General features: G+C 41.4%; 2 protein-coding genes across 2 annotated transcripts; both read left to right on the top strand.

The window, feature by feature from the left end:
• The first annotated feature begins 46,823 nt into the window (after positions 1 to 46,823).
• Positions 46,824 to 50,128, top strand: LOC133818627 (glutathione S-transferase DHAR3, chloroplastic). Its single transcript, XM_062251623.1, has 6 exons — positions 46,824 to 47,106; positions 47,547 to 47,637; positions 47,741 to 47,884; positions 48,583 to 48,700; positions 48,813 to 48,953; positions 49,835 to 50,128. The coding sequence occupies exons 1-6, from the start codon at positions 46,884 to 46,886 to the stop codon at positions 49,919 to 49,921; spliced, it is 804 nt and encodes a 267-aa protein (XP_062107607.1). The 5' UTR covers positions 46,824 to 46,883; the 3' UTR covers positions 49,922 to 50,128.
• Positions 50,129 to 53,329: 3,201 nt separating this feature from the next.
• LOC133816359 (uncharacterized mitochondrial protein AtMg00300-like) lies at positions 53,330 to 55,106 on the top strand. Its single transcript, XM_062248900.1, has 2 exons — positions 53,330 to 54,488; positions 54,599 to 55,106. The coding sequence occupies exons 1-2, from the start codon at positions 53,897 to 53,899 to the stop codon at positions 54,691 to 54,693; spliced, it is 687 nt and encodes a 228-aa protein (XP_062104884.1). The 5' UTR covers positions 53,330 to 53,896; the 3' UTR covers positions 54,694 to 55,106.
• Positions 55,107 to 72,089: the final 16,983 nt, after the last annotated feature.

The raw sequence follows: 72,089 nt of genomic DNA, 5'->3' as shown, positions 1-72,089 counted from the left end.
TGTAAACTGAAACTCGAATTTTGTGGTGAACCTAACTAAGAGGAAATAATATCTCATCGCTAATGGTAGTTCATCCTCATCATTCATGTTTTCCCATATTTCTTCTAAGGCTGCTATTACAGGATGGAAATCTTTAAATAGCCTAATTATTAGTACATATTGTTCCGTTGATCTTAACATTATTTGCTTAGCCTCTTGAAGGCCACCTATCTCTTGGTGGAACAAGAGCAATCTTTGAGTGATCCTTTCTAGTGCTCCTACGGTATTTCTTGGCTCCCTTATTCTTTTTAAAGCCTTAATGGCTTGGATATCTTGGTAGGTTAAAGCTCCGTTCATACTTAACTGAAAACATAAACACTAAAGTTGTTAGCTATACACATAAGCAACATAACTAATAACTTACATACTTAATTGGCGGTCAGATTCGGAGCTTTGAGCGTGTGTATCAAGGAGAACTTCGTGCGAAGGAACCGTTTCTCTGATACCAACTGTAATGACCCAACTATTCTAGACTCTTGGACCATTAACGAAACTATGCATACAAATTCTTACTAAAACTTACATTTGCGAAAATACCATAATTTTATTAGAAAACTTATAGAAATAAGAGTTACTTACATAAATACCAAGAAGGATATGGGATCCCATTGTTTGAAAAACAAAACATAACATGATTTATAAAATAAAGGGATTACATAGTAAGTGCGGAAAATACATATAAAGACCATAAACAAATGACTACATCCTCGAAATCGAACTCTCGACTCCTTGACTCCATTCATCATCGATACACAATCTCCAAGAATCCAAGAACCTTACCACCACTAATAGCTATTTTCCTGCACATTTAAACAAAAAGGAATGAGTCTAATGCCCAGCAAGGAAAAATCTAACACATACTTCACATACATAAATTTCATAATAAACATAAAGACATAACATTACACTAAATACATACACATACTATAATGGCCATTATTACTTGGGGTCCCATAGACTAAACAAGTCATATGCCCATGAGATTAGTGGGGTCCTACTAGCTAAGCAGGTCATATGCCCATAATCTATTTGGGGTCTTGTTAGTCATATGGGTCATATGCCCAAGCCTACAACATACATATCATAACACTTATCATAACATAAAACATAAGATAACATAAGCATATAGCAAATAGATTCTATCCTATTTTCCTTACCAAAGTTACCGGGATATGTGGACAGCGTTGGGACTTTGGAACACTTCTAATAAGCATTATGAAAAAGAGTGAGTCTAATGAAGAAAAAGAGATGAAAAAGAATGGGAAGACTAAACCATTGAGAAACATACTTACCGAAACTTATGTGCTCAAGAACTTAGATTTCCTAACCAAAATAAGAATGAGGTTAGAAGACTAAGTAGAAGGCTATGAGAAAGAAAGTAACATAAAATCAATGAACTAGAGTTTTGGGTTACCTTAAAGATTTGTAAGATCAATCTATACCACAAACTGAAATACTATAGAACCTCACTTCCCAAAGTGTTTGATAAGCTTATGAGGATCAAGCTTATCATTTCCCCAAACCAGGTGTTTACACTCTCACACTCACTTAGCACTTGCAGCCTCTGAACTTAGAACAAAAGATGAATAATGGATGGATACTAGGTCCTATTTATAGAGTTTAGGAATGAAAGGATCTTGATTTTACTTGAATAAAAATAATTGCTTTTTAGGTGAAAATAATTTGAATAATCGTTCAGCAGAGGCTGAAGACTCGTTCAAAAAGATGCTGGACTTATCAAGAGGTTGAGTGGCTGAATGGAAAAACAAATTCAAAATGTTTAAAAATATGTTGAAGGAGGCGATATGTCGCCCCCTATAGGCGATATATCGCCTGGGCCAGTATGCCCGAGGCTGTCATGCATCGTCTCGTGTTTTCCTTATCTACGTGCTGCGATATATCGCCCCCTATAGCTGCGATATATCGGCACACGCTGATTAATTAAACACAAAATTATACATTTTTAGCTAAGTTTGAATGGAGTAAACAGCCTTGACTAAGCCCTCAACGTATTCAAAGCTGCTGACTGACCTTATAGCATTCAAACTTTTACCCTTATTAAATTTAATCCTCAAAATACTTAATCCTTAATCATCCATACATAACATGTGCTTAAAATCCTATTGGTCCTTATCTAAACCTTATAGTATAATAAATATTATCCTTAATATCAGTCATATAATCAAACCTTAGGTTAACATTAATATTCTTAAACTATAGGTTAAACTTAGAAAATCTATAAGTACTACTATGAGTGTCCAATTAATTCCCGGTCTGAACCAAAAATCCATAGTTACAAAGATAATACTATACATACTATAATACTACTAAATAATTAGCTAAGTAAAGTTCTTGGACTCTACAATTGTCCTACAAGACCGTAACCCGAACTTCTACCGGCCACACACCTTTGGCACTCTCCTATGGTTGTGAGGCCATGCTACCAGCTGAAGTAGACTTCCCGTCACACAGAAGAATGAACTACGTTCGGGAGCGGAATGAGGCACTACTTTCTGAGTCCCTAGATCTTGTTGAAGAAAGGCAGGAGCAAGCCAACTGGCTGGTGGAAGCCTACCAACAAAGGGTGACTCGCTACTTCAATGCTCGGTTCAAGGACAGAAAGTTCTCCATTGGAAACCTCGTCCTGCACCATGTGTTCCCCGATACACAAGATCCATATGTCGGGGTCCTAGTTCTAAACTTGGTGGGGCCCTACTTTGTGGATCAATTCATGCAACCAGTAACGTACTAACTAGAGAGGTTGAATGGCAAGGCAGTCCCGAGGCATTGTAACGGAGAGCACCTAAAGAAATACTACTAGTAACTGGGCTGGTGGATAACTTTTGTAATCAAAGACAATCCTTCAAGTGAATGCTCTTAATATCATTATTTTGAGGTTTTAGCTTCATTTTTGGTAACTCTGTGTAATGGCCCATAGGCCACAGTTAATGGAAATCAAAATAAACATCCTCAGGACAATCTTCATTTCTCTAAGTCCCTTATAAGATCTAATATTGAATGGAGAAACCTGATGAGTCAGGCAAACTAATCAAGAGAAAATGACATTTACAAAGGACCTAAGGGGTCATGACCCGATCTCAGGTCTAGTCGCAGAGACATGAGAGCCATTGTAGGTGATCGGGTGAACACAAGCAATTCGCCCTCCATGGCAGGCACTATAGGTGACTGCGTAAAATAACTAGTTTTCTCGAGATTCACGAGAGACCTCATAGGTTTAGGAGGGACCCCTCGCAGGACCCCTCATCAATTAGAGGGCTGGTCACATCATAAGTGACCAGGCGCCCTCACTCTCCTAGTCACTTGGGGGCATAAGAGAAAACAACATGTTGTTAGCGTTCTCGCTACCGCTCCTATGAGCTGCCTCAACCTAGCAACAAAACTTGTTACGCTCATCCATGAGGATCATGAAAATGGCATCTTCCTTAAACTTTCAAGTAGTGGCATCCTTCTGGGCACGTTCCGCAACTCTGGCGGCATCCTTGCAAGCAAAACGAGCCTCCGTAAGCTTCTGCTCTGAGGCAACAAGTGCAGAGCGAGCACTCTCAAGTTACAAAAAGGGCACTCTCGAGGTCCGAGTGAGATTTCTGGAGATCCTCAGCCTCCCACTCGAGTTGGCGATGAAGGTTCTCCACAGTCTGCGCGACTTGAAAAGCAAAGAAAATTATGAGAACGTTTACATAACAAAAAGAAAAGGAGACAAAGTCAAAGTGTTTACCATAACAATATTCTCAAAGTTGGTGGACAAGTCGAGAGAAGAGCCTATGGTCGTCAATAATCTTTTGGAAATCTTCTAGAAAGACAAGTTTTAGATATTTTTCTTAGCTTTCCATAGCCTTTTGAATCATCAAATTATGAGATATATAGAGGACGTTATGGTTGAAATACCGTCAGTCGATGGAGTTGAAGAAAAATGAAGAAAAGGGAAAAAGTAATATGGCCGCGGTATTAATTTTTAGACTTTAAACTTTAATTTTTAAATGTAATTTCAAGGGGACTGTAAAGGGTTTAGGGATAATTTTTAGAGTAACTTTTGATTAAAATTTTTGGAGATCATAACTGTAGAAGAGAAGAGAAGACATCATTCTTTTCTACATTCAATCTAGTTTTTCTTCTTTTCTCTAGGACTTCTTTGTTTTCAATTTATGATCATGTCTGTGATTATGAAGTAGTTATCTTTTAAGCTAAGGGTTATTTCAAAACCCAAGACATGAAATCTTGAATGCAATGATGAATTTTACTCATTCTATTCACTTGTATTAAATTGCTTCTATTCTTCTAATTTAATGTTATGAATCTCGTTAAGTGGCCAACTAATTAGGGTGTTGCCTTGTTCTATTGTCATTTAAGGGTTCTAAGTAGAGTGATAAATTTCAATTAAATATTGTGACGAGTATTTTTATTATGATGAAGAATAGAACTTAGGTGAAATGAATTGCATGCTTAATGAATTTGTTGCCTAGATTAACTTGTTTCCACTGAATGTCATGTTTTTTGTGAGTTAATAAGATCACATGTTTAATGGGTTTGTTGCTTGATAAAAAAGATTAATTAATGAGCGCTTAGCTTTAATTAATTGTGATAGGAAAACAAGGACAATTGACTGCTTCAGTGTTGTTTGCGGGGTTAATGGTTTAATTGGGAATAGGGAATAATGTTTGCATTGTTAATTGATTGATTGTTGGAGGTGGAGAATAATTCTTAACTTTTCTTTAAAATCATAATTATCAATTGTTCTTTGCTTGTTATTTTATTTTATGTTATTGACTCTTGAAAGAAAAATCCCTTTTAAATTCTTATCTTTGTTTTGGATAATAAATTGATATATAGTCCTTGTGAGTTCGACCTGTATATGTCATTATAATAAATAATTGGTAATACTGAAAATAAAATCTTTAGTAAATTTGATACAACATGCATCAGACCTATTAATGATCTGGAGGAGATCCAATTAGAAGAAGGAAACTAGACCAAGGTTTTAAAGGACGATAAGAACTTGGAAAAAAATGTACAAGAAGAACTAGTTAAGTTTCTGAAGAAAAAAAACTAGGATGTTTGTTCCTAAACGTATAAGGACATGGTCAGAATTAGCCCAACCGTGATGAGCCATGTCCTCAACATAGATAAAAAATTTCCACCAGTACAGCAAAAACGAAGGTTGGTCGACAAAGATAGGTCGAAAGCCTATAAAGAAGAAGTTGAGAGGTTAAAAGTGAACACATTCATTCTGGTAGCTTTTTATTTATCGTGGGTATCAAATTTGGTACTTGTTCCCAAACAAAATGATAAATGGAGGACATGTGTGGATTTTACAAACCTTAATAAAGCATGCCTGAAAGATTGCTTTCCATTGCCCAAAATTGACCCATTGGTCGATGCGATATCTAGGCACGAGACACTATCTTTTATCGATTCTTATTATGGGTATAACCAGATTAGTATGCACCCCCTAGACGAGGAACACACCAACTATCAGATAGACATAGGACTAATCTGCTACAAGGTGATGCCATTTGGTTTAAAAAATGTTGGAGCTACTTACCAACACTTGGTAAACCATATCTTTCAAGACCAAATCGACAATAACATGGAAGTGTACATTGACGATATGCTACTAAAATTGAAGAAAGTTGGGGGCATATCAAATATCTTGAGGATTTCTTCAACATCTTAAAGAAATTTCAAATGAAGTTAAATCCTCTCAAGTGTTCCTTTGGAGTTGGTTCTAGTAAATTTCTTGGATTCATTGTAAATGCGCGAGGAATAAAAGCAAATCATGAAAAATCCATGGTCTGATCAAAACAAAATCACCTACCAGAGCCAAAGACATACTTGTATAATAGGAACAATTGCTGCTCTCAACAGGTTTATATCAAAATCAATACAAAAATTCATCCCATTTTTTAACTTACTAAGAGGAAGCGAGAAATTCGAATGGATGGAAGAATGCGAGCAGGATATCCAATCCATCAAGAAGCATATAGCAGAACTTCCATTCTATCCAAGCTAATCGATGGAGGGACTTTGTTTGTCTATCTAGCAGTCCCTAAGTATGTTGCTAGTGTGTTTCTGATCAAAGAAGAAGACAAAGTCTAGCATCCAGTGTATTCTGGTAGGAGCAGAATCAAGATATTCAGAAATTGAAAATTTGGATTTTTGTGTACTACTCACGTCACGAAAGTTGTGACCATACTTTCAAGCCCATCTAATTACAATATTAATCGACCATCCTTTGAGATAGATGTTCCTAAAACCTGAAGCAGCTGGTCAACTACTAAAATGGGCAATGGAGTTGGGACAATTCGAGATCACCTATCAGCCACGAGCAGCAATAAAACCACAAGCACTTGCGGATTACCAAATATTGAGGAAACCCCAACCCAGAAGAATCAAAAGAAAAGATCCCTATCTGGAAGCTGTTTGTTGATGGTTCATCTAACAAACATAACTCTGAAGCTTGACTAATTCTGATCACTCCAGAAGGACATTGCTTTCATTGCGTACTCAGATATTGGTTTGTCACCTCAAATAATGAAGCAAAATATGAGGCCTTGCTCGTCGGGTTAAGGCTATCAAAAGATGTCAACGCACTGGAGCTTGAATTTTACAGTGATCTACAACTAGTAGTGAACCAAATACTAGGAGACTATCAAGCCCAAGGATTAAAGATGGTTACTTAGCTAAACAAGGCCAAGGGTTTGTTGGCGCAATTCAACAAGAATAATATACAACAGGTACCCCGTGACCAAAATTTGAATACAGATGCTGTAGCAAATCTGGCAAGTGCAAGGGATGTGATCCCTGAGGAAAAAGAAGGCCAAGACGCGCTCCCTGGGTGAGCAGCCCAGGTTGGGTGCCGCTCCAGCCTAGACAAATCCTCTTCCCTCAAATAATTGGCACCACCCCCCCTCACCGAACCTTTTTCCCTGCCTATTGACGAAGCTCAGGATTGTCGCCCTTTGATACGCTAAATATTGTTGCATTTGAGCATCTAGCAACTCCTAGCATTCAAGAATCATACTCTACCATGGTCATTAATGTCATCGATACCTGGATGACTCCTATAACCCAATACCTCGAGTAGGGCATACCGCCTACTAATCAAAACAAATCAAGAAAACTAATAAGGTGATATAATTGATATATACTAATGAACATAGTCCTATATCAACGAGGGATCTCATTACTACTATTACCTTACGTCACCAAAGAAAAATCCAAAGAAGCTTTGCTAGAGGAGCACGAAGGGTTCTGTGGTGACCATGCTGGGGAGCAGAGTCTATCTAAGAAAATATTGAGGCAAGGGTACTTTTGGCCAAAAATGAATGAAGATCTAATGGAGTACGTATGGAGATGTAACAAGTGTCAGGGATTCTCAAAGATTCCTCGAGCGACTTAAAACGAGATAAAATAGATGCAAAGCCCTCGACCATTTGGCGTCAAAGGAATATATTTAATCGAAGCCTTACCAACAGGGAAAGGGTGGAGTGAAATATGTTATTGTAGTTGTCAAATTTTTTACTAAATGGATAGAAAGTGAACCACTCGCAACAATTACTTCAAAGAAAGTTCTTGACTTTGTGATGAAAAACATTATTTGTCACTTTGGACTACCAAAGAAGATAGTATCAAACAATGGAACGCAGTTCAACAGTGCCTTTTAACTGAATTCTGTGGTGGCATAGGATTACTATAAGCTTTTCTTTAGTTGCACATCCATAAGAAAATGGACAAGCCGAAGTCATAAATAAGACTCTGAAAGACACTCTTAAGAAAAGGCTTAAGCAAGCTAAGGGAGCATGGCCAGAAGAACTACTCGAAGTACTCTGGTCGTATCGCACAACCCATCGAACAACAACTGGCTATACTCCATTTTCTTTGGCATATGGATATGAGTCCATGGTGCTAGTTGAGTTAGATCCCCCATCCCATCAGAGGTTCACATACCACTAGAGTGTAAATCACCAACTATTGGCAGAACAATTAGACTTGATCGAGGAACGATGAGAATGAGCCCAATTACGAGTACCAGCTCAACAATAAAAGGTCGCTTGATATTTAAAGTCAATAGTATAAGAGAAGAAAGTTTTTTGTTGGAGACTTAGGACTAAGACGAGTTTTTCTGAACACTCGCGACTAGGCTGCTGGAGTGCCTAGACCTAATTTGGAAGACCCTTATCAAGTTGAAAAAAGGCTGGTCATTTTAATTGATGGTAGCTTATAAGTGTAAGACCAATTATTGTAACTCGTACATACATGTTTAGTCTATTTTTACGAGATAATAAAATTAATTGTGCGTAGCTAGTTATTATTTCCAATTATTGTATTTTTTATATATAAGTATTTGCTCTTTAGTGTGTTGTTTTGCTATATTAAAGATCTAAAACAAGTTTTAACAAACTGTGATGTTCGAAAAAGCCAGGTCTTTTGCAAGTGACCGAGCACCTTATGCCCCTTAATCACTTGGGGACATATAAGATATAATGCACAAGCAAGCATATGAAAATATGTAAACACACGGGCAAAATGAGTGAAAGCACATGCAAACACATAATTTTTTTTCAAAACATAATTTTTGGAAGGTATAAAGTATTGTGCTAAGTTCAGTCATGCGAACAAGTGTTGTAGTGCATAATACTGTATTAGAATACCTACAATAATATATTTACACCGTGAGCAAAAATGCTTGGTATACTAAAATTTTTATAAGGAACACTACATTAAGCAACCTATTGTATCAACACTACAATCAGGTTGTTCGAATGTTGTTAAATAAATATTACAAGTTAAAAAAAAAAGACAAGGAAATCAAGCATTAGGAGGATGTTAGTCTCAACACCAGTATGACCATCAATTGCTAGTGATATTTCTTCATTTAGAGAGGCAGGATGGTCATTCTCCTCGACCAGACAAGCAGCACATTTCTTCAACTTGGCCTGCTTTACATGTTAAAGAAGATAGAGAAAATTGGCATTCGGGTTTTGCAACGCCCTCCTAATCAAGGACCGTTACACTATGTATTTAAAATAGTGTTGGACTCGCTAAACGAGTCATTTGGCAATAACCGTGTATCTAACCATGATTAGTAGTTTATAGTTAAAAAATTTGGTCAATAGGTATAATCGTTTCATTCAAACGTTTACTTCCATACATGGGATCCCAAACTACATTAAAAAATGTTACTTACAATTGAAAAGTTACAACCAGCTGGCCTAAGCGGCAAAATAGGGTTTGACCCTAGCTCCTTTGAGAAACCCTGACCGCGGTGGTCGAGCAGCCGCATATGTACACATCATCACCGAAGTTCTCCAACTCAAGGATGGACCATTTTCCTTTTCCCTTTACCTGCACCATATAGCACCCGTGAGCCAAGGCTCATCAAGAAAACTTAAACATGCTCATAAGCAATTAATAACATGTTACCAAATCATAATAAGCATGCCTATTAGTAATAACCCTACTCGTGCATGCATACTATTCATATAAATGACTACAGTAGCATATGGAGCCAATAGCCCAAGATATATGATCGATGAATCATATTGGGGCTTAGCGCCTTAATACATGATTAATGAATCATACCAGGGCTCAACGCCCTAATACATGATTAATAAATCATACTAGGTCTCAGCGCCCTAATACATGATTAATAAATCATACTGGGCTCAGCGCCCTAGGATATGGAACTAATGAGTCACCCCGAGGCCCTTTGACTTATCATCTGTATAACCAGCCTTGGAGCTAGTCCAGTGTACCTAGCGTTATAATTTTCCATGACCAATAGTTTGGTCAAGCGCATGTCACACTCTTGATTAGGCATAACCATATCGACCAGCGCTCAGCATGTTATTACCGCCCTTGACTTATAAGTCAATGCTCTTCGACCAGCACTCAACACTATTGCCGTCCTTGACTTTAAGTCAATGCTTTCGACCGGCACTCAGCATGCTAATGTCGTTCTTGACTCATAAGTCAAGTCCGGGGCCCAGCCCTAGGATATGGGACTAATAAGTCACCTCGAGGCCCGTTTCCCTATCCTCTATATAACCAGCCTTTGAGCTGGCCCAGCGTACCTAGCACTGAGTTTTCCACGACCATTAGGTCAGACAAGCGTATGATGTGCTCTTGGTTAGGCTAACCATATTGACCAGCGCTCAGTGCACTATTGCTGCCCTTGACTTATAAATCAATGCTTTTCGACCAGCGCTCAGCGCTATTTTCGTCCTTGACTCAAAAGTCAATGCTTTCTCAATCAAATAATGCAGACAAGCATATATCATATATCAAATATCCAAATAAAGAGCATTCAACATGCTTAATCAATAATGACAAGCATAATCATAATCATGCACATTCTCAGACACCCAAGCTCTAATCAAATGTTTATTCAACATTAAGGCCAAGCCCTAATCACGTACATCAAATATTGGGTGCAGTTTTCTTACCTTTGGTTCAAGCATGAGTTAATTATGAATGAAACTCGAGCATGATCATGTCCCGAGCCCTAGCGGTAACCTCATTAAGATTCAATCCTTAAAAACAAACTCTAGGACCACTCTCGTGCTCTCGAAACTTCAAATCCCACCCAACGGGGAGGGGAAACCATCCCCCGAGCCCCTAAGTCCTCCCAAGCCCTAAAAATGGGCTTTGCTGAAACTGGTCTAGTGTTGGGGCACCCAGATATAGCGCTGGGGTGCCCACTTCCAGTGTTGGGGCGCTCCCCTATGAACCCATAAATCCTAGGTACTCCCCTGCATTTCCCCATGGATTCAAGCCACCAAAATCTCATCTAAACACAACCCAAACTCCCTTGAGTTTAAGCTTTAGTTTGATTGTGTTGAATTTTAATGGTTTTTGAGCTCAGAATTTGTGGTGGTTCTGCTTGTCATGTTGTGTTGTTATAAGTTTGGGATGTGAATCTGAGATTAGGGCAAGTTTAGGTAGGAATTTGGTGATGTTAGCTTGAGAAAATGTTGGGGATTTCTAGGTTCATATGCTCGAGTCGCGACCCTGTTCTTCAGGCAATGCGGCCCGCATGAACAAAAAGGCTTGGGAGCCTCTGAGATTGCCTAGGCGCCGCAGCGCATGCTGAGGCATGCAGAGGCCCATGTCCCCTTTGCGAAAGCCCATGGCTCTCTAACTTGAGTGCGCCACGGCCCTTAAGGGTTAGGTCGTGGCTCAAATAGGCAATGTTTTCCAAATGAAGGTTTTAGGCTCCGAAACCCAAATGTTAAGGCTTGGGAAGGATTCTACTACCAGGTTTAGTAAGATTCAAGGTCCCGAAGGCTAGTAAATTTATCTGAAGTTTTAAACTGATTAGAGATTGATGGATATCTAATTGTTATGGAATTATGACTAAGTTTTACCGCTCAGGCTCGGGATTAGGAATCGTGCTCGGGACACCAGGTAAGAGAATTGTTTGTGCCCATAGAGCTATGTGGTGTATAGCGTTGTATGTATTGTTTATCGTTGTTATGTCATACATGTGATTATGATTGATCGGGAAGAGCCGGGAGCGGCAGGGGGCCAAGATCGGCGTTAATTATGCTGAATGTAGGCCGCCAGGGCGTGACCCTCAAGAGTGCTGTAAACACACGTTCGGCTAGGACCGCGAACTTGGTTCCTGATAATGCACCCCGATCGGTAGAGGCTGCTGCTGTTATATTGTGTTGTTGTGTTATTGTACTGCCGTGTTATTATACTGTCGTGTTATTATACTGTTGTTTTATTGTGCTGCTGTGTTACTGTATTGTTGTGATGTTGTACTATTAGGCTGTTATGCCAGTATGCTATTGGATTGTTATACTGCTGTAATGTTGTACATTCCAATAAAAACGTGTAATTACTTGTTGTGTTTGATTAATTATGTATTTGTTTAAGGGAATTATTGTATGCTCTGCTGTGAAACTCTCTTGCAGGGCCTCGGCTCAAGAGTGCTATATGGTGTAGGTAAAGGCAAGGAAAAAGGTCTAACAACCATGAGTTGAAGGGCATGGAGCAATGTGTAAATGTTTGGCCTACCTGGCTGCCACGGCTGGGGTTGTTTTAAGGAATACGTGGTAAACGTCCGATTTTGTCACTTAGGTCGACTATAGCATACCTTTGGATTGTAAATGTATTTCAAAATAGTATTTTGGGATCCCAATGTAACATTTTTATGAATTTTATTGAATGACCAACTCTTTATACTTAATGTTCATTAAATGAGTCTTTATTTTTATTTAATCTTACTTTTCAACCTAAAACCTCGATTAGTGAGGTAATGACACATTTAAAAATCACTTGGTAATGACTCTAAGGTAGTAGGGCATTATAACTTGGTATTAGAGCGTGCCAAGGTTTATGGTTCTTGGAGATTGACTAAACATGTACGCTCGCTGCCACTGACAAGCTCGACTCAGGGTTGGTTGGTATTAAATGCAATATTTGTTTAACTGTTTATTTAAGTTGCCTTATGTGCTAGACTAGGGAGCATGATGAATATGTATATGTTTTGAGGGAATGAGGTTTTATGATTGATGCATGAGCATTATGGATTTGTATCCTGGATAAAAGGATCAGAGCTGGTAGGCCAGGTTTCCGGCAGTCAACTGGATCAGGAAGCTAAGGCCAGAATCATCCGTCAGCCTTGGGATCGGCAGCAGATGTTTGATAGCATGCAATCAAGATTTTAAAGGCAAGAGGAGGAGATTAGGTGATTGAGATAGCAGGTTTTTTAGGGAACGCTGCCCTGTGTGTGTTGGCAAACAATGACACTAGTTACGATTTAACCTGAGGGTAGAAGCAGATGTGAATTACTACATGAAAGATTCCAAGAGCGTCATCCTCCAGTTTTTGAAGGAGGTTTAGATCCGTTCAGTATTGAATAGTGATCGGGCATGGTTAGCTCCATCCATGGCTTTATAGGAGCAAAACACCATGAAAGAGTGGCTTATGCCATGTACATGTTAATGGGAGGATGCCCGAACATGGTGGGAAGTCGTATCCTAGACCCGAAATGTTGTCATGATGGGTTGGGAGGAATTCAAACAATGGTTTAACAAGAGGCACTACTCTGACGCAGTTTGAATTGCAAAGACCGAAGAGTTTATGAACTCGATTCAAGATAGTAAGATAGCGACAAGATATATCAGTGAGCTTCGTAGAATGAAAAAATTTGTGTTTGATTTGGTATCAACGGATGTGGCCTGAAAGGAGCAATTCATTCGAGGATTTAACCTTGGGATAACGCAGAGTATTAAGATCGCTCCACTATATGAGATTTATTCTGACGCTTGGGTAATAGGGAGGGCCCTTGTTCTAGAGGACGTAAGAGATGAGATATAGAGTAAGAGAAATCTTGGGTGGGAAACTCAGGCAATGGTACCTTTATTTGCGGGATCAGTTAGGGGCGGAGGCCCAATGACCAGGAAAGAAAGACCCCTGATAGTTCTATTACTCTTGGTCCTGACGGGAGAGTTCATAGTGATCAGGGCGGCCGCTAGGATGACGATGAGGTCTGGAGGAGTTATTTAGAATGCAGCAGGTGGAGGAGATGCTATCTAGGAGAATGTCGATCTAAGGCATGTCTTATATGTGGAATAGTGGGGCACATTAGAAGGGGTTGCCCAAAGTCAAAGGCGAGAGGACCAAAGAGTACAGATAGCTCTACCCCAGTTCGAGTGACCATCTCGATACGGTTGGAGCCCGAGGCTAGCCCCTCGGAGGCGACCTCTCAGAAGAGACATCAATGTGTGGCACATTCTATATGGTTGTAACATTGTGGGGCATGAGATTTTAGCGTCTGCCTGGGGAAAATTGGTAGTAATTGATTGAGCTGGCTCTATGAGGTATTCGAGGTGATCTTGAGTGTGGATTTGCCTGTCAAATAAGGGACAACCATGGACTGTAAAATAAGATGGTGACTTCTAAGGTGAAAAGGAAAGGACCCAATTGCAGTTGCAGGGTGCTTAGCTCTTGAGGAAGATACCACTGAGGTTATATTAGTTAGACCAGATGAACACTGGATCACCTGGTGAGGTTTCAGATGGGTTCATAAGGATTCATTGGAATTATTGTCCCATTTAGGGAATTGAGTGTGCTACGGAATTAAGGCTGAGATAGAATCAGTATCAGGGACATCATGAAGAATGATACTAGCTCAGTAAAAAGAATTAAGGTTCAGCTGAAGAAGTGTTTGACTTGAGGGTTGATCAGACGGAGCATCTCATCATGGGACACGTCAACATTATTTGTTAAGAAAAAGGGCCAAGTCTACAAGGATATGTATCGCATATGGATAGTCAAAATGAAGTAATTGTTAAGGCTAGGTACCCAATGCCAAGAATAAAGGTTTTATTACACTGTTATGGTGGTTGGACAGTGCTCTCAAGAATTAATCCTCGATCTGGTTATTACCAGCTAAGGATCAAGGCAAGAGACATTCCAAGAATTGCTTCTTGTGCTAAGTAGGATGTGATGGATTATCAGTGAAGACTTTTGAACTGACCAATGCTTTAGCAGCCCAGGTAAGTGCGACAAGCAGAGAGTACATGGATGGTAAGGACAAGTCATATTCATATTAATCAAGGATGTTTTATACTACTCTCAATTAGAAGTAGAACGTGAATAGCAACTTTATTGACAGTACCAAGGCTAAGGAAGCAGGGTTACAGGTAATGTTCCAAAAGAGACAAATTCCAATTTCTCCTAAGGACATTCAAGGTCATGCTATGGGAGGTGATAGGATCATGTATGAGGTAATTAAGATGGGAAATTGTAAGGAAATTGATATAGGAACGCCTTAGGGGCGAGAAGCACAGTGAAACCAGTGGGACACATCGGCTACTACTTGAGGCATCTTTGAGGACAGCTATACTTTGACTGAAGTAACATGAGAACATAAATTCTTTCTGAATGGATGGTTGTGTACTAGATTTTCAGAAGTTGGAATGAGGATTGATTCACAAGTCATGGTATTAGAGGTTGTACATATGGACTGGTACAGAAGAACGATGCGAGAGACATCGTCCTTGCTTAGAATATGGAATTACGGTGCAGAATGTTATGAGTTAGGGTGTGCCCATGTGTAACTAAAAGAGTGATTGTTTGCACCTCACAGTGGATGAAGGGATAAGAACATGGATGTTCTACCTAGAATGTCGAGTTGACAGTAATAGCGATTAGTCATGGTTAGACTGAAGTGATGACCAAGATTGGTTTGGAACCTATGACTGATAATTGGCAGATATATCTCTATGAATAAATGGTGAAACACGAAAGGAAGATCTTGTAGGAATGGTTAAGAATCCTACCACCTTGGTATAGGTAGGTTAAGATATGTAGATCGGATGAGTGATCCGAAGGATGCTGGTATTGAGGGTAAGATGCGAGATGAATCTTAAGTTACCCATTATGATTATTGTATCCAGGAAGTTTGGATGGGTGTTAAGACTAAAATTTGTGTACTGGGAAGTGCACGGCCTAATTGTTTAGTAAACAAGAGATGATAACCAGAGGCCATAAGGGGTATTATGACTCTAGTGTATCCTGGAGTTAGTATAGAGGGATATGATTGTGGACCCTAGGGGTGGACCACCTTGGATTACAGATGAGGTAAGTGGATGTGAAAGTTGTGATTGGACCTATTAGGTTGACACACCATGGTTGGTGTAAGTAAGGTATCAGAAGAGGGAGTGGGTACGAAAAGAGGTCGTACGTCTCCATTGAACACCGAGGTCGATAGTGTCAGATTGACACCCATGGACTCCAAGATTCTGGAAAAAGGGTCATAGAGTGACTCTGAGTAGGACAATGTGAGATAGGGAAATGAGAAGTGCTTATTCCAGAAAATGAACCCAAGGGACAGGAAGTGTCCTGGTTCAGAAATTGCTCAGAGGACAAGTGAAATTATTAAGAAATGTTAAGGGTAGGAGTGTCTGCATTATTACAAGAACATGAGAGTTCACAAGTCTAAATATGGGAATGTGGGGTTCCAGGATTGAGGACTTTGTATTGTCCGATTATTATGAACTAACAAGGATATGATGGATCGGAAAAGAAAGAGGAGTTTGACTCTAGATTTGGTATATCTTTGTGAGATCCTAATAGGGATTAGGCCAGGGGCCTACAGATTAGCCTTACCTCAGCATGAGTAGAGGCTCACGAGGTATTGCTAGTGCCAACGTTGAAGAAAGGGGTGACGAGTATGACTCCTGATTTGGTGAGGAGACCCTGGAAATTCAGTGAACTTTATCTTGTAAGGAAAAAGATAGTGGGAATTTTGGATAAAAGAGATAAAGTCTTACATATTAAGACTATCGTTCCTGTGAAGTGTTGCAAAGAAGTGGCAAGGTAAAGGACCTGACTTTGGAGTTATAGTCCGGTTTTCAGAATTAGTAGCCCAAGATGTTAAGTAAATTCCGAGGATGAAATTTTAATGAGGGGATAGTTGTAACGTCCTGAATTTGATATTAAGGCTAAGTGCCTTGTTTACAGTGCCTAGAAGGCCTAATTGGGATTATATGCGTGATGATGTGATATAAATGAATTGTGTGGTAATGTGGTTAGACATGCATGTGTTGTGTGTATTAAATATGCATGTTGGCCCATTTTTGTGAATAGGGGCATGTTTGTAATTTTGGCTCGTTGAGGGCATAAGTGTAATTATGTTTGTATTGTGAGTGAGACCCCAGTGTTATGGGGATATATTTTAGATGTGTGGTCCAAGACGATCCTAGGGAGCAGGTTAGCGGAATAGTCACAACGGGGTCAAATACCCAGCTCGGGGTGAGCCTAGGGGTATTTTGGGAATGTAGTATATATCTGAGGTTGATTGGGTAACGGGTAATTATTTGGTGATTAATTGGGCATGTCGGTATTGATTGGGAATTTATAGGACAATTTGAGGATTAGTGGGAAATGTGGAAAATGACAATTTTGCCATTGGGGCCATCACAGGATAAGAGTATGCTTAAGGGGTGTTTTGGTCCTTTGGCTAAGGGATAGATACAGCCTTAGAGTGACTCAGCCAAATAAAGTGTGTAGAACTTAGAGGAACACTTAGAACATATAGGAAAACTCTCAGCCTATCTCTCTCTCTTCCTCTCTCTCACGGCTCTCTCTCCCTCTCTTGGTCTTGGAGGAGCTTTTAGAATTTTGAAGAAAACTGTCCAGAAGTTGAAGATTTGAGGTTGGGGATGTGGGGAAAACAAGATGGAAGTACTAGGGAACTATTCTAAGGTCAAAATTGTCAATGAGGTAAGATTCAAAACAAGTTTTCTTACTGAATTTTATGGTTTATTATAAGTGTTTTAAAGTTTAAGCTTTGGTTTGATTGTTTGAATTTGAATGGGTTATGAGCTAATAATTTGGGGTAATTTTGCTGGTCATGTTGTGTTGTTATAAGTTTGGGATGTGAATCTGAGTTTGGGGCAAGTTTAGGTAGGAATTTGGTGATGTTAGCTTGAGAAAATGCAGAGGATTTCTGGACTTGTAAGCTCGAGCCATGTCCTTATTCTTCAGGCGTCGCGGCCCGCATGAACAAAAAGGCTTGGGAGCCTCTGACTTTGCCTAGGCATCGCATCGCATGCTAAGGTGCGCAGCGGCCCATTTCCCCTTGGCGAAAGCCCATGGCTCTCTTACTTGAGCGCGTCGCGGCCCTTAAGGGCTGGGCAGTGGCTCAAATAGGCAATGTTGGCCAAATGAAGGTTTTAGGCTCCAATAACCAAATGTTAAGGCACGAGAAGGAATCTACTACCAGGTTTAGTAGGACTCGAGGTCCCGAAGGCTAGTATTTGTATTTGAAGTTCTAAACTAATTAGAGTTTCATGGATAACTAATTGTTGTGGAGTTGTGACTAGGTTTTATCGCTCAGGCTGAGGATTAGGAATCGTGCTCGGGATCGCTTTGGGTTGTCAGCTCGAGACACCAGGTAAGAGAATTGTTTGTGCCCGTAGAGCTATGTGGTGTAGTGTTGTATGTATTGTTTATAGTTGTTATGTCATACATGTGATTATGACTGATCGGTAAGAGCTGGGAGCGGCAAGGGGCCAAGATCGGGGTTAAGCATGTTGAATACAGGCCATTAGGGCGAGACCCTCAATGGTGTTATCCACTCCCATTCGGCTAGGACTGAGAACTTGGTGCCTGATAATGCACCCCGATTGTTGGAGGCCGCTGCTGTGGTATTGTGCTATTGTGTTTTTGTACTACCGTGTTATTATATTGTTGTGCTATTATGCTGTTGTGTTACTGTATTGCTGTGCTGCTGTACTATTAGGTTGTTATGCCAATATGCTACAGTGTTGTTATATTGTTGTAATGTTGTGCATTCCAATAGAAACGTGTAATTACTTGCTGTCTTTGATTAAGTATGTATTTGTTGAAGTGAATTATTGTATGTTCTTCTTTGAAGTTCTCCTACTAAGCCTTGGCTCACGGGTGCTCTGTGGTGCAATTAAGGGCAATGAAAAAGGTCTAACAAGCATGAGTTGGAGGGCATGGAGCGGTGTGTATATGTTTGGCCTACCTGGCTGCCACGGCTGGGGTTGTTTTGAGGAACACATGGTAAACGTCCGATTTTGTCCCTTAGGTCGACTGTACCATACCTACGGATTGTAAATGTATTTCAAAATAGTATTTTGGGATCCCAATATAACAATTTTACAAATTTTAATGGATGACCAACTCTTTATACTTAATGTTCATAAAATGAGTCTTTATTTTGATTTAATCTCACTTTTTATCGATTAGCGAGGTAATGACACATTTATAAATAACTTGGTAATGACTCTAAGGTAGTAGGCCATTACATCTCCCCTGCGTTTTCCCCTGAATTTAAGCCACCAAAATCTCATCTAAACACAACCCAAACTCATAATTCCCACTCAGAACCTCATCAAGGCCATCAAAACCCAACCTTAAACTTGATCAATAACCTATCAAAACATAAAAATCCATACTTGAGCTTTGAAACTCAAGAACATGAAGAACTTACAGCAAAACTGAGAGAATCCTTACCTCAAACTAATGGTCTACAAGCCCAAGTTGTCTCTTAGCCAAACTCTAGCTTCCACCTTCCAATTTTCTGAGCTTTGCACCTTCTAAAATTCAAAAATCCACAAGGTGCTAAGAAGGAAGAGATAAACTGTATATAGGGAGAAAGAAAGGAGTTGCTCTGTTTTGAGGTTTCCCTCTACTGCAGAAACTAATGACTTATGCCTCTAATTTGGCACAAAATGACCTAAATGCCCCTTAGCCTAAGCTTTGACTCCTTATGCCCCAAGGGCAAATTTGTCTTTTTTTTCATACCTAAAGTGCAAATTAACACCATATAATTCTCGTTACTTCCAATATCCTCAAATAATTACCAACTAATTTCCCCATTACCTGATCCCGGTAATGTACTAAATTGTCAAATGACCCCTAGGCTCACCCTAAACCCAATATTTGACCCCGTTGTGACTTTCCTGCTAACTTGCTCCCTAGGATTGCCTCGTGCCGAGTGAACCCAAATATATCCACATAGTGATGTGGTCTCACACATGTATCACATATATGCCACATATACCCATAACGAGCCAAATAACGAAAAATGCCCTTTTAATCAAAAATGGACCCACATGCATATTTAATACACCTAAACATGCATATCAAGTCATACTATATAATGATACACATATATATATATAAATATATATATCACACAAACACATAATTTTCCATCTTGTCCCCCTAATCAAGGCCTTACGCCTTATTAGGTAATTTGGGACGTTACAACTATCCCTTCCTTACAGGAATTTCATCCTCGAAATTTTACCTGAATAGCTCGGGATACTGATCCCACATATCTAACTCTAGCTCTTAGATCACTTTCTCGACCTTGTTGTTCCTCCATAATACCTTAACTAAAGGTATGATTTTATTCCTCGTGACCTTGTCCTTTCCTGTCTAGCATTTGGACTGGTTGCTCCTCATAGGATAACTCTGCCTCCATTTCCATATCCTCATAACTCAACACATGAGTCTCATCTAATACTTGTTTCCTCAACATGGAAATATGAAATACATTATATATGACCAACAGTGCCAGAGGTAAGGCCAATCTATAGGCCACCTGACCGATCATCTCTAGGATCTCAAACGATCCTACAAATCTAGGGTTCAACTTGCCCTTTTTCCCAAATTTCTTCACCCATTTCCATGGTGAAAATATAAGGAAGACGTAGTCTCCACATTCTTGCATTTCAGATCAACATAACTTTTCTTTCTACACTAAGAAGCGAGCATCTGAGCTCTAATATTTTCAATAGCCTCAGTGGTCCTCTGAACTGTCTCAGAACTCAAATATTTCCTCTCACCCATCTCATCCCAGTGAAAGGGCGATCTACACTTCCTACCATACAACATCTCATAAGGTGCCACTCTAATAGTCAACTTGTAGCTATCATTATATGAAAACTCTATTAGAGGCAAATATCCATTCCAAGACCTTTCAAAGTCCAATACACATGCTCTCAGCATGTCCTCTAATATCTGGATAATCCTCTTTGATTTACCATCAATCTAAGGATGATAAGCGGTACTGAACTTCCATTGTGTATCCATCACCTTCTATAAACTTTTCCCAAAACTTGGAAGTAAAGATAGGGTACACCTCAAAGTCCCATGAAGGTGTACTATCTCTCTCACATAGAGATCTGCATACTGGTCAATTGTATAGTTCGTCCTCACTAGTAAAAAGTGAGCTGACTTAGTATACCGGTCCATAATGACCCAGACTGAATCATGTTGGCCCACTGTCCTGGGCAACCCCACCACGAAATCCATCGTGATGTCCTCCTACTTCCACTATGGAATACCCAGAGGTTGTAATCACGTATTCCACATACTAATTTGGTGATTCTACTAGATGAAACAAAACAAAGAGAAACATGGCACCGGAACCAATCAACACAATATAAGAATCAAAACTAGGAAGTTGGCCTGTCACTACTGAGGAACCAACCTCGGCCTCTGACTACGTCAGAGCGAACACTCGAGCTGGAGTAAAGTTTTCTGCCCCCTGTGGTTCATCCTTCCTTAGCCCTGGGCAATCCCTCTTAAGTTTCCCAACCATCCTACATAAGAAACATGCCTTTTCTCGGCATTCTCCCCTATAGTGCCTCCTGCACCGATTACATTCCAAGTAGAGTTTCCAATCCTCGTCCTCACCCTGATGGCCTTTCTAAGCACTTCAAAACCCTTTTTTTAGTCTAGGGGTACTGAATACATTGATAACTTTTCTTTTCGGATCACTAGGGCCTCCTCCCCTGCTTGATCCAATAAACAAGGTATCACTGCCTGAGCTCCATGCTCACCGACACTCTCCCTCCCTATCTCATTTCCTGTGCCCTCAAAAACGAGAGCCCTCCCTACCCCTTGAGCATAGGTAGAGATATCATGAACTAGAATGAAGATGTGGATAGCGAAAGTTACCTCCCCAAGTGAAAGAATTATTGTCTGCGACCATGTCTGTGGTTAGGAAGTACTCTATTTGATACTTACCTACATTGCACTTGTAGGTAGTATTCGTCAAGAAAGTATGAGAACTATCTTGATTTTAGAAATGGAAGAAACTCGTGTTGTTCTACTTCAAGTTGGACTTGAGATTGAACAGGTAGTTGCTCTCATGAGGAGTAAGAGCAGGCCATATCCTTAAACGGTAAAGGATATACAATGCTGACATCATTCTATATCCATTCGAAGTAATTTAGAAGGGAGCAGTCTCGAAGTAGTCAGCTACTCCCTTAAAATAATCATGAAAAGGCAGAGTGGCACTAGCCTCTATATTGTACCATGACTAGGCGTTGAAGTAGAGTACGAAGCTCTATTGACAGGAATATGGGTGGCAAAAGAATTGAAAGGAAAGGCGATCCAATGTTATAGTGATTCTTAGCTCATGGTTAATCAGATATTCGAGGAGTATCAAGCTCGAGGTATCAAAATGCAACTTATCTAACTAAGGTTAAAGATGAATTATCTGAGTTTGAGTTCTGCTCCATTAAACAAGTACCCCGCAAATAGAATTTGAATGCTTATGCTTTAGCCCAACTTGCCACATCCAAAGAGTCAAATCCATTAAACGTGGTCCCAATGGATTTCTTATAACAACCAAGCATAACGGAAGAACTGGTAGAGGTCAGAGTGATTGACACAAAATCGACCTGGATAACCCCCCATAGTGGAATACCTCACAATCGATAAACTACCAAATGACGGAAAGGGCGCAAGAAAATTATATTATCAAGTCCCACGATATTTATGGTTGAGGGAATTCTTTACCGATGAAGGCATTCGCTAACCCTCCTGTAGTGCGTTCTGCCCGAGGAAGCACATACTATCCTACATGAGATACAAGAAGGATTATGTGGAGACTACGCTAGAGGGAAAACCTAGCTCTATAGGTATTAAGGCAAGGCTATTTTTTTCCTACGCTCAAAAAGGACTCGAGTTCATACGTCCAAAAATGTGATAAGTGCCAATGCTTTGCCACAATTGCTCGAGCCGCACCCATGGAGCTGACAATGATTTCATCACCCTGGCCATTTGCAGTATAAGGGATCGACTTGATTGGTTCACTACCAGTAGAAAAAGGAGGAGATTGATATGTAGTTTTCGCCATCGACTACTTTACAAAGTGGGTCAAGGCCGATCCTCTGGCAACCATAACCTCGAAGAGATTCCTTAATTTTGTTGTGAAGAACATCATATGCTATTTTGGGTTATCAAAGAAGATCATGTCTGACAACAAAACTCAGTTCGATAGTGATCTTTTCAAAAAAAAATTGTGAGAAGTACGACATAACCAAGATTTTTTCTTCATTTGTGTATCCACAAGCCAATGGGCAGGTCGAGGCTATGAATAAAACCCTAAAGGCTTGTTTAAAGAAATGACTAGATGAAGTTAAGGGATTATGGCCCGAGCAACAACTGCAAGTACTTTGGGCCTATAGGACCTCACATCGCACCTCCTCAAGGCACACTCCTTTCTCTTTAAACTTTGGAAGTGAGGTTGTGCTCCCAATTGAAGCATTAGTGACATCACATAGGTAGAAAACCTTTGATCAAGATCGAAACCACGACCTACTCAATGCATCTCTGGACTTGATTAAGGAAAAATTGGAGGAGTCACAATTACAACTCGCCCATTATGAGAAGAGAATTACTTGTTACTTTAACTCGAAGGTAAAAGGATGCAAACTCAAACTGGTGACTTAGTGCTCCGAAGGGTGTTCTTGGAAAACAAAATCCTAAAGATGGTGTATTGGGACCGAACTAGGAAGAACCATACAAGATTGTGGAAATATTGTATGAAGGAACCTTCAACGTAGCTTAGTTAAGTGGAGAGTTGGTCCCACAGACCTTGAATGCTCTACATCTCAAAAAATACTGTTAGAAATAGAACAACTTTGTTAATTTTAATGCTTTTAGTATTTTTCCATGTAAGGATTATTTATAAAAGACATTCTATTTTAATAGCACTGGATTGCTACGTAAATGTAGAACCAATATCTTTATCTTATTCTTGTGTTGTACCACGTGCTAATTTTGTAAAAGCGGCCTAGAATATTCATAGATTCTGCTCGCTTGGGAGGCGTATAACCCTCAAAGAGTGAATTTTTTAAACTTAGAATTTTGAAAATTGATTATTCTACGACTTTTTAAAGCACGAATTTTCAAAGAAATTCTGAATACGAACTAAGTTAAAGAAAATTCAAAGAAACAAAACCTAGAATTCAACTAGGAAATCCTAGATATAACCAGGTCTATGGCCTAATTCCTAACAGGTATAATGCTATTAGGCGAGCAAACACCTGGATTTAACCAGGTCCAAGACATGATTGCTAATAGATATAATGTTATTAGGTGAGCAAACCCCTGGTTATATCTAGGTAATTGACCAAAATTAACAGATCGAGTCATCAGGCATTCATCTTGTAAATGTGGAAAGTTTTCCTTTGTGAATTTTATTTCACCAGTGAAGCTCTATGCTACGAGGCATCCTACATGCTACTTAGTGCACTTACAAGGGGATGAGGATATCACAAAGCATTGAAGGAGTTGGGCTAAGAGAGCCACCCTCACTATGCGAGGGCCCTTGACCACCCGTCGAACCAAACGCCACCCTCGCTATGCGAGAGTCCTCGGGTGGCCATCAGCGTACACCTTGACCCCTCAGGCATCGGACCTCACCTCCCTGGCATGCGGGAGAAGAAGACCAGCCTCGCTACGCGAGGCACCCTCGCTATGCGAGGGTGTGGCCTTGTCGCGGCGCCCATACCCCGAGCCATGCCTACACCTAAGGGAAGAAGGCCAGCCTCGCTACGTGAGGCACCCTCGCTATGCGAGGGTGTGGCCTTGTTGCGTCACCCGTACCTCCGAGCCACGCCTACACCCGAGGGAAGAGGGCCAGCCTCGCTATGCGAGGGTGTGGCTTTGTTGCGGGGCCCATGCTGCGAGCCTCGCGTCCATGTGACCGGTATAAGCTGGCCTCGACCCCTGGTGCCTTGACTTCTCATAACACACATAGGTTGAAGCCTCCTTGACATAGGCACGGGATCACTTGGAGGAACCTTGTTGATATGCCAAACGAACATGGAGCATGGAACGGGGATCGATGAGGATGACCGAGTACGGAACACGTGCACTAACACGGGGCGTACGGTTATGGAAAGAACAGAGGCACGACCCAATGATCTGCGTCTAAGGAGTAGTGGCGGTACGGACCTGTATGAAGAGTAGTGGTACCACTTGGACACCCCCGACCATACGCCAGAGCCGACAGTACTATGTCCTAGGCCACGACTCTGACACCATCAGGGTAGACACCACTACCACCTGAGCCACTACACTATCAGAGTACCTATGTACGTCCCTGTGGTCTGGGACTTGTTTGTATCCAGGGCCAATAGAGCCCCCCCCCCCCTATAAATAGACTTCAACCCCTCAGGCTAAGGGGTTGGAAAACTGAATGTAAAAACGAGACTTAAGAAAGATATGTTTCTGGTTTTCATGGTTGTCTGAGTTTTCTTCGGTTGATTAGAGTCCTTTCTATCTGATTCAAAGTTTTCCATAGTAAAGAGATTGCAGTTTTCTAACCATCAATCGTTGACGAGTTCTTACCGTCAACAGTTTGGCACCGTCTGTGGGAACGTAAGCACCAAGCTACTATTCTGCCATTACTTCCGGCAAGGAGAAATGCCAAGACGTTCGAAGCGACTCAAGGAGCCTCGAGAGGTGGAGGTCCACCTTACCGGAGTCCAGCTGAAGGCCTCCATGAAGGATCCACCTCCACCCCGAGACGTAGACCCCCCAAGGGACCCTGAGGTTCACGAGAATGACAGGGAGGCCTCGTCTCCGGCCATCCCGCCCGGTGAGAATCCTCCAAGGACAACTACTGCACCACCCAGGAATGCCAACGAGTTCCTCCTCCCAAACCACCAAAGGTACCGAACTCCGGCCGGCAAGACCCGGGCCCCTCAACGCATAGACATGATAAGCAACCCCGGGTCTATTTCGTGAGCTCGAGTTCTAAATCTCATTTCTATGAAGAGGAGATTCGTGAACTGCACCGTAAAAATCAAAGACTGGAGACTACCTTGGAGAACATGCAGGAGGTGCTGAATGGCCTGTTGCAAGGTAAGTCGAACGTGACCCTGCCCAAGAGGAAAGAGAAGGGTCGGGAAACCACTGTCCCAGTAGACGACGGGAGGACCAGACACTCCACCAGTAACACCCCCAGGGAAAAGCTGCAAGAGCATCCTAGACCATCGAGGCCACCCCAAGAGCCAAGGCAAGGGAACAATGGTGGCTCTCGCAACGACATCGAGGTCACCTCAAAGAGGACGCCCTCAGACCTACGAGAGGAGCTCAACAAGAAGAGGGCGGATAAGAGAACTACCCCTCCTACTGTCCCCCGGGACGGCAAAGGAAAGGAAGATGTCAACCCGTCCATGTTGAGGGAATCTCTGAAGAAGAGGAGGCAAGACCTCGATACGGAGATGAAGAGCCTGCGGAGTAAGATTGTCACCGCGTCTGGAGGGCAAAGCCTTGAGGAAGAGTTCGACTATGAATCACCTTTCACCAAAGAGATCCAAGCCATTCGACTCCCAGCCAACTTCAAGGAGCCTCATATGACCCCGTATGAAGGAAGCACCGACCCCAAGTACCATCTAGACGCATTCAATGACTTAATGAAGCTGAGGGGGATAAGTAGCGGGGCTAGATGCCACTGTTTCGCAGTCACGTTGAAAGGGCCCGCATACAAATGGTTTAAGAGACTTCGACTGGGGTCCGTCAGGTCTTGGCAACAATTTTCAGACAAATTTCTCCAGCAGCATCATGCCGTGCGTGATTATACAATGCCAGGCACCAGCCTAGCCAATGTAAAACAGGGCGAAAATGAGAGCCTAAAAAACTACATCCATAGGTTCAACATGGAAGCAACCAAAGTGAGGAGCCTGACCCGCAGAGAGTTAAAAATGGCCATCACCGCCGGGGTGCTTCCGGGAAGAAAATTGTGGGATAATATGCTCAAGAGGGAAGTCACAGATCTAGATGACTTCTACGAGAGAGCGCAGAAGTATATTCGTGTAGAGGATGGTCACGCGAACTTGAAGGCGGGAATGGGCGAGTCCCCTGCACAGCCCCCAACCAATGAAGGGTCGAATGGTGCGAAGAAGAAGAGGGCATACGAAGGATCGAGGGATGATCAACATAGAAAGCCCAAGCGGGGAAGCGACCATAGGCAAACGGCTTATACTTTCTATACGGACCTGACAGATACAAGGGAGCATATCTACATCACCAACGAGAAGCGGGTTCCCTTCAAGAAGCCCCCACCAATGAGGAAGGATCGGTCCCAGAGGGATCCCAATAGGTACTGCCAATACCACAAGGATATTGGTCACACCACAGCAGAATGTATCCATTTGAAAAAAGAAATTGAGGAACTCATCCGCAGGGGGCACCTAGGCCGGTATGTCAGGAGGGAAAGGCTGAAATCGGAGGACGAACCAGTGCTATCTAAGACGCATAGAGAAGCTCCAGAGATCCAGGGAGAAGTGAGAACTATTTTCGGAGGTTCAGGGCTTGGGGGAGACTCCCGGAAAGGACGAGATCGGTATGCTAGAGAAGCTAGGCGAAGTCCACCGCCCTGTGTTATGAGCTTGGAACAACGACCCCAGAAAAGCTTCAAGGGAGAAAATGACTCGATCACTTTCACTGAGGAGGACGCGCGGGGGGTACACTTCCCCCACAATGATCCGCTGGTGTTGACAGTTCAGTTGGTCAACCGGCGGGTGCATCGAGTCCTCGTAGACAATGGACGTTCCGTAGATATCTTATATCGCCCCGCCTTGGAGAAGATGGGTTTGGGCATCAGGCACTTGAAGCCTTGTCAATCCTCCCTATACGGGTTCGCAGGGGACTCGATACAACCTTTAGGGATGATCGAATCAGCCCTCACTATGGGAGAACAACCCCGACAAACCACGATCATGGCAAACTTCGTCATAGTAGATTGTGCCTCTGCTTTCAATGCGGTATTGGGGAGACCATCCCTAAGAGAATTGAAAGCAATCACTTCGATATACCACCTCACCGTCAAGTTCCCAACTCCTGGTGGGGTAGCAAGTATGAAGGGAGAACAAAGAGAGGCGAGGGAGTGTTATAACACCTCCCTTCACACATCTGCGAAGCCATTAGAACCAACGGTGATGGTGGTGCATGGAGGTACAGACCCACAGGGACGAGACCCCAGAATCATGAAGGGCCCAACCGGGTGAGACTAGCAATAAGGCTCCCACGCCTTATGCAGGTAGAAGCTGTGTTTGGTTTGTTGCAGGTTATGCTATTTTAGTAGACGAGAATCAAAGAGGTTACCTAGATAACCTCCCAAGTAGATGTAAGCATTTTATCTATTTATATATCGTTGTAATTTGACTACTATGAATGAAACTGTTTTCCACTTCGTATGTTATTTACTTCTTTGTGCAAGCATCAACTAAAGTCCCCGCCAAGATAAATCTCATCAGGTACTTGGGGGGGTAGGACGACAAAAGTAAACAAAAAAAAAAAAAAACTCTCTTATATTCAAAAGGATTAGCTACCCTAATGAATATCAAGGGAACAGTTTAAAAGGATGACCTCCAACGAAAGGTCGACACCCCAAGAGGTGAGGCTGTACGGAGAGAATCACCCAATAAGTCTAGATCGGCCATTAAGCCGGCTAGCCCAAAAAGGGTCTTACAAGGAACCCTTGGAAAAAAAATAGTACTATGTATAAGGACGAGAAGGACGCTTCTCGCAAAAAGTAATAAGCGCGCGCAAAGAACATAAAAGGACCCCAACAGCCCAACGGGTTAATGTGTCCTTACAAGTATAATCAAGGTGCACCGGAAAGATTATCGCCGTCAGATCAAAAAAAAAAGGGCACCTCAAGAATGCTTTGGAGGAGGATAGAACCCTTGAACTCGCGAAAATAAGTTGGAGAGCATGCCACTTGGCTAGGCAAATCTTGGTGTGGACAAGTGGCTTCGAACCTGGGATCCGCGATTGAGGATGATTAGTCCTTATGCAACCTTAGGGACTTTCATGGATCCCCCAAGTGTTAGGTGACTGTCGTGTTCCTTTGGACACTAAACACAAAACGAAACCTCACCTCGTACTTCTTCGAGCGACGTTGAAAAATTTTCAAGGCTAAGTCCCCCTAGGGTGGCCGTACCTGTCGAGCAAGAGAAATAGAGAGAGTCTACAAGCACACTTAAAAGTATACTTATCGACTCGGGGGGAAGTGTAAATGTGGAAAGTTTTCCTTTGTGAATTTTATTTCACCAGTGAAGCTCTATGCTACGAGGCATCCTACATGCTACTTAGTGCACATACAAGGGGATGAGGATATCACACGGCGTTGAAGGAGTTGGGCTAAGAGAGCCACCCTCACTATGCGAGGGCCCTTGACCACCCGCCGAACCAAACGCCACCCTCGCTATGTGAGAGTCCTCGGGTGGCCATCAGCGTACGCCTTGACCCCTAAGGCATCGGACCTCACCTCGCCAGCATGCGGGAGAAGAAGACCAGCCTCACTACGCGAGGCACCCTCGCTATGCGAGGGTGTGGCCTTGTCGCGGTGCCCATACCCCGAGCCATGCCTACACCTAAGGGAAGAAGGCTAGCCTCGCTACGCGAGGCACCCTCGCTATGCGAGGGTGTGGCCTTATCGCGTCACCCGTACCCCCGAGCCACGCCTACACCCGAGGGAAGAGGGCCAGCCTCGCTATGAGAGGGTGTGGCTTTGTTGCGGGGCCCATGCTGCGAGCCTCGCGTCCATGTGACCGGCATAAGCTGGCCCCGACCCTTGGCGCCTTGACTTCTCAGAACACGCATAGGTTGAAGCCTCCTTGACATAGGCACGGGATCACTTGGAGGAACCTTGTTGATATGCCAAACGAACATGGAGCATGGAACGGGGATCGATGAGGATGACCGAGTACGGAACACGTGCGCTGACACGGGGCGTACGGTTATGGAAAGAACAGAGGCATGACCCAATGATCTGCGTCTAAGGAGTAGTGGCGGTACGGACCTGTATGAAGAGTAGTGGTACCACTTGGACACCCCCGACCATACGCCAGAGCCGACAGTACTATGTCCTAGGCCACGACTCTGACACCATTAGGGTAGACACCACTACGCCCTGAGCCACTACACTATCAGAGTACCTGTGTACGTCCCTGTGGTCTGGGACTTGTTTATATCCAGGGCCAATAGAGCCCCCCCCCCCCCCCCCTATAAATAGACTCCAACCCCTCAGGCTAAGTGGTTGGAAAACTGAATGTAAAAACGAGACTTAAGAAAGATATGTTTCTGGTTTTCATGGTTGTCTGAGTTTTCTTCAGTTGATTAGAGTCCTTTCTATCTGATTCAAAGTTTTCCATAGTAAAGAGATTGCAGTTTTCTAACCATCAATCGTTGACGAGTTCTTACTGTCAACACATCTCGATCTAAAGTTTACCCCTGTGACTATGCAAATGTACAAGGATTTAAGGTTCATAAACATGACAGGATATGTAATGCCCTGGATATCCAAGACCATTACACTATGTATTTTAAATAGTGCTAGACTTGTTAATCAAGTCATTTGGACATAAATGTGTAACTAAAAGTAATTAACAGATTTGGGTTTAAAAATTTTGATCATAGGAATAGTTACTTTGATTAAAAAGTATAAGTTCGTACATGGGACCCCCAAAACAATTATTTAAAAATTCATTTACAACTCCAAAGGGAAGTTACAACACAAGCCAACCTAAGCGACAAAATTAGGGTTTGATTCTAGTCCCTCTTTGAATCATCGGCCGTGGCAGTTGAGCAGCTGCATATGTAAACGTCGCCACTAAAGTTCCCTTTCCTTTACCTACAACACATAGCACCCGTGAGCCAAGGCTCAGCAAAGAAAACTTAAATCAACAAATTCAAATAAGCAACAGTGTATAACCAACATGCTTAGCAATAATAACCCTACTTAAGCAAACACATAGTCCAATTTAAACAACCATTGAGTCACACAAGTTCAGACCGCACTTCTACTTATTTAGGTGGCATCTAAGACAAAAAAATGCATGTTGCACTCCCAAGTTGCCTTAGCAAAAATGGCATGCGTTCCGCACGCTTATTGCCGACCTCGACTCTTAGACCGAGCTTCCAGATCAAGTATAATCAGAAATACAGTTTACTTAACACGTAATCAGATGTAATGTATTAAAGCATGGCTAATCAAGTAATCACAAGCATAATTATAGTCATGTTCATTCACAGGGGCCCGAGCCCTAATTGCAACTAGGGTGCAGTTTTCTTACCTTTGGTCCAAGCGTAAACAAGCAAGCATGACTCCCGAGAACAATTCTCTCTCGAGTCCTAGAGGTAATCTAGTCACAACCCATAAATAACACCCTCATTATAACTCGATTTTGTAAATGAACCTCGGAACTGATCCCGTGCTCTTAAGACCTCAAATTCCACCGAAAGGGGTGGTGACATCATCCATAAAGGCCCGCGGCGTGCCCCAAAACAGAGAGCCAAGGCCTTTAATTCCCTGGACACGCACCGCACCGCAGCCCACCCAGCGCCGCGGTGCTATAGTGATTCAGAGAACCGACCTAACCCCTGAGTTCACGCGGGTTGCGGCTCTCCAAGAACACCGCCGCGACGCAACCCCGCGAACTCAGGTTTCCAACATTTTCCAGCTATTTCTTCCAAACCTAAACTCTCCTAAACTCCTCCCAGAGTTGCACCAATGTCCCAAATGAGTATAAGACTCACAATGATACATCATAAGAAACAAAAACACTCAAAAACCAAGTCAAATCCTTAACCCAAAACAAAACACATTCTAAAGTTTAAAACTCAAGAACACCACAACCAAGCTAGAAATTCACAGCAAAAACAGAGTTCAGACCTTACCTCAACTGTGTAATTATGACCCCAAGCTGCATCTAACCCGATTCCTAGCACCAAGCTTCAAGTTTCCCAGCTTTTCTCCTCAAAAATTCAAAAATCCCTAAGTGCCTCAAGAGAGAGAGAGAGACAGAGAGAGAGAGAGAGAAGGTGAGCTGAATGTTTGTGTGACATCCAAATTTGTTAATAAGGCTTAGTGCCTTGATTACTGTGCCCAGAGGGCATAATTGGATGTTTATATGTTAGTATGATTTAATGGTGATTATATATGTGAATTTAATGAGTTATATTATGATATGATTGTTCATGCATGTTTAAGTGTATTAAATGTGCCTACAGGCCCGTTTTTGTATAAAAGGGAATTTTCGTAATTTTAACCCGTTGATGGTATATCTATAAATATATGTGTTTTGTGAGTGAGACCACATTATTATGTGGATATATTTGAGATGTGTGGCATAAGGCAATCATAGTGAGCAATTTAGCAGAAAAGTCACAGCGGGGATTAATACCTGGCTCGGGGTGAGCCTAGGGGTATTTTAGTAATTTGGTGAATTACTAGGGGTATTAGAGTATGGGTTATAGTTGGGGGAAAATATTAATGTTTGGAAAATTAGTGGGGTTGATTGGGAATTTTAAATGGAATTTGAGGTTTAGTGGAAAAGTTGTGTCAAATGACCATTTGGCCCTCAACGGCATTAGAGAACCAAGGTAAAGGCTAGGGGTATTTTGATCTTTTCCCTAGCCTTGGATTACCTTAGCCACCTAGAAGCCTTGAGAAAAAAAATCAGAAACCAAGCAAAACACTCAACTTTCCCTCTCTCCCTCGTTATTCTCTTTCTCCCTTGGGTACTTGGTAAAGTTTTGAATTTTTGGAAGTAAAATCTTGGAAAATAAAGGAAGTTGGAGCTAGAATTGGGTTAGGAGCAGCATAGGGTCAGATTACACAGCTGAGGTAAGGATTTACACTCTATTTGCTTGAGGAAATTATGGTTTGTCTTTGTGTTTTTAAGTTTTGGAACTCTAGGTGGGGATGTTGAATTTAGTGAGGTTTTGGCTTGAATTTTTGTCGTTTATATGTTGCATGTGATGTTTTGTTAGAAATTTAGAACTCAATTATAGCTTTGGTTTTTGTGTTGGGATGAATTTTGAGGGATTTGGCTCAGAGAAAATGTTGGAAATTCTGGGTTCACGGGGTTGCACCGCGGCACTGTTCTTGGTGTGTCACTGCTCGCATGAACCCAGAGGCTAGGGCAGTTCTCTGAATCGCGGCGTGTGTCTAGGGAGATAACTTAGGAGGCTCTCTGTCTTGTAGAGCACTGCGGCCCTAAGTGAGGAGCGTCGCAGCTCAAATTGGGAAAGTTAGCCAGAATGGGGTTTTGAGTACGGAAACTCAAACCTAATGGCTCAGGAAGGATTATACTACCCGGTTTAGTAGAATTAGTGGTCATGGAGGCTAGGAATCAATCTTGAAGCCTTTAATTGGTTTAGTTCTTGATAGATATCCGTTATTGTGTTGTGACTAGGGGTACAGCAAGCCTCGGGAAGGAAAGGATCGTGCTCGTTGTCGCCTTACCCTATCGTAGAGGAGTTGAGGTAAGAAACTGTCTCTTGCACCAAGTGTAGTGCATGCGCCCCAATTATAGGGCACAGGAATGACCGTGTCATGAAACCGTTTATAGTTGAATGTCTGATGTGTTTGAATTTGTACTGATATACTTGTTTGTACTGATTTCTCAGTAGGGAGGCCATTACCGGTATTACATGTGTAATGCATGCGGTAGTGGTGAGCCATAACTCGGATGTGATATCTACCACAGTGGCGAGGTCATTGTAAATATGTGGCATCCATCTACTCGACATGAGTCGTATATTGTTTGGAAAGTGTATTGTGTGGAAAATCTATGTGAATCGATTGTGGTTATAGAGTATACAATACATGTTAATGTTATCTGATTATTTGTATGATTGTTTGGGTTTTCTTGCTGAGCCTCGGCTCACGGATGCTTCGTCGTGCAAATAAGGGCAAAGGAAAGCTAGAACAACCATAAGTTAGAGACCTGTAGAGGCACGGCGTGTACATACTCAGCCTGCTCAGCCGCCACAGTCAAGATATTTTGGGGAACATGAGTCTTTAGTTGAAAATTTGGCGCTTAGGTCGGCTAAGTCTGTAATTTTTGATGAACTTGTATTTTATTTTGAAACTTTTTGGAACCCTTGTAATTATTCAAACCTTTTAATGAAAATTTAACTTTTTGATAAAAAAAAAAACTTTTAATGCCAAACTGTCGTTTAACCTAATCACACTTTTAAGTCAAAATGACTCGCTTAACGAGTTAAGCACTATTTTTAACACACAGTGTAACGGTCTTGACTATTCAGGGCTTTACAACTTGTTATCAGAGCTTCCAAGGTTTATTCATTCCTGAAGATTGGCTAGGCATGTACATTCACCACTAAAGATAAGCTCAACTCAGGGTTTGGTAACTAATGATATGATTATATGCTTAATTGTTTAAATGAAATATATATGCCTTATATGCATGCTTGGCTAAGGAGCATGAGTTATACTGATAGGGCCTGGCCCTTGACTACTAAGTAAATATGAGAATGTATGCTTGTTATTGTTGATGATGCTTGTGAGTATTGCTTGTTTGCTCGGTTGTGAATTGAGGGGTAGTTTTGGAATTTGTTATCATTGTATGATGAGACGAGTCATTGATTGTAGTTATACTTGGAGAGCTATGCCTCCAAGGCAATCAAACAGACTAGTCGGTGCTAAAATCCAGGCTAGAGATGATAAACAAGGTCAAGACCCTCTGGGAAATCATAGCAGATGTTTTTGAAATGCAAGCCAGACTGTAGAGACAGGAAGAAAAAATTTGTCGGTTGAGACAGCAATAGGTTCTAGTAGGGAATACTGTACCAGTAGTACCACATGCTGCCCTAGTACAAGTTGTACAACAGTAGCCAGAAGTATCAAATAGATGGGAACCATTATATGAACAGTTCAATAAGCAACACCCTCCTACTTTTAAGAGGGGACCAGACCCACTACAAGCTGAGCAGTGGATGAGTATGATCACCTCCATCCTAGACTTTATGAGTGTGGTAGGTAATGAGGAGTGGCTTGTGCCACATACATGTTTCGGGAGGATGCCCATATCTAGTGGCAGGTTGTATCTCAAACCCGGAATGTCGCTGCAATGAGTTGGGATGAGTTCCAGGATTTGTTCAATAAGAAATATTAGAACGACGCAGTTTTAACTGCGAAGGCAGGTGAGTTCACATGACTAGTTCAAGGCAACACGACTATAACAAAGTATGCCCTGAAGTTCGACAGGTTGACCAAGTTTGCTCCTGAGTTGGTGCCAACTGATGCTATTAGGAGAGACAGATTTTGTTTGGGGATTAAACTCCATGATAGCATGGGATGTTAGGATCACCTTAGTGCCTGGAGTTACTTACATGCTCAGGTAGTTGAGAAGGCCCTTATCATTGAGGGTGCAAAGGATAGGCTTTCATGCAAGAGCATCATGAGACGCGATGCCAGAGGATGGACCTCCATTTACTGGGTCTGGTAGGGGCAGAGGCCTTTGTGACCAGAAGAGGAAGACCCCTGATACTTCTACTACTCCTGGTCCTGATAAGGGGGTCGGGGTACTCAGGGTTGCCACCAGGGTGGAAATGAGTCCTGGAGGAGTTATCCAGTATGCACCAGGTGCAGGAGACACCATGTGGGAGAATGTCATGCTAAGAGATGCTTCCTTTATGGGGTAGTGGGACATTTTCAGAGGGATTGCCCACAACTGAAGAGAGAGGAACAGAAGAAAGGCAATAGTTTGATGCCAGCCTAAGTGTTCTCACTGACCCAGTCAGAGGTTAAGGCTAGTCCCTCGGTAGTGACAAGTCAAATTTTTAGCATTGGCTCTACTTACAATGTATTGATTTATTCTACTGCTAAACATTCATTTGATTTTAGTAGGGTGGTTGATAGATTGTGTAGGCCTTGTGATTTCTATGTTGTGGGGTCTGGGACCTTGTTGCCTACGGGGGAACTAGTAGTTTCTAGGAGATGGATTAGATCCTTACCAGTAGAAGTGGATAGTAGAGAGTTGTCAGTGGACCTGATTGAGCTAGCTATGGAGGATTTTGATATGATTCAGGGCATGGATTGGTTAGCCAAGTATGGGGCAACCATAGATTGTAAAAGGAGAATGATGACCCTTGAGCTCGAGGGAGAGGACTCGTTTGTGTTTGTGGGCACCATTAATGGTAAGTTTATAAAGATAGTTAATTCAAATTGGTCATGTCATATATAATCACTATTATATACAACACATTTATCAAGAAATCTATCCACATTAGTAATCCGAATCTAGACTACTTACATCCTGCATGCTTAGTAAATTGTACTAGTAACCATTAATTAAAGATTTCTTACTTTAATATGTTACTGACTATTTTATTCATTGTATATGATCTTAATTCTCTCGTAGTAATAAAAGATCATATCCTCATAAATGAATATGGAATTTTCATATATTTATATAAATTATTCAAATAATAATTATAACATTAAAATATAATAAAATTTTACTTTTATTTAAATCAATAAAATGTCTTTCTACATGCTTTTAGGGCATAAACCCTAACATTTAAAGACTCGCTTTTATTTGAAAGGGGCATTTTCATAATTATGACCTGTTAAGGGTATATTTGTAATTATGATGTGTTATGTGCATAAGAACACATTATTATGTGAATATATTTGTTATATTCTTCAGGAGTAGATCCTTTCGAGTAGTTTTAGCAGAAAAGTCACAACATGGATAAATGTCCGGCTCAGTTCGAGCCTAGGGGTATTTTGGGAATTTATATAAATTAGTATAATTGGTAAAATGAAATTAATTAGTGAAATCATTATGGTTGATAGATTAGTGGATTAAAATTGGAGTTTAGTGGGGATTTATGCAAATGACTAAAATTCAATTGGGAATGGTTAATGGACATTGGGTTGAGAAGGGGTATAATTGTCATTTGACAAAGGAATTAGAAAAAATGGGCAGCAGCCCTTCCTTTCACGTGAGGCTCTTCTTGGTTCTTCTCACATAGGGAATTCAAAACCAAATCAAGGTGAGCTTCTTGCTCTAGCTTTTCTTGATTTTCTTTAGTGTTCTTGATGAACTTTTGGGGTTTATGTAAACTATGGAAAATTGATGATTCTTGGAAGTTTGTGTGTTGTTGTTGATGGTGGGAACGTAATTGCTAGTTTTTCTAAAGCTTGGGATCGAATTTTCAACCCAAAATTTGGCTTGAATTCTCGGATTTGGGGTAATATTTTAGCTTAAGTAAAAGTTACAAATTATGATTTTGATGTGTTATTGTTTGAGTTATGGGTAATTTTATGTCGGGGGTTAGTTCTGCTATTGAGTTGAAAGTGAAATATGGTCAAAATTTTGTTGGAAATCTATTTGGGACGAATTTTTGGGTATGAGTTTGTAAGGGAAATTGCAAAATTCATTTGGGGAAGAACACTTTTGAATTCCTAGGCTCGTTTTGGGTTTCTAGAGACCTAGCGCGACCGCGCTAGGGTGTAGTGTGATCGCGCTAGTGTCCCAGAACATAGGGGATTTTGAACTCAATTTGAGGGTTCCAGACTACTAGCGCGACCATGCTAAGGTATGGCATGACCGCGCTCAGTGCCCCAGGAACTTGAAATTTTTTGTGTCGCGACCACGCTAGGTGCCCAAAAATGGTGATTTTTTGAGATGTTGGGGTTTAGTTAGGATTTTCGAGGACCTGTGTTGGGGGCCTGTTTTGGGGGCTAGGGTGATGATTCCACTCCCGTGTTGAGTGGGATTGGAAGCCCCAAAGCTAGGGTTTTGGTTTTGAACTCCTGGCCTGGATTTGGTTCCTAATAAGATTATCATTTACGTTGTGACTTGGTTTTTGCGGGGCTTGGGATTTTGATCGCATTTGAGTTCGTTTGGCTATCGATGCAAGACTTTAGGTAAGAATACTAGCACATGCAACGTGAATAGGACAATGGCCCCAAATTTTGAACGTGGTTATAACCATATGTTGATTCTGATTAGAATTATACATTCTTGTTCTGTGATTCCATCTACTGTATCTGTTGTCATATAATTATTTGTGATTGGTCGGCAAGGGCCGTATTTGGCGAAAATCACGATGAATGTAGGTCGCTATGGTAGGGCCATTATAGAGGTGCGGTATGCACTCACTCCGAATAGGTCGTATAATTTGTTGAAAAGTTGACCTACGTTTGTTTATAATCTATGGATAATGCATTTGATGTTTATGTATAATTGAATACTTGTTAGGCCTAGTTGGGTTTTCTTGCTGGGCCTTGGCTTACAAGTGATTTGTGGTGCAAGCAAGGGCAAAGGGAAGTTGGATCAGCCATGAGTAGGAGGGCTCTAGGGTGGTACGTACATACTCAGCCTGCTCAGCTGCCATGGTCGAGATACTTTTGTGGGACTTAGGGTATAAGTCTAGCTTTGTCACTTAGGCCGGCTATTTTTGTAACCTTGGTTATAGTTGTATTTTGTTTGGGATCCCTTGTAAATAACTAGAGTTTAACGAAAAGTTTAATTCTTTTGACCAAAATTTTTAATACATAAACCACTGTTTAATTTTAATTACACTTTTGAGTCCAAATGAATCGCTTAATAAGTTAAGCACCATTTTAAACACAAAATGTAATTGTCTTGGATTAGTAGGGTGTTACAAAAATGAACCATTTCAAAATGTTTAAAGCCAATGACCATCTCGCCAGAATCAAGTTTCATGTCCTAAGACCAGTTCTTCAATTCTTCTCCTGTCACCATACAAATAGTAACGTCCTTAAGAATTTGATTGTCAAATTAGATGCTTTCAAATACAACTTCATAATCATTTTTCCACTCGTCATAGGTCTTTGCATTAGGGCAGATGATTTGGAAGAATGTGGTTGTTCACCCAAAAAAGATTCACTTGATGACATGGCAAGATTAGTAAGCACATGAGGTGCACGTGACTATTTAAGTAGTTATGTTATGGTTGACCATCGACCACAGGAGAATTCACACGGCAAAGGGGATATTTCATAGGTGACTAGGGCTGGTCGCAGTATGTTAGATATTTTCTAGAGATATTTGATCTTGTATTTATGTAAAAAGTGTAGTTTCCATTATTATTCAAATATGTTTGTATTAAATGTAATCAAGGCCCATCGGCCCATATGTAGATCCTTGAGCCTATAAATAAGACTGAAAGGGCTCATGAGAGGGATCTTTGGAGACTGAGAGAGAAAATGATTGTTCTTACATAATTCTTTGTATCTATTACTAAGCTTGTGAAACTCAGTAAACTCTTGTTTACTGATCGCAAGTTCCCTTTACATTAATAAGAACACTAAGTGGACATAGGTCATTACCATCACTTGGGGCCGAACCACTATAAATCCTTGTGTCATTTATCTTCTTGAGTTGAATTCATCTAATTTCTATAGTTTCATTTGACTCCGTTTTGTTTACCAGATCAAGGGTCAACATTTTGGTTCTTTCATTGAGAGCTGAACTCAAGACCTCCAAGAATATCAAATGGAGAAAACAACTAGGAAAATCGGGCAAACCTCAAGGAGTGTGCCAAATCAACCTCCTCCACAAGGTGTAGCTGAGGATGAGCCACAAGTGGAATTGGAAGAGGAAGAGATGGATTATGAGATTTTGTGGACGGCATTGATTGTGTTGCAAGAGGAATTAGCTAATTTGAGAGCTAATCAAGAAAATGTGGCTGAAATAATGGCGCTGCAGCAAATGGAGATTGACTGGCAACGCCAACAACTAAATGAAAGGAAAGTTGACATGGACTGCCGACAAAGGGATGCCACTACCTTGGAGGCAACCATTCAATTGGCATGAGGACAGCCTGCACCTGCCTCCCAACCAGACCAGCCACCTAATATTCATCCGCAACAAAATCCACATTTAGAGCATCCCCAGCATCACCACAATCTGCCATAACCAATGCATCCTCAGAGGCTAAAGCAACCCCCTGCTGCTTAACAGGAGAGGCCTTTCCAGGATCCTATGTAGCAACCACCCTCTCGTGCTGGTCAAGAAAACACCCAGCAGCTAAGGCAGAATAGGGCTGAACAAAATCCAAGAAGCCCTAGACGCCAGACGGTTGAGGAACAAAACCCCCCGAGCAGAGGACAACATCCTTCGGGGGGCAGAAGGAAGGTGGAGTCAGGCTCTACGGCCAGGGGTCCCCCACGACATAATAATGCCAGAGGACTTACCAACCAACATAGTCCTCCATCTATCTATCAGGACGTTCCAGTAGGGAGAGAGGGAAGTAGTGCGAACAGCAGGTCGCATCGTCATAGGTCACAATTTATAGATGGCCATGATTATAATGAGGTGGATTATGGCAGAAGGAATGCTGGTTGACGGCAAGAGGAGAGGGGTGAAGGATAGAACCCTTCATCAATGGAGAAGTGACCAATAAGCCAGAATGTTGGGGGGCAACCTAAACAGCCCAATGTCTTTGACGGACTAGGTGTGAGCGAGCAAAGGCGTAAGGATGAAGATCTGAGCGATGTTCTCAATGATGGAAGGGAAAGGCACAACGAGTATTTCCCCCAGCACCGGTCGCTCCAGCAGTACCAGATGTTGTACAGGCCCAGTCAGATGCCTTGAACTAGGCCGTCCAACAACTGGTTGGGAACCGGACATCCTGTATAGAATTTGATCGGAGAAAGGGCACCCCATTTGTGCATAGAATTGTTGTGGTAGAGACTCCAAGAAAATTTAAAATGTCGGTCTTTCCCAACTTCACTAGATTGGAGGATCCTGTATCTCACGTTAACAAATTCGAGATATAGATGGACATCCAAAAGGTGTCAGACGATGCTTGGTGCATAATTTTTCTGGCCAACTTATCTGAAACTGCTCAGGAGTGGTATTTCAAATTCCCTTCGGCCAGTATAGTTTCTTGGGAAATGTTCGTAAATGAGTTTTATGGACAATTCTATGTTGGATAAGCACATCCAACTGAGGCCAACCAGGTGGTCGAAATACATCAGAAGGAAGGAGAGACCCTGAGGGGGTATATTCAACTATTCATGCAAGTAGCTGCTAGGGCCAAGACAGTTGGGGATGAGGGAAAGATGTTGGCTCTCACTGTTGGGGTACGATGCCACTTATCCCTCTGGAGTAGTTTACAAAAGAATGGGGTCAAGAGCACTCATGAATTTTTGGATTGAGCAAACAGGTATATCAAGCTCGAGGAGGCCATCACCAATGAAGGAAAGTCTCCCACAGATGACTAGGGCCAGAAAGAAGATCCCACCAAAGTCGCCAATGGATCACGGAAAACCAATGGCAATGACAAAAATAATGGCAATAATGGGGGCAAAAGGGAGAACCACGAGCCGACAATGTCTGATAACAAGCGCCCGAAACAGAATAGATACGAGCCAAGGTTCACCAATTACACAGCCCTAGTCGATAGCCGAGTGGAGGTATACCAGGAAAGTCATACTACTGTTCCCTTTAGGCGACCAGCCCCAATCAGGAAAGATATATCCAAGAGAGATACTACCAAGTTTTGTCATTTTCATAATGACTATGGCCATGACACCAACGAGTGCAACCAGCTCAAGGATGAAATTAAGTTCCTTATCAGACAAGGAAATTTGAGGAGGTATGTGCGAATGGCTGGAGGTTCTCAGCAAGAGGCTCAAGGAGGCAACGAGCAGGCACCTATATGCCAACGCTCGCCTCCTTTACAACTAGCTCTAGTTGTTGGTACATTATTGACCATCTGTGAAGGACCACACATAGCAAGTGAAAGTGGGAAGGTAAGAGAAATGGATGCCAGAACCTTACGTCACGATCAGGATATTGAAATGCTAAACGTCGAGGAGCGAACTCCTAAAAAAACTCGAACAGAGGAAGAATCAATAACTTTCTCCGAGCTAGACGCTCAGCATGTTTGATTTCCCCATTCAGATCCTCTGGTCGTGGATGTTCAGATTGCCAACATGATGGTCAAGCGAGTGTTGGTGGATACAGGAAGCTCGGACAACATTTTGTATAAATCTTCACTAGAAAGGATGAAATTATCAGTGCAAGATTTTGAACCATGCAACCAAACCATTTATGGTTTTTCTGGCGAAGGACTCACGCCAACTGGGTCAATCAGGCTTCCAGTCACAGCAGGGGCTACACCTGTGAATAAGACATTACTCGCTACTTTCATAGTAGTTGATTGTCCTTCTACATATAATGCTGTGATTGGAAGGCCCATTCTCGTCAATCTGCGGGCAGTGACCTCAGTATGGCATCTGGCCAGGAAGTTTCCGACTGACACAAGAATTGGATGCGTGTTGGGAATGTTATAACTCCTCGATCATAAAAGCAAAAAAAGGCAGATTAGGAGAAAAAACCAAGAAAAGGTTGATGGTGACAAATGAAATACAAGACCAATCAGGTGAACAAGTCACCAAATAGGGTGTTTCCCAAAGTGAGGATAGGGATTTAGATCCTCGCTTTGGGGATTTTGAAGAGAATGTTGGACCCGTGGAAGACCTTGAGGAGGTCCAACTAGAAGAGGCAGATCCGACCAGGGTTGTGAAAGTTGGTAAAAACTTAGAGACAACAACAAAAAACAAAATGTTGGAATTTTTGAAAGAGCACCAGGAGGTGTTTGCCTAGTCGCATAATGATATGGTTCGGATAGACCCAGTGGTGAACAACCATGTCATAAATATAGATAAAAACTTTCTACCCATGCAACAAAAAGAAGGCTGCTCGACAAAGACAGATCAAAGGCCCTAAAAGAAGAAGTCGAGAAGTTGAGAGAGAATGGATTCATCAGGGTAGCGTTTTATCCATCTTGGGTCTCTAATCCTGTACTATTTCCCAAGCTGAATGGAAAGTGGAGGACATGCGTGGATTTTACAGACCTTAATAAAGCCTGCCCGAAGGATTGTTTCCCACTTCCAAGAATCGACTAGCTGGTCGATGCTACATCAGGGCATGAAATTTTATCGTTCATTGATGCATACTCTGGATACAATCAAATCAGTATGCATCCACCCGATGAAGATCACACTAGCTTTTGAACAGATACGGGACTTTACTGTTATAAAGTAATGCCCTTCAGTTTGAAAAATGCTGGTGCGACTTATCAGCGACTGGTCAACCATATGTTCAAAGAGCTGATCATCGTTAACATGGAAGTATATGTCGATGAAATGCTGGTTAAGTCAAAGAAGGCCGAAGAACACATCAAGGACCTGCAAGAATGCTTCAACATCTTGAACAAATATCTGATGAAGCTGAACCCTCTCAAGTGTTCCTTTGGTGTTGGATTATGAAATTTTTTGGGATTCATAGTAAATTCACGAGGAATCGAAGCTAATCCAAAAAAAAAAATCAGGCACTGATCAAGATACAGTCTCCTGCCAAGATTAAAGATGTTCAAAGCCTAACTGGAAGAATTGCTTCCCTGAGTAGATTCATATCCAAGTCAACGGACAAGTGTGTTCCATTTTTTAATCTACTCATGGGCAACAACAATTTTGAATGGGCAGAAGAATGCGAGCAGGCCTTCCAAGTGATAAAATCCCACATGTTGCAACCACCGATTTTTTCCAAACCGGTCGAAGAAGAAACTTTGTTCATCTACTTGGCAATCACAGAGTATGCTACTAGTGTTGTTTTAATCAAAGATGAAGACAACATTCAGAAAGCGGTATACTATGTAAGCAAGAGGCTAGTGGGGGCAGAATTACGGTATCCACCAATAGAAAATTTGGCCTATTGCTTGATTATGGCCTCTAGAAAGTTGCGACCCTACTTTCAAGCTCACCCCATCGTGGTACTCACCGACCAGCCATTACGACAAGTCTTGCAAAAACCAGAAGTCGCTAGTCAGTTATTAAAATGGGCAGTTGAACTAGGGCAGTTCAAAATTTCTTATTCTCCACGAGAAGCTGTGTAAGGACAAGCTCTAGCAGATTTCGTCACAGAATTCACCGGACTCCCAGTTAGTGAACCAATAGTAGAAACTAAAAGTCAAAATCAATCTCCTGCCTGGAAGTTGTTCATAGACGACTCTTCTAATGGGCACAATGCAAGAGCAGGTTTGATTTTGATCGCGCCCGAAGGACATCGGTTCCATTGTGCAATCATATTTAACTTTACAGTGTCCAACAATGAAGCCGAGTATGAAGCTCTGCTCGTAGGATTAAGACTAGCTAATGATACAGGTATAAAATCACTAGAAATATATAGCGATTCACAGCTAGTAGTTAATCAAATTATGGGAGAGTGCCAACCTAGGGGTCTCAAGATGGTTTCTTATTTGAATAAAGCAAAGGACTTGTTGGCACAATTTGAAAAGTATACTCTCCAACAAGTGCCTTGGGATCAGAATTCAAATGTTGATGTCTTGGCCAAGTTAGCAAGTGCGAAAGATGCCGACGCCTTGAGCATAGTACCAGTTGAACATTTGTTGGCACCAAGCATTCAGATACAAGAATCCTCACTAGTGACTCAAGCGACAGACACGTGGATGACACCCATCATCGAATATCTCGAACAAGGATTGCTGCCAGCAGAAAGAAACAAAGCGAGGATGCTTCAAAGACAATCGAATCGATTTATTATGGTCGATAGAATTTTGTATAGATGAGGATACTCATTGCCTTTGTTACGGTATATTTCTAAGGAGAAATCCAAGGAACTGATACAAGAGGTCCACGAAGGTTTCTGTGGAGATCACGCTAGGGGGCAGAGTTTGTCGAAAAAGATCTTAAGGCATGGGTACTTCTGGCCTACCATGAATGAGGATTCTATGGATTTCATTCAGAAATGTGACAAGTGCCAAAGATTCTCAAAGATACCACAAGCAGCCCCTAATGAGCTCAAACAGATGCAAAGCCCATGGTCGTTCGCAATATGGGGGATTGATTTGATCGGGTCTTTACCCACAGGAAAAGGGAATGTCAAATATGCAGTAGTTGATGTTGACTACTTCACAAAGTGGGCTGAAGCTAAGCCACTAGAAACAATAACGACCAAGAAAGTTTTGGATTTTGTTGTCAAGAATATCGTGTGTCGATATGGGTTACCAAGGAAAATTGTCTCAGATAATGGCACACAATTTGACAATGATCTTTTCACTGATTTCCGCGAAAGGCATGGAATTATAAAAAGTTTTTCATCTGTAGCTCATCCACAGGCAAATGGACAAGTCGAGGCCATTAACAAGACTCTGAAGGACACACTAAAGAAAAGGGTCAAAGAAGCAAAAAGGGCATGGCCAGAACAATTACCAGAAGTACTCTGGTCGTATAGAACATCCCACTGGACAACAAGAAGCCATACGACATTTTCCTTAGCCTATGGGTATGAAGTCATGTTGCTTGTTGACCTAAATCCACTGTCACATAGAAGGCTATCATACGACCAGAGCACTAATGACCAATTATTTATGGAGTCTTTGGACCTAGTTGATGAAAGGCGCGAGCAAGCTCAACTTCGAGTAGCAGCTTACCAACGAAAGGTCGCTCAATATTTTAACTCTAAAGTACGTGAAAGAGAGTTTAATGTAAGGGATTTGGTACTTAGAAGATTTTTTCTCAACACTCGCGATCAGACTGCCGGAGTGCTCGGACCAAACTGGGAAGGTCCGTATCAGATTGAAGAAATCCTTCAACCAGGCACATATAAACTTGCTTGCTTAAATGGAGGTCTCATTCCTTACTATTGGAATGGAGAACACCTACACAAGTATTATCAACGAACAATTCTTTTTAAAGAATTGGCTTGTATTAATTTTACTTTTTATAAGTTTTTGAATAAGGGCTAGTCCATTATATGACTGGTAGCTTACAAGTGTAAGATCAATCTTTGATCACTTGTAAGCTAGTTATTCTTGCCAATTATTGTATTCTTGCCAGTATGCTAGATATTTTCTAGAGATATTTCATCTTATATTTATGTAAAATGTGTAATTTCCATTATTATTCAGATATGTTTGTATTAAATGTAATTATGGTCCATCGGCCCATAGGTAGATCCTTAATCATATAAATAAGACTGAAAGGGCTCATGAGAGGGATCTTTGGAGACTGAGAGAGAAAATAATTGTTCTTACATAATTCTTTGTATCTATTACTAAGTTTCTGAAACTCAGTGAATCCTTATTTACTGATCCCAGGTTCCCTTTACATTAATAAGAACAATAAGTGGACGTAGGTCATTACCATCATTTGGGGCCGAACCACCATGAATTCTTGTGTCATTTATCTTCTTGACTTGAATTCATCTAATTTCTATCGTTTTATCTGACTCCGTATCGTTGAGCAAATTAATGGTCAACAGTGGTTTAGAAGAAATCTTTGCAAACTTCAGAGCCATTGCTGGGAGAATTCGAGGAAAGGATAGGGCTTTTCAAATGAAATTGGGGCAAAAGAGTAAGAAGACAAGTAAGAGTGAAAAAGATTTCGTCGAATAGGTAAAGTAAATTTTTGAATTATACTTAGTATTTATAGAAAATTGCATTTGAAGTGTTTAAGATTAAACTTATTGTTGATGTGATAGGCATAGCTAGAATTGTTGATTACATTAATTAAAAGCGAATTTCCTACGATCTTCAAAAAAGAACGCTCAATTACAAATATTTGGCAGCTAAACATCGTCCTTAAGTTGATTGTGCTCTATTCACGTTAAGGATAAAGGGTAATTGTGAGGGTATTTTCTGCCAATATAAGAATTTTCCCTTTCATAAATAAATTTGAGGAAGTTGTCGAAAACACGCATTTCATTCATCAATAATCAGAGGCCATGTCGAAAACACGCATATGGAATACCAAAATTTGCATTTGCTCTTCTTGACCATGAGTAGATTTAGTTGGGGGAAAAATACCTCCGCCATTCTGTATTATACTTAATCAATGACCGAAGAAAGAAGCATATTTTCTAGTGTCTCAGTAAGTTGAAAAGGAAAAGGAGAAGGAAAAGGGCAAAAAATGAGAGGGAAAAAAAAAAGAAAAACACTGAGGTTGCACATTTGGACAGTCCTAGCAAATGCCCGCCGCGACTGTCATGAATTGGAGCTTTATCTTTTTCTTTCAAAACCTTGGCCAAGCTAAATTCGTGAGTTTCGAGTGCCACGTGTTGATTTATGAGTGCTTGAGTAAAGGATGACAAAGGTAAGTAAAACACCTCCCTCACATTATACATTCGTACATATATATACACACACAGACATCTCTCTCTATCACCCTCAAAATAAAATAAAAGAAAAAAATTAACTGAAAGCCGAAGATGTCAAGCGCAAGACTCCAACCAACAGCTTGTGCTATGCTCTCCTCCACAATCAAGCACCACTGCCTTCGACCTGTTCGAAACGGCGTCGTGTTCTCCACCACCAATTACCACAGTCGAACCAACAGGCCCCTTTCTGTCTCAATGTCCGCCTCTGCTCCTCCCACCCCTCTCGAAATTTGCGTCAAAGCTTCCATTACCGTCCCTAACAAGCTCGGCGACTGTAAGTAATTTTTCTCTTTTGTTTTGTTGTTGAGAAAATGTAGTACAGTGAGGGAGAATTTTAGTCTTCAATATGTATGTATATACATACATACATACATACATATATATATATATATATCTGTAGTGCTAGTTCATACCTATCGAAAATTTGAAATATGTTGTTCTAAGGATTATGGCCTTGAGTACTAATTTTTTAAATTAGTGACAGCATAAACCGCTTGTGAAAATTGGTGAGGCAGGAGTAGAAAAATTAGGATTGAATATATTCCGACCTGTGTTAATTTCAATGTTTATAAAGGCTCCATAGTTATAATTGTTTTGTATATTTCTTCGTATTGAGAGAAAGAATTTGTGTAACATTAGTTGAACTTAGATTTATGATTGGACTTATAGGGGTGGTTTATCGACTTAATTTTTTGTATTTTTTATATTTTCTAGGTCCCTTTTGCCAAAGGGTGTTGCTAACATTGGAGGAAAAACATCTTCCTTATGATTTAAAGTTGGTAGACTTGGCCAACAAGCCAGAATGGTGATTATTTTGAATCAATACCTTTCGTTAACTCCCCTAACATGTCTAGCTGACCCGAATAATTTTTCAGTTAATTTGTTTGTTTGTTTCATTTTGTTTCTAGGTTTTTAAAGATAAACGCAGGTGGTAAAGTTCCTGTAATTAAGCTTGAGGAGAAGTGGGTTGCAGATTCAGATGTTATCTCACAATCATTGGAAGAAAAGTACCCTCAGCCACCTTTGGGAACCCCACCTGAGAAAGCTTCAGTGTATGCTCCATGACTAGCAATGATTTATTGATTTAATCCATACCCAAAGAACCGTGTTAGATTTCACATTTGTTTAATCCTTCTTTCTTTTATAAGGTTTCTATATCATTAAAGTAACATCAGTGACACACACAAGATGTCAGTACGTAGAATTGACTAGAATTTTTTAAAATTCAATACATCTCAATAGAAGGAGTATAAGTCGTTCGAATTAAAATCATGCATTATTGAAAAAATGTTCTCTGGGAAGAATTTTTTTAAATTATTACTAGAATACTACATTGAAGCTATGTACAGAATGTGTTTTCAAATCTATGGAATATTTTATATGCAAAAGGTGTATAATGTTTTAAGACTCCAAATTTATTTATGAACATTGCCTGCCATTGAAAATTCCTCGATGACTTCTAATGTAACATAGAAGGTTTGGCTCAAATGTGTGTTCTGTCAGCTTCATTTTCAAATTAGCTAGATTGTCTAGGATTTATGTTCAAGGGTTACATAATTTTATGATTAACACTTACGTTATGCAATCCATTTACAATTTTTGTATTGTGGAATGTGGAGGGGTAACAATAGTATTCTGTTGCTTTCGAACAACTGTAGAATTAAGTCTACTCTTTCGTTGCATTTCCAGGTTATTGTTATATTATAGTAAAGGTTCCTCTATTTCATTATCTGTATGTATTTTTTTTTAGGGGTTCAAAGATCTTCTCTACATTTATTGGCTTTCTTAAAAGCAAAGACCCCAATGACGGAACTGAGCAGGCATTACTTGATGAACTAAGTTCTTTCAATGATTATCTCAAAGAAAATGTGAGATCTCTTCCCTTTTTTCTGTTTTTCTTTTTCTTTCTTTTTTTTCAGCCACCACTGCATTCTGAGTTCTGCCTCTCATTTATAATTGAGTTTCTTTTCTTCTTTGAAGGGTCCTTTTATCAATGGGAAAGATGTGTCTGCTGCTGACTTGGCCCTTTCACCCAAGCTGTATCATCTAGAAATTGCTCTGGGACATTATAAAAATTGGTCTGTTCCAGATTCCCTTCCATATGTGAATTCATACATGAAGGTATGTTCTATATGTTTATTAGAACTTTAATAATTAATGTGTTTACGAACTGTATTGTAGAATCCACTAATTCCTTTCCTCCCCTTTTCTTCATATTTTTACAAGTAAAATTACTGTTTCTATTTTCATTCAAGTAATCTGCTTTGTTTGTACTTTTCAAACTAAAAATTGAATTAGGAATTCGTCATTGTGCAATTAATATACCAAGGCACAAAATGAATGATAAGGAGAGTTATGGCATTTGATACCCAGGAATTTTAAAGCCTGGTTCTTTCCTTGAGCGAAGCTCTCAATATAAATAACGTGATGATTATAATTCCCTCCAAAACAGAAAATACACACGCCCCACAAAACTAACAGCTGGAATAATGTTAAAACTCCCGAATGATCTGACACATATTACATGCTCACTGTCCAGCTACATAAAGCTATATCACTACCAAATCCAGCTGAGTTTGGTAGACTTAGTGTGTTTTATTAGCAGCGTACATAAAATATGGGATTTTGTCAGAGCAGTATGAAATATTCTTTCTCAAGCTTCAAATCAGGGAGAAAATGTGTTTGATACCATTCTAAGCTGACATATTTACCACTAACTCAACTATTGAAATGGTTGCATTTTTAGATGAGCCAACTTTTCATCTCTTACAGAACTTGCATGGTTACATGTAATCTACGTTCATATGCATTTAATTTCTATTAACGTTTTGGTCAATCACTAATCTGTCCTTTTGAAGTTTTAGCTCCACTAATGTCAAGCTAATTGTAAGAAGTTTGACATAATATTTTTATTGTATGTTTATGCATATGGCACAAATTACTCTTATGTCCATATATGTGGTGATGTATGTATGTAGTGATCTTGACTTTCTTTCATGCAGAACATGTTCTCAAAGGATTCATTTACTAAGACACGTGCACTGCCGGAGGATGTTATAGCGGGTTGGCGTCCAAAGGTCGTGGGTTAAATTTGTCTATAATGTGTTTTATAAAATATGAGAAAACAAAAGTATATTTATTTGAAATTAGGCAATAAAACCGTGATCCGTGCTATTGTTTCATTATTTTTTTCAAAAAACAAAATATACATTTATTTAATTATTATTGTTGTTATTGTTGATCTTTGGCTTTTTAGTAAAAAAAACAATCAATGTGGTGTGAGGATTTATTTCTTATATTGTGGTGTATATATTTTTTATAATTTATTTTACTAAATATAAAATTTTGTATCTTCAAATAAAATTTATAAAAGGAGAATTTATATTACCAACATGTTTTGTTCCTGTCTAGTTACTTTCTAGTGTATACATTTATATTTATATATCCTCATCTGTACATTTCAATCTAAAAAATTATTAAACACCACCATAATAGCTGATGGCATTGGAATTTTGATATGTGTTTCAATGTGTGTGGAGCAACCCAACCCAAGTATCCATCCAAGTTCCAATTGTAGTTGTTTACCTAGTGTTGGAAATGAGAATAAATTTCTCAGTTCAAGAACTTCAGATGAATCTCGGTAAATTAGAGATGAATCTAAGAACACAAATCAGTAAGATTAATTATCAAATAATTAGAAAACGAAAAATATGAAAGTATAAATCAACACAAGTATATATACTAGTTCAGAACAAGATCAATGTGATTTTGAACCTAATCCAGTTTTAGGAACCACTATCTCTTCTTTATTCAATCAACGAAATGAGTACAAGACTTCAATGGAATTTCTTGGAACAATCTTGGACCAAACTCTCTAAACACTCAATCACACAGGTATTTTCCTCTCAATCCCTGAGCAAGCACTTTCCCAACAGTTGTGCTTCTCAATACAGTTCCCCAAACCCAGCCCTCACAACCTTTTTCAATACTCAATCTTGATTTCCACACTTGAGCTCTCTCTCTCTAATCTGGTGTTTCTGCTGTTTCAACTGAATTTTCTCTGTCTTTCTCTTCTTTGTTTTTGTGTCTCCTAACAAGCGAATCCAACATGTCTTTTTATAGACCAAGGACTGAAAGTTAATGAGGTTGTTATGATAATTGAGAACCAAACAACCCATTAATAGAATTAGTTGGGATTTGGAGAAACTACTCCCACAAATTCCACCTAGATTCTTCAAATCACAACCTAAATAGAATTCCACTTGTAGAGATAGTGACCCTAGAGTTCCAGCATTAGTTACCAAGGTTGAGCAAGTTTAAGCAATGCTTAAACTTGTTCACAGATAACACTTTAGTTACCATATCAGCTGGATTATCCTTACTTGCTGCATAGTCTGCATCTACAAAACCTTCAAGTGTAACTTTCTGATCCATCTACTTGTATCTCAGTCCCATCTCAGTAGTTCCCTTTAGATATCTAAGCAGCCACTTAAGAGCATTCCAATGCTCTAATCCGGGGTTGGACATAAACCTGCTAAGAATGCTTAGAGCATGTGCTATGTCTGGTCTAGTGCTGACCATGATGTACATTAAACACCCTAGTGCCATAGCATAAGGGACTTTTTCCATTTCCTTTGTCTCCTCGATAGTCTTTGGACTTTGATTTTTTGAAAGTACAAGTTGTCCTCCTAGAGGTACTGAAACACTCTTTGAATCCTGCGTGTTGAATCTCTGAAGTGCCCTCTGAATATAACTTGCTTGTTTAAGATTCAGAATCCCATCTTTTCTGTTCCTTGTCACTTCTATCCCAAGTATCTTTTGGACTTGACCGAGCTCCTTCATTTCAAATTCATCTTTCAGCTTGTCTTTGATGCCTTTTATCACTGTCTTGTCCTTCCCCATAATGAGCATATCATCTACATATAGTAAGAGAAAAACTGAAGTAAATTGCTCAAGATTTTTGTAGTATAGGCAATGATCAAACTTTGATCTAACAAATCCAATGTCTTGAACATAGGTGTCAAATCTCTTATTCCATTGTCGTGGTGACTGTTTAAGTCCATACAGTGACCTTCTAAGCTTGCACACCATCTTTTTGTTGCTTGATTCCACCTGAAAACTAGGTGGTTGATGCATATAAATGTCCTCCTCTATAAAACCATTTAAGAAGGCAGTCTTGACATCAAGTTGTTCTACTTCTAAATTTTGTTGTGCTGCAAGAGATAGCATCAATCTTATAGTCTTATACTTTACTACAGGTGAGAACACTTCATTGAAATCGATTCCTTCCACTTGTGTAAACCCCTTTGCGACGAGCCTTGCTTTGAACCTCAAAGGATCATCTTTACTCAGACCTTCCTTCACCTTGAAAATCCATTTACATGAAATCACTTTCTGACCTTTTGGTTTTGCAACTAAATCCCATGTTCTGTTTTTGCTGCACTGATGCAAGTGCACAAGCCACCAAGTCAGCTTCAGCATATCTTGCTGGAGATTGTATAACTCTTCTCTCTCGATCTCTTGCCAGTTGATACGCAGATAGATCAGGTTGTTGTTCTGTTGCATCTAGCTCAGTTTCAGATTCACTTTGGTCATTCATATCAGCAGTAGCTTGAGTATTTCCTTCAAAGTTTCTCAGCTTAACTTCAAACTCAGCCATGTTCCTTTCACTTGTTCCACCTGCATCATTTGAAACACTAACTATCTCAGCTTTCAAGTGAGGAAAATCATGCTCATTAAAGATAAAATTTCTTGAAATTATAATTTTAGGCTTACCATTTTGATTAGCACAAAGTCTATAACCTTTAGTTCCTATAGGGTAACAAAGAAAAATTCCCTTGACATATCTAGTGCCTAGTTTATCATTGGACTGGTGTGCATATGCTGCACAATCAAAAACTCTCAAATGTTTCAAGCTTAGGGCTTTTCCATACCACATTTCATATGGAGTTTTCAAATCTATAGATCTGTTAGGACTCCTATTTATCAAATAACATGCAGTGGCAAGTGCTTCTCCCCAATAAGATTTAGACAACCCAGAACTTACTAGCATACACCTAACCTTATTCAGTAGAGTACGATTCATCCTCTCAGCAACTCCATTCTGTTCTGGAGTACTAACTACTGTCCTATGTCTAGTGATACCATACTCATTGCACAACATGTCAAACTCATGATTTATAAATTCTAAGCCATTATCGGTTCTAAGAGTCTTAATTCTAGAGTTTGTTTGATTTTTACAGAGGTGATATGAAGATTGACTATATGAGTATATCTTAGCTTTACCTTTCATCATCTTCAGCTCTTGTAACATTCCTTGAACCATATTGCCTCTATGAATGCTTCGGTGGTGGCCATGAACTCAGCTTCAGTTGTTGATAATGACACCACTGACTATAGTTGGACTTCCAACATATGCAATGTCCATTTGTTGTTTTAGAATGAATCTTGTTATGTCTTTAGATGAAAACATTGACAAATTCAATAAAATCATTGCAGGTTTGGCAAATGTCGAGCACAAGGTGGATGAGGAAAGCCAAGCAATAATCTTGTTGCGCTCATTACCAATGGCATACCAAAAAGTGAAAGCTGCAATAAAGTATGGAAGAGATATCATCTCACTAGATGGAGTCCTTGGAGCATTGAAGTCCAAAGATTTTGAACTTCAGTTGGAGAAAGAATCCAAGAAGGATGAAGCTTACTTTGTTCGTGGAAGATCAACAAAGAGAAGCTCTTCAAGAAGCCATACACCATTTCACTCACGTTCTAAATCAAGAGGAAAGGATTCAAGAACATGTTACCACTGTGGAAAGGCAGGACATATCAAGAGATTTTGCAATCTGTTAAGAAATCAACAAGGGTCCAGATCAAACCAGGACCAGAGAAGACCCATCTACAATCAATTTCATAATGAGAACAAACACCAACAAGGAATGAAGTCTCGAAATGATTTAGCTGCTGTAGTAGAAGGAGAAGATGAATGTGTCTCAGAAGGAGAACTTTTCTCCATCTCAAAAACCGCCATGACAAGGGAGTGGATTCTTGATTCGGGATGAACATTCCATATGTGTCCCAATCAAGAATCATTTTTTGATTATAAAGAAATTAATGGTGGTAAAGTACTAATGGGTAATAATGTTTCTTGCAGGGTCTATGGCATTGGCAAGGTAGCTGTTAAACAATTTAATGGTGAGGTCAAGGTATTGACAAATGTGAGGCATATACTAGAATTGAGGAGAAACTTGATTTCTCTTGGATCTTTGAAAGATGATGGATACAGCTACAAGTCTACAAATGACATCTTGAAAATCACTAGTGGCTCTCTAGTAGTGATGAAAGGGAAGAAAGTTAATGGATTGTATGTACTAGAAGGAGAAACTGTAGTAATTGCTGAAGCATCTGTTGTTAAGACTCAGGAAAGTGGAATGCTTCTGTGGCACCAACGGATGAGACATATCAGTGAGCAGGGGCTGAGAGAGCTTCACAAACAAGGAAGCATAGACAGGTTGAAGACCTGTGCATTACCTTTTTGTGAAGCATGTGTATTTGGAAAGCTGCATAAAATTAAATTCACTGCAGCAAAGCACAATACCAAAGGAGTCTCGGAGTACATTCACTCGGATTTATGGGGGCCTAGCAAAATACCAACACACTCAGGTAAGCATTACTTTCTATCTATAGTAGATGATTATTCTAGATGTGCTTGGGTATATTTACTTAGGACTAAAGATGAATGTCTAGAAAAATTTAAAGTATGGAAAAATCAGGTGGAAAATCAGAGCCAAGTTTCAGATCAAAACGGGAGAAGAAAGTTCAAGATCCTAGAGCTTCCGCAATACAACTGATACAGAACACAAGCTAGAGGACTATGTCAACCATGGCCAAGTTCGAGCTTGCGAAATTTGATGGTACAAATGATTTCTCATTGTGGAGAGAAAGTTTTAAATGAATTTTGGTACACCAGAAAGTAGCCAAGATTCTTGGAGATCAGAAGTTGCTGGCTGATAAGAAACCTGAAGAAATAGCTGAGATAGAAGAAATGGCCTGCTACACCATAATCATGTACCTATCAAATGGAGTACGGAGGAAATTGACTTCAGAGACTACGGCAAAAGGATTATGGGATAAGATGGAAAAATTATATTTAAAGCCTTCTGTTTCCAACACCTTGCTATCAAGGGTCATTCTATTTGACCATGACATAGACTTGTATAAACATAAAAATGTACCTTGGGTCTATTTGCTCTATTATTTTTTTCTTCTTCCATATTTTTTTTTTCATTAATATTCTCAAATTATATTCCTCATTAATGATACGTTTTTTTTTTTCATTAATCAATAAAAATGTATCATTTTTAAGGGAATAATTTCATTAGCAAGACTAAATATCATCCAAAGCAGTGTTTACAACATAATTGAGATAGCCAGGCCACCAAATACGATCAGAATCCTTAGAGAGAGCTAATTTTGCAATAGAGTGAGCCATTCAATTAGCTTCCCTTGGACAATGACTAACTAATATTGGTAAAGCATTACATTTGGCATGAATATCACTAGCTACCATACCATAGTAGAAGGCATTCGAATATTTTATTCTTGGGGTGGTTGATTGCATTGAGGTAGTCTGATTATAAAACAATTGAGCTATGCCCCATTCTTCTAGCAACAATTGCCCCTTTTAGTAAGGTATTGATTTCAGCTACCAAAGGACCAAACTTGGCCTTCATTGGACACCCAACATACGCCCAGACAACTCCATTACTATCTCGACATACTATGACAAGTGATAAGTATTAAATTTGTCTATTTTTAATTCATTATTCTTCTATGATTACACACTTGTTTTATTTATTTATATATGTTTAATTAGTTTATTTTGTGTTTTTAGAATTTCCAAGACATTTGGATGAAAAATAATGAATTCTAGATTTTTACATGTAATGGTTAAGCTCAGAATTACAAGTATGAAACTGCACACTTGATTTTGACAATTTTCCAATTGCTCTTTTTGGAATCTTTCTAGAAATACAAGTTTTAGATCTTTTTCTTAGATTTTCATCGCTTTTTGAATCGTCCAATTCCGAGCTAGATTGAGGAAGTTATGGTTAAAATACCATCAGTGGCTGCAGTTGAAGAAACACGAAAAAAAATGAAGAAAAAAGCACGTGTGCTGAAAATGGTCATTGGCCGCGGGCAGCCTTATTCCAGGCCACGACATGGGGGATAGAACGCAGTGGCCGTGACCATTATAAACCACTTGCCACGGCCCGAGCCCGATAAATGCACCAAATCGACTCTTGTGGCCGCGACCAGAGATTAAAATTTTCTTCAAGGGGATATAAAAGGTATTAGGGTTAATTTTTAGAATAACATTGGATTGCAAATTTTAGAGTCTAGAGCGGCATAGGAGAAGAAAAGACATCGTCATCTATATTCTTCAATCTAGATTTTCTTTCTTCTCTAAACTTCTTTATTTTCATTGAATATTTATGTTTGTGATCATGAATTAGATTATGGAGTAGTTTCATTTTAGGTTAAGGGTTATTTCAAAACCCTAGACATGAGATCTTGAATGCATTGATAAATTTTATTCCTTTCATTCCCTTATATTAATTTGCTTATATTTTTTTTTTCTATTTGAATGCTATGAATCTTGTAAGACCTTGTTTAGATGGCCACTAATTAGGGTTTTGCATTGTTCTATTATCAACTTAGAATTGATATTCACCTAATAGTTTGAGATTCTAAGTAGAGTGATGAATTACAATTAAGGTATTGTGACCGATCTTTTAATTATGATGAAGAATAGAACCTTGCTTAATGAATTTGTTGTCTAGATTAACTTGTTTCCATTTGTTATCCCTGTTTTCCACCAGTGACACGTGGCATGACCCAAAGGGTCCGTGGGCCCTCTTAAGAGGTCCAGGCCCATCCTGAACATGGTGAATGGGGAAGGATGAAATCGCAGATAGCCCAAGCACCATTGAGCCCAACAACGTTCGATGGGCGCGCGCATAACAAAGGAACCGTGACTAAGATGCAAGCCTGACTCATCTTCCCGGTCCTGACCTATCTATATCCTATGGGATGCCAACTGAGGTGGCAGACTAACTAGTCGATGGAGATAGACCTTATCAAGAATCCAGAAGAGATCCTTAGTGTCACGATGTCCATCTTGGAAAATGAACCCGAGTCCTGGTGAACGAAACAGGACTTGAGTAAGCGAACCAGGACATTAGTAAACAAACCCGGACAAGACTTTCGGATAGGGCAAGCCTAACTAGCCCCAATTCTGACCTGTCCCCATGAAATCCGGTAGTTGGTCTCCTCAACTAACCTACAGAAGAGGATATGCACGGAACGTACACTATTCCTAGGAAACAGTACTGCCACTACTCTGATAGATCCTACCCCCAGGATCCCCTTAGAAGCTCACGCAGACCAGTCTGAGCTAACGTACAATGGGCAGCTGTAAGGCTTGGCCATGCCTGAGTCGGCCCAATGGGCCCAGATTAACTACATTTTATTATGTAACATTCTTTGTATTATGGATCCATTAACGAGAAAATTGTGATTACATCCCTATTGGGCCTGGATTAATCCAGCCCAAGTCCACTGAGCTTGAATACCTATAAATAGGGCTGGTTGTGCACTGTAGCAGGGATCCCATTTTTTCTCTTGTAAGCAATTACTCTGCTAAAGCTTGTAGAAAACTCCATTGTTGAAAATTCTCTAAGGCCTAATACTATTGACTCATGGACTAAGGTTCATTAACGCCCCAACCACGTAAAAACTCTCATTGTTGATCTTTAATTCTTTCTTTTCATCTTTTACTTCTTAATATATTTCTAGTTTCCGAAAACCTCGATAAACATTTTGGTGCTTTCATTGAGAGCTAAATGAAGTTTGTATCAATATCAATCATCTGAGAAAATGGTGAACACTAGGCATACCGTGTTCGATCCTGCTCACCAGCAACATCAAGACAATGGAGAACCATTATCCAACCAACCGCTTCCTCAAGACCAACCTGAGGACACACCTTATCAGGGGCCTCTGCTCGACGATTCTAAGAACTTCGGAGATGGGGGTGACTACGACGAAGGCTATTACAAGGAAGATGAAGGGTAATATGAGGATCACAAAGCTAAAAACCCCATTGATCTTGACGAGAAGGATATGGATCCTGAACAGAAGGATCCAGAGGTGGTTCGCTTGAGACAACAGGTTCAAGATCAAGAAGCCAGGATAGTTGAACAAAAAGAAGCCACCCGTCAAATGCAAGAGTCCTTCCTGGATCTTCAAGTCTTTATTGGTGTCAAAGGATTAGCAGCTAATTCTTCAGCTGTTCCTCCTCTAGGAACGCAACCGCCTATCCTACCTATCAGGACTGACGTACCAAGCGACGCTAGCCCTATTCCTCCTCTGGGACCATCCCCGCATCCTGGAGCCGACCCATCAAATCCTGCTCATGAGAAAGGAAAAGCTAAAATGGTTGATCCTGTTGGAAAAACAAACCCCCAGAAGAAAGCTCACCCCATTCCAAGAACTGGGGCTGACCCAGGGCATTTCCCTAGGAAAGAATGGATGAATCCTATCCCAGGATGGGATCATCCGAATGATCCACTGGGGAAGCGATCGCAGGGTACTAAGCCCTGGAACGTCCCTAAATAGGACGAACATGAACGATGCTTTTATCCCAGTACCTCCGTGAACAAGGATCACAGAGGGCGAAAACGCAGAGAAGAGCCGGAAGCAATCAATTCAGGAGACGATACTTCCTGAGTAGACTTGTGTGATGGCCTCAACGCCCGAGAGGGCCCACAAGGAAAACATTCACCCCCGAGGAGGCCACTTGAGAAATAACCTCAACGACAAGAGGAACGAGAGAGTCCCCTTGGACGATGGAATGGCCAGACAGTTCATGGAGCAGCTGGCCGCTCTTAAAAGAGTCATGAACTGCTTCGTCTAGAAACAAGAAGGTGGAGGTTTCGATTCCGAAGAAGAAGAAAAGGAGCCATGCGCCAAGCACATACTAGATGTTGTGCTACCAAAGGGGTTCAAGATGCTGGACCTACCCGCCTATAGCGGGAACACAAACCCTAGAGATCACTTGTCCTGCTACAATCCCCTGATGACTGTATCTCACTTCTACGACAACGACAAGTGCCTATGTTTCTCAATCACTGTGGCGGAACCCGCAAAAGAGTGGTGGAAAAGACTTAAGGCAGGATCGATCCAGTCTTGGTCTGAATTGCAGTCAATATTTCATAAACAGTTCGCGGCAGCCATAAAGTAGACATGCAAGTTAGTGCGCTAGCTAATGTCAAGAAACATCCCATAGAAACCCTTAGGGCTTACATACAACGCTTCATGGAGGAAGCCTAAAAAACTAAGGTGGATGACGGTCAACGCCTGGTGGCTCTCCAGTTCGGGATTAGAGCTGGGTCCCCTCTCTCAGACAATATGTAGCGCAGCAAGGTGGTCACTCTTGACGAATTCATCAAGAGGGCCCAAGGTTTCATCAACTGGGAAGAGGCCCGAATCCAAGCCTTTGGGTGGCAGCCAACAACCCAGTCGACCGCCCAAACCTTCCCTGAATATAGAGGGCAGTATCTGGCAAATATTTATTCGGCACCCCTTAGCAACGACCGGATCCACTAAGACCCTTGGGATGCCATTCATGACTCTGATGGTCTATGGGCCTACTTCAACGGGGTATGCTCCGGCTCCATCAGCTCCATTTTCCGGGTACGGAGTGGCACCCGTCGGATATAGTTCCACTCCCGGTGGTGCTTAACCACCTCAAGCTGGAGGAGCTGAGGCAAGCATAAACCCCTCCTGAGGAAAGAGATCGGGTAAGAATCAGAACCGATATGAGCCATCAAATAAAGGAAAAAAGGGTATGAGCCCCAATACACGGAATATACCAACTTGGTGGATACCCGGGAAAATATCTACCTAGCAACAGGCAACGTGGTCCATTACCGGAAGCCAGCCCCCATGTTTAAAGAAGGAAAGAATTCGAGGGTCACCAACAAAAGGTGCGCCTACCACAAGGACATGGGTCACACGACCGAAGAATGTCATCAGCTGAAGGATGAGATCGAGAACCTGATCAAACTGAGGAATCTCCACCAATGGGCCAGGATGCCAACAGGGGTTTTGGAACTGCCAGTAGCTCCCAAAAAAGCTATGGCCCTAGGGGCACCTGGATCATACCGACCTCCTCAGAGAGGGTACGCTACCGGTTTGGAAGCACAGGCCCTCCAGGGGCCCCCAATAGTGTAAGCACCTGGACCCGTAATGCCATATCCTCCCGGAATCGCGCCTCCACGGGAAGATGCCCATGTGGCCACCATATCAGGAGGCCCGCATCTAGGAGGACCATCCCGAAATGATCAGAAATGGTACCTCAGCGAGCTCGTCACGACCATGAGGTATGTCCCTTGGTCCAAACTCCTACCCAGCGCCCGACGTTGATGAACCTGCCCATCACGTTCACGGAAGAGGATGCCCGAAACGTTCATTTCCCGCATCATGACCCCTTGGTCATTGATGCCCAAATCACCAACAAAAGGGTATCCCGAGTGTTGGTGGATGATGGGAGCTCCGTCAATGTACTGTTCAAGCCGGCCTTCACAACAATTGGATTGACAGAGGTAGATCTGGCCTCATGCCCGAGACAGATTTACGGCTTCAATGGGGATTCATTGCTCCCGATGAAGATTCAACTACTCGTGACGTTGGGGAACGAGGTTCAGGGCTCGTTCAAATATTGCACTTTTGTAGTGGTGGACAGCCCCACTGTGTACAACGTAATTTTTGGTCGTCTCGCTTTAGTCGATTTCGGCACCATCACCTCCATCTGTCATCTCTGCATGAAGTTCCCATGCCATAATGGAGGAGTGGGAATTGTGCGGGGAGATCAAAAAAGCGCCCAAAAGTGATATCACATCTCCGCCCAACCAATCTTCATGGTCTGCGAAGAGCCTCTTGAAGAGGAAAACGCTGATCCAATCCCACCACCACAGCCAGCATAGAGGGTGGTCCGAGAGGAGGATGAATTGAATCAACGGATAGAAGAAGTTTGGGCATTAGAATCCATGGAGGAGGTGGAAGAGGTGTGCATCTATGACAGCGAATTGACTAAAGTAATCCGAGTTGGGAGAAACCTGAACTCGGAGGTTAGGGCTGCCATAATTGCCTGGGTGAAAGAGAACCAGGATGTCCTAGCCTAGTCTCATTCGGATATGAAGGATCGACCGCAATGTCATACGTCACGCCCTAAACATTGATGAAAATGCAACTCTCATCTGATAGAAGCGAAGACCTCTAGGGGCAGAGAGGGTAGAAGGCCTCAAGTTAGAAGTCGAGAATTTGTCCTCGATCATCTTCATTCAGGAGACCCTGTATCTTGTTTGGTTGGCCAATCTGGTGTTGGTACCAAAGCCGAACGGGAAGTGGAGGACTTGCATCGACTTCACCAATCTTAACAAGGCCTGCCCGAAAGATTGCTTTCCTTTGCCCCGGATTGACCAAATGGTGGATGCTACATCCGGGTATGAGTTGTTGAGTTTCATGGATGCCTAATCCTGCTACAACCATATCTCAATGCATGTAGCAGACCAAGAGCACACCAACTTCTAGACTGACAAAGGTGTATACTCTTACATCATCATGCCCTTCAAGGTTAAGAACGTTGGGGCCACCTATCAGAGGGTGGTCAATAGGATGTTCCGGAACCAACTGGGGAAGAACTTGGAAGTCTACATAGATGACATATTGGTAAAATCCAAGACCTTGGTTGAACACGCAGATGACTTGGCAGAAGCATTTGCCATCATATGGAAATATGGGATGAGGCTGAACCTCAAAAAGTGCACCTTTGGCGTGGCATCCGGGATGTTTCTGGGCTTTACAGTAAACTCAAGGGGAATAGAAGCCAACCCGGACAAGATCAGAGCGTTGATCGATATGCCTTCGCTACGAAAGCACAAAGACGTTCAAAGCTTGACGGGAAGAATAGTAGCTTTGAGCCGCTTCGTCTCGATGTCCATGAACAAGCGCATCCCATTCTTTAATATACTTCGTGGAAGCCAGAGGTTTAAATGGATGACTAAGTGTGAAGAGGCCTTCCAAAAATTGAAGGAACATTTGTCCCAGGCACCAATCTTTTCGAAACCAGTGGAGGGGGAGCCATTGTACCTGTATTTGGCAATGTCGGAACACGCCAATAGCGCCGCTCTAGTGTGAGAAGAGGGAAAGGTCCAACTCCCAGCCTATTACGTAAGCAAAAGGTTTCTGGGTGCGAAGTCTAGATACCCATTAATCGAGAAGCTGACATTTTTCTTACTGACCACCTCTAGGAAGCTGAGACCTTACTTTCAGGCCCACGCTATTAAGGTACTGATGAACCACCCCCTACGACAAGTACTACAGAAACATGAATCATCGGGGAGACTTCTGAAGTGGGCCATGGAGCTTTGCCATTTTGACATAGCATATGTCCCAAGGATTTCTATCAAGGGATAGGCCTTGACCAACTTCATCTTAGAATTCACTGGAATAACCAAAGATGAAGAACTCATCGACCCCATAATGCCTCTATGGAAAATCTTCATAGATGGAGCCTCAAATGAAAATGGGGTCGGGGCCGGGATCATCTTGATATCCCCTAAAGGTCACCAGTTGCAAAGCACCCTACGCTTCCAGTTTGAAGCGTCAAATAGCGTGGCTGAGCATGAGGCCATGTTGGCCCAACTACGCTTGGCTCGGGATGTACGAGCAGAAAATATAGAAGTCCACACTTACTCCAAACTGGTGGTCAAGCAGATTTTGGGGGAATACTGAATGAAGGGGGAGAAGATGGCTACCTACGTGACATGAACCCGAGAGTTACTCCAATCTTTCAAGAAATACTTCATCCGACAGATCCCTAGGGAGCAAAATGTGTTTGCATACACATTGGCAAAATTGGCCACGGATGTTGAAGCAGAACTCTCTGGGGTGGTCCCAATCGACCATCTACCTGTGCCTAGTATTCAAGCCCTCGTAATCATTAACGCCATCGATTACTTTATGCCCTAGATGGGCCCTCTCGTTTAGCACCTAACCACTGGGGAATTGCCCGCGGATAGGGTTGCCACCAGGAAGCTTTAGTACAAGGCTCCCAGATACGTCATGATGGATGGAAAACTCTATCGCAGGGGGTTGTCCATGCCTTATCTTCGACGTGTATCCGGGACAGAAATGAGTGCAATCATGCATGAAGTGCACGGAGGCTTTTGCGAAGATCACACAACCGGACTCAGCTTGTCCAAGAAAATCCTAAGGCAAGGATTTTTCTGGCCAATGATGAAGAAGGATTGTGTTGATTACGTTCGCAAATGTGAACAGTGCCAAATGTATGCGAAGATCTTGCGAACCCCTCCAACGGAAATAACCCTGATGACCAGTCCCTGGCCTTTCGTAGTGTGGAGAGTCAACTTAGTAGGATCGCTCCCAAAGGGAAGGGTGGAGTAAAATACGCAATTGTAGTCATCGACTATTACACCAAGTGAGTCGAAGCGGAACCAATGAGCACCATCACCTCCAAAAAGGCTATGGACTTCTTCATATACAACATTGTGTGTCGATATGGCCTCCCTCACAAAATCGTGTTTGACAACGGGAAGCAATTCGATAGCCTCCATTTCACTGACTTCTGTGAAAGACACGACATCATCAAAAGCTTCTCCGTAGTCGCAAGGCCTCAAGAAAACGGGCAAATAGAGGCAATGAACAAGATTTTGGAAGGGGACACTAAAGAAACAGCTACAAGCTTGCAAGAGCAAGTGGTCGGAAGAGTTGCCCACTTTCTATGGGCCTACCAGACCACAGAAAGAACGTCAATTAGACATACTCCCTATTCAATGGTGTACAGATGCGAAGCGGTCATCCCAATAGAAACGGCGGTCTCGTCTCACAGACAGGACAAATACGATCCCGTCTGGAACCATGCCTTACTCCAAGAATCCCTAGTTCTCATTGAAGAGATCTGGGAGGAATCACTAGTGCAGTTGAAGATGTATCATGGAAAGATCGCCAAGAACTTTAACTCTAAAGTTAAGAGTTGGAGGCTTGAAACCGGTGATCTATTCCTTAAAAGAGTCTTCCCTGCAGCTCAAGATTAAGGAGTAGGGGTTCTGGGACCAAGCTAGGAAGGACCCAATGAAATCCAAAACAAAATATGTCTGGGAACGTATCGCTTAAGGCGACTAGACGGAACGAAGGTCCCAAGGGCCTGGAACACAGAACACCTCCGCTAGTACTATCAGTAGTCAGAAGGATCTGATTCTATTCCTTTTATATATATTTTTTCTAACAATGTACGCCCAGGGCAATTTCTTATTTAATGGAAATGGTGTATACAAAACATCATAATAAATTTTGCAAGGAAAGAAAAGGTTCACGTCCGTCTTCAATTTTTACACAAACAATGACCTAAGACTACACTCTTCGGTCACTTGGGGGGGAGGGGGGGGGGGGGGGGATAAGGCCATCTATACATGTCCAGGAATAAAGACAAAAAAAAGGGATACAAAGCTTAGAGCTTAGTCCTAAGGATGCAAAGCTCAAAGCTTAGTCCTGATTCAGACTCGTATAGATTGGGGGTGCAAAACCCAACTCCCAACAAAATAGGATGCAAGGGTCAAAGCCCAGTCCTAACCTGGACCCGTGGATCTGGGAGGTTCAACCAAAATAGGATGCAAGGCTCAAAGCCCAGTCCTAGCATGGACAAAATTGTCTAGGAGGTTCGAAACCTGACTCCCAATAAAAAAGGACGCAAAGGTCAAAGCCCATTCCTAACCCAGATCCGTGTGATTCGGGGGGTTCAACCAAAACAGGGTGCAAGGCTCAAAGCCTAATCCTAACCTGAACCTATATGCTCCGAGGGTCCAAAACCCAACCCCTAAAAATTGGTCGTCCAGACCTAACGTGGTCCCAGATAACCAAATCCTTATTCATGTCTTCCTTATAATGGCCCAGAACCATTGAAATGTGAATCTTAGATTTAAATTGGTTAAAGTTAGTCTTATAAATGGCCCAAGTCGTTGGAACTTGAATCTTAGGTTTGAAATAATCTAATCAACTAATCTCTGATGGTCCAGACCATTGAAACCTGAACAACAGAGTTAGGACAAATAAATCAGACGACATTTATTAACTCCTTAACGGTCCAGGTCGTTGGAACCTAAACCTCAGGTTTGGAACGAGTTAAGTAATTAAGTCGTATGTAAAAAAAAAATCTCTAATGGCCCAGGCCATTGGAACCTGAACCATAGAGTCGGGATAAATTAGTTAAGTTATATTGGTTAAGTCCAAAACGGTCCACACCGTCAAGACCCGAACATGGGTCTCAGGACAGGTTAAATATCTTCTACAATATTCCCCTAGTGGTCCTAGCCATTTGAACTAGGACCCAATATTCAACTTGGATTCATGCAGAGTGATAAAACACTTAGTGAATTTTGAAGAAAAAATAAACGAATATAAAATGGGAACCATTATGTAGAGAAAATTTAATATATAATAATACGAATGATAAAAATTGTCTTGGACGCATCCGCGTCAATAAAAGTAATAAAACTACAAAAATCAGAAAGGAAGCCCTAACTAAAATACAAAGGCCCAGGCCTAGGCTTCGTTTTGATCTGAGACATCCGGAGTATTCTCACCCTGTTCATCCTCAACTAGGAGCGCCGCATCAGCTTTGTCATTGGCTTCGAATTTAGCCCTCTTTGAGGTTGGATCCGGATAGAGGAGGAGATTCATGTTCTTGTCCTTTCCATGTAAATGGCCTCATCAAAAGTGGCCTCCAGCAATGCATCAGTCTGCTCCTTCTCTTTGCGAGCCTCCTCGCTCTACTTCATCTCTAGCTGGACCATGCCCTCCAAAGCTTGGTTCCGGGACTCAAGGTTTGCCACCTTCTCCCGCTCCTGGCGAAGTTGGGCCTTAGCTGCCTCCAGAAGGGCTTTGATCAAAGTCTCCAAGCTAAAAACACAACATAGCTCTGCCTCCAAGTTTTCCACCAACTTCTTATGTTCGGCGTCCTTCCTAGATAAAGCTTCCTCATGCTGAGCCCGAACCCGCGCTCAGTCTCAATTCGAGCAGCCTTCTTGGCAAGGGCCTCCCTGGCTGCTTCCCACTGATTAACGACCCCCTCTAGCTACATCTAGGCTGTCTCCAGCTTCACAGCCATCTCAGCCACCAGATCCACGTTCCTATGGGCTAACAAGGCATCCTAGAACAAATCAAAGTTATAAAATTTACAAGGAATAATGATGGTAAAATAATAGATTAGATGGGCATGTGGCTTACCACGGTGGCCTGATGATGAATGGCCTAGGAGACGAAAAGGGCACCCTGGCTGGACAAGGTGGCATATCGCTTGAGTTGAAGATTGGAAATTGTAGCCCCCACTTGGGTTAGCAAATCTGTCGCAAGCGGGGTCGTATCCTGCCCCAACTTAGGCCGAAATCCGGTCTCGGCTACAAGTCGGTCCACGATCTCTTGGGGAGCATTGAAGGCCTCCAGCTTGTAAAAATACAACACTTTTGCGGGAGTGGACGTTGGGATCTCCTTCGATGCGCAGAATATGCGCCATTTCGCGAGCAATTTGTATGCCTGGGGGAGAAGCTGGAAGGACGTGATCCCCACAAACTTGAGGAATCGTGCGAAATAGTTGTGGAATGGGAGAGTAGCTCCCGCGGTGATATGGCCTATGCTCCAGGCCCCGAACATGTCCACGCCAGTATGGGCCTTCTCCTCCTTCCAGGCCAGTCGGTTATAGAAAAGTCCCAGAATCGCCTCTACCCCAAGGGCTTTCTCCAGCTGGTGTAACATCCGGTAATTCTGAAACTCATTCTTCTCTTTGACCATTTCCCACGTGTTTCCAGTGGGAATTTTGGACCCCTCCATGACTATAGGGCTCGCCTGGACTACGTCTTCCGCATATAAAGTCACGCTGCAACTCATGACCAGGGATCTGGAAGCGACAAAGAAAACAATAACTAAGCAGTAAACACCAAAACCGAAGAAAAATTGTTGAGGTATGGGGGTTCGCCTAAAAATTCTTGGAGAGGTCCCCTCCAGACCTAGATCCAGGATCAATAGAGATCCCAAGATCTTGAGTCGGGAACTAAAGGTCAAAGATTTTTCTAACTCACCCAAAACAGTCTTGAAGCATCTAAATTAATCCAGGACAACCAGACTAATATGAGTTATCACTTAGAAAATCTATGGTTGATGCCTACCACAATCTTACTTAGAACCACCCTACATGGTGGTCACGACCCTAATATTTTTATGGTCGCAGGAGTAACATGACAATAAAAATAACTAATGAGGATCCACTATTTGATCCAACAATCCACAATGAGGATCCCAAGATTATCCCCATCCGACGGTCCCAGATGATACAGGGGCATCAATTGGCCTAATCGAACACTAAATCGTGGATTCATCAATCCACATTCTGCATCTACCTCATCCAACAGTCCATTTTAAAAATCTCAAGACTATCCCCATCCAACGATTTTGGATGGTGCAAAAGAATTAAACAGGCAACTCGAGTAACCAATAAACCTTTTTCGTACAAACAAGACGTTTTGACAATTGCACTGATAATCATCGGTCACTTGGGCAATCAAAAGATTCTTTCAAGATCTTTCAGGAGCGAGTGGCGCAGACGCACCATCTACCTCAAAACACGCGTGTGAAACATTGAGAATTTGAAAGGATGGGGATCGCCCAAATGGCCCGCAAGTAAATGAACCCGACTCTTGGTAAAAAAATAGGGGTATTTGAGATTGATCCGAGAGATCAAGGAAAGTCTCGAGCGTGCGAACACGGATGAAGTCTTGGGGGGTAAATGTTATTCATGTTTTCCACCTGTGACATGTGGCATAACCCAAAGGGTCTGTGGGTCGTCTTAAGAGGTCCGGGCCCATCCTGAACCTGGTGAATGGGGAAGGATGAAACCCCATATAGCCCAAGCACCATCGAGCCCAATAGCGTTCGATGGGTGCAAACATAACAAAGGAACTGGGACTAAGATGCAAGCCCGACTCATCTTCCCAGTCCTGACCTATCTACATCCTCTGGGATGCCAACTGAGGTGGCAGACTAAGTAGTCGATGGAGATAGACCTTATCAAGAATCCAGAGGAGATACTAAGTGTCATGATGTCCATCTTGGCAAATGAACCCGAGTCCTGGTGAAAGAACCAAGACTCGAGTAAGTGAACCGGGACATTAGTAAACAAACCCGGACCAGACTTCCGGATAGGGCAAGCCTAGCTAGCCCCAATGCTAACCTGTCCCTATGATATTCTATAGTTGGTCTCCTCAACTAACCTGCAGAAAAGGGTATGCATGGAACATACAATGTTAGTATGAAACAGTACTGCCACTACTCTGAGAAATCCTGTCCCCAGGATACCCTTAGAAGCCCACATAGACCAGTCTGAGCTAACGTACAATGGGCAGCCGTAAGGCTTGGCCACGCTTGAGCCGACCCAATGGACCCAGATTAACTACATTTTATTATGTAACATTCTTTGTATTATGGCTCCAATAGCGAGAAAACTGTGATTGCATCCCTATTGGGCTCGGATTAATCCGGTCCAAGCCCATGGGGCTTGACTGCCTATAAATAGGGCCAGTTGTGCACTGTAGCAAGGATGGCATGTTTTCCCTTGTAAGCAATTACTTTGTTAAAGCTTGTAGAAAAATCTCTAAGGCCTAATACTACTAACTTGTGGACTAAGGCTCATTTACGCCCCAACCACGTAAAAACTCTTATTGTTGATATTTAATTCTTTCTTTTCAGCACTTATTTCTTAATATATTTCTAGTTTCTAGAAAACTCATTAAACACCATTGAATATAATGCTTTTCCTAGGTTAAATAGATTGCATGCTTAACAGATTTATTGCCTGGTAAAAAGGATTAATGAAGAGCGCTTAGCTTTAATTAATTATAATAGGATTGACTGCTTAAGTGTTATCTGCGGGGTTAGTAGTTTAATTGGGAATAGGGAATATTATTCGTCATTGTTGATAGATTGATTGTTGAATGTGGAGAATAATTCTTAACTGTTTCTTTAAAATCGTATTACACATTGTTCTCTGTTTATTACTTTATTTTATGTTATTAAATCTTGAAATAAAATCCCTTATTTAATTCTTGTTTTTATTTTGAATGATAAATTGAATAATTGTCATTGTGGGTTTGACCCTTACTATCACTTTACTAATAATTTAGTGAGTAACAAGGAATAAATATAATAAAATTTGGTACGACATACGACACGCATCACCACGCCTACTACACCATGAGAGGAGATAAGGATGCGTCTGTATTAACTTTAATGCAAGAGTTAGGTGGAGGGGACCGCTTCACAACTGACTTTGATTGAGTAGTGTCCTTTCTTGCTTTAGCATTTGCTTTTTGATACTTATCTAAATAGTAACTAGGCCACTCTACTACCATCAAATCAGGCATGCATTTCCCATCAAGAATAAGTTCGTTTCTCTTATACCATACATGCCAGGATAGAACCAAAAAAATGCTCTAGTTTTGTTGTACTCAAGATGTTAAGATTATCAGCGAATAAATCACCCCATTTTGTATGAGGAGGTTGATTTCCTGCAATTTTTTTCCAGTAATGAGTTGCGAATTGTACCCAATGAAAGGCAGTCTCAAAAAGCATGAAAAGTGGATTCATCTCCAAAGAGCATAGGGGATAGATTCTCTCAATTTGCATTCCATGGGTGATTAAATTTAACCTCCGAGGAATCCAATCCCATAGAGTTTTCCAATAAAAGTGTTTGATTTTGATAGGAATAGTTAGGTCCTAGCTATTCTTCCACCGAGGTGGTCGCCCCCTAGATGATGACGCTTGAACAAAACCAGTTCTTCGAGTAGCGAGCCAATAGCCACTTTAGACAGTGTACTAGACTGACTCAGTGTGATGCCAAATAAGTCTATCCATGCCCAGACATTCAGCTAAAGGAATAGATTAAATAGCATCAACCTCTTATTTAAAGAAAGAATCACGAATGAGATCTTGGTTCCAACATCCATGGTGATCCATCAGTGATTCAACAAGAAAGTGTGGTAGGAGCAGTCTAGTGGAAGACAATAAAATTCCTTTACCCCGCGGAATCCATTTATCAAAATACACTAATATATTTGATCCTTTACATACTTGCCAATGAGCCCTGTCCATCATAAGATTACGACCCCAAAGCAAACTGCAGCAAACATAGGAAGTTTTGGGGCTACCTTTCACCTGTATAAATGAAGTATGAGGGAAATACAAGTCTTGAAGTAGATGCGCAGCGAGAGACTGAGGGTGATTGTAGGTCCTCCAAGATTTTTTAGCCAACATGCTCTGATTAAATAGAGAGAAGTTTCTGAACCCTAACCTTTCGTCATATTTGTGCCATCAAAATTTTTCCCAAGTGCATCAGTGTATCATTCATCTTTCCTCATCACCACCCTACCAAAATCTTGCACACAACTCTGATTAAACAAAACATATCATTAATAAGCAATTCATTTGAAACAAATATTTGCACGTTGTAAATACACAAATGAATTACATCATATTAAGTAGTAGCTTCTTAAATAAAGAAAGGAAAAGGTTTTGAAACTATTTCTTATTCTGTGTATATAATATCTTATTCATGTGTGTATAAAAAGTTATTAGAAAGAAAAAAAATGCATGCAATTTAGGTAGCTGGCCAAATAAATAATGTAAAAAATATCATGCATCACTATCAAACACCATATTAAGCTTGCTACTTATAACCACCACTACTAAGTAATAACTCTGATTTGATGAGTCGTTTAAGAAAATTGTTTGTGTTAGTGTTGATGGTGAGAACTCGCCAACGAAGTTAGGTCGGAAAACTCATAGGTTGATAAGAAAATGATGAACTTAGAAAGGAAACTTGAAGTAATATTGCAGAGTAAAAATGGAGAAAATATTTGTATTGCTCAAGAGTATGAAACAAAGGGGGTGATGATCTATTTATAGTGAAGTTATAATAGCTCCTGATACATAGTGGTCCTGGGGAACCATATAGTTCATGGGTACACCATTAGTGTGGTGGCACAGGTAGTAGTGGTGCAGAAGATCGTAGTGTCGGCTTTGCTACATGGTCAGATGCATGCAGATGGTAGTAGTGTTGTCCTAAGTCTTTGTACTATTTTGTACATCCACTACTTGTACGGCGTGGATGTTGTATACGTACTCTGACTCCTTTTGTCCTGTACGCATCCTTCGTACCTATACGTGTGCTTCATACTTAATAGACACTCTCACCTTTCCTAGATATGCTTGTGCCTTGAGCCTTTCTGTATTTTGCTAAGTATTGGAAAGTTGATGGGTTCTTCTCTAAGGTAGAGAGGGTTTCCTTGAAACCAAAGGTCAAAGTAGGGGGCAAACCCATATATGGGAGATGTGCTCCGCTGGTGACACATACAATAAAGAGCAAGGCAGGGCCTCGTCAGCTAAGCATGTATCTTCAAACGTAGCGAGGCTGCGTGGCGTGAGATAAGGGTCTCGCAAGACGTGAGGCGATGGTAATGAGAGGCGTTGTCCCTGGTGCGAGGCTCTTGCTCCTCCAGTGAGGCAGGGGACTTGTGAGGCGCACAGGTGCATGGTGCCTTTGCGTGAGGCACTCGAACCTCCAGGCGTGCGATGCTTTGGCTCGAGGCACTCAAAGTTTCAACATGGTGGAGTCTCGCGAGGCACCTAGGAGTGTAATGAGCCTTTGTTTCTTCAACGAGGTTGGGATCTCGCAGGGCATCTGGAGTGCTTACTGAGACTATAGGTATTGTGAGACTTATTGTACCAGACCCGATTATATGAATAAATGACTTATTTCCATTTAATTCAACAAGGTGTTGGAAATTTTTTCCTTGGTGGATTTTTGGCATCCACACTTGCCCCCCAGATCATAAGGAGGCCTTTAGGCCTTCTTGTGGACTCTTTTTGTGCCATCTTTATGACATGTATGGTACAAGTGCATTTTTTTAGATATGGAAAAACATACTCCATAAATGGTGATCCTCAGGACTCCTTTGAAGTTTAATTAAATCCAACCATTCCTTGGTATAGATCCCACATGTATCATAAATGCTTGAGGCATGCTAGTCGAAGGGGCCCAAGAAGTAACATCTAGCCAAGGTGAGCCCTCGTGTT

The sequence above is a fragment of the Humulus lupulus genome, chromosome 2 (genome assembly GCF_963169125.1).
Source record: "Humulus lupulus chromosome 2, drHumLupu1.1, whole genome shotgun sequence".
Classification (NCBI taxonomy): domain Eukaryota; kingdom Viridiplantae; phylum Streptophyta; class Magnoliopsida; order Rosales; family Cannabaceae; genus Humulus; species Humulus lupulus.
The sequence above is the reverse complement of the archived record's forward strand: the minus strand, read 5'-3'. Positions and strand labels throughout refer to the sequence as shown.

Coding starts and splice junctions, on each gene's coding strand:
- LOC133816359 (XM_062248900.1), top strand. CDS start 53,897: ATGTGTCCCAATCAAGAATCATTTTTTGATTATAAAGAAATTAATGGT. Junction 54,489..54,598: donor CAAAATACCAACACACTCAG/GTAAGCATTACT, acceptor TGGAAAAATCAG/GTGGAAAATCAGAGCCAAGT.
- LOC133818627 (XM_062251623.1), top strand. CDS start 46,884: ATGTCAAGCGCAAGACTCCAACCAACAGCTTGTGCTATGCTCTCCTCC. Junction 48,701..48,812: donor ATGATTATCTCAAAGAAAAT/GTGAGATCTCTT, acceptor TCTTCTTTGAAG/GGTCCTTTTATCAATGGGAA. Junction 48,954..49,834: donor ATGTGAATTCATACATGAAG/GTATGTTCTATA, acceptor TCTTTCATGCAG/AACATGTTCTCAAAGGATTC.